Genomic DNA, 72,089 nt, shown 5'->3' on the forward strand with positions numbered 1-72,089 from the left:
TTTAATAGGAATAACATAAAAATAATGGATGTTTTTGTTTGAGTAAAATAATAGCATTGTCAACATGTGATGTTTCCGGCTTAATTATTTAATATTTTGCACGGTTTAAAAAGAACTTAAAATATGCGTAACTAGTTTTAGAATATACAACACAAATATTGGCAGATGGATTGCACCCGCTGTGATCAAATGCAATATTTTGGCCTCATAATTAGTTATGAACAGAACTGGATGCCTGGTGTTGTATTTTAATTTTTTTGATATTATATATTGCGTATGTGTAAAAAGTTATTACACGTTCACTTTATTATTACATGTACGCATATCATGGGTTTTATTTCACGTTAATAGGTTCTATAAGATATGAAGTATAGCATGCTAAGGTTGACCTGAGTCATTTGCATGTTCTGTGACCTCTTTCGCTAATCGTTGATTTCACCTGTATTAAATTCCTTTCTTGCGGCAATAATAAGCGTGACTCAGTGGTTGAATTAAATAGTTTAGTGAACTGTACACTGTAAACCTTGCAGTGCGATACTCATTTTTTGGAAATGAAATATTTGTAAAACATAGAGCCTGATACATGTCTTGACTGTAAATGATTAACTAATTTATATTAGTAGTCCCATTTTTGTTTCGGCCTAGCTCTATTTGATAAATTTGAAAAACGTAATACATTATAACACCTGGATTTTCACCAGTTTCTCTTCAACAATTTGAAACTTTAATTATGTTTAAACTACATAAAAACACCAATGACATTTTATGCGGATGGTCTGGTCAGGGAGGGGGATTTTTGATACATACATGAACCGTAAATCCTTTGTATAATTCCCACCAAGATTGCAATTGTAGTTTAAAATATAAAGGGTTAAATGAGTAATACTGTCTCTATAATAACAATGAATGTTCAGGGTATGGGCGACAAAAATAAACGGAAAGATGTACTTAATCTCTTAAAAAGTAAAAGGTACTCCATTTGTATGTTGCAAGATACTCATTTTACAGAGGTGGAAGAAAAATATATAAGAAGTCAATGGGGCTACGAATGTTTTTTTAGTAGCTACAGTAGTCAATCTCGGGGTGTTGCAACTCTTGTAAACAATAACTTCGACTTTAAATTAATTAAAAGTGAACGTGGTAAAGGAGGTAATTTATTAATCTTAAATTGTAAAATTTGTGATAAAGATATTACGTTGGTAAACATATATGGTCCAAACAGAGACAATCCAACTTTTTACCAGGAGGTGTATGATAAAATGTCCAGTTATAATAATTCTCTTTTCATTTTGGCGGGAGACTTTAATTTAATTCTTAACCCGGAAGTAGATTCGTATAATTATGTTAATGTAAATAACCCTAATGCCAGAGATAAAGTAACAAGTATAATGTCAGATTTTAATCTTATAGATTGCTGGAGAGAGAATCACTTAGAAAATTAAGAATATACATGGTTTAGGAGAAATCCAGTTAAAAAAGCAAGTCTGGACTTTTTTCTTATAACGGATACACTGTTTACGGATATAGAAAGTACTAAAATATTACCTGGATATCGGACAGACCATTCTTTAGTTTTTATTTCATTAAAATTTGGCAAATTTAAAAAAGGAATATCATACTGGAAATTTAATAACTCTCTATTAAAGGACACCACTTATGTAAGTGAAATAAAAAAGGTTATAAAAACCATAAAATCTCAATATGCAATAAATTCGCTTGAAACATATAATGACATAAATGATGTGCCTTTGCAAGAATTAACATTTAGCATAAGTGATCAGTTGTTCTTTGAATCTTTGCTTTTAGCAGTTAGAGGAAAAACCATTTCATATGCATCCCATAAAAAGAAATTAGAAATTGATAAAGAAAATTTCATTGAGAAAGAAATTGAGAAAATAGAAAAACAAATAGTTATTAATTATGATTTATTAGATAGTAAAAAGAGGGAACTTTTAGATTTGAGGAATAAAAAAATGGAAGGAGTTATGGTAAGATCAAGAGCTAGATGGATTCAAGAAGGCGAAAAACCGACAAAATATTTTTGTAATTTAGAAAACAGAAATTATGTATCTAAGTTCATGAACATATTAAAAACGGAAAATGGGAAAATTTTAAACACACAGGAAGAAATACTGACAGAAAGTAAACGTCATTATGAAAAACTTTATAAAGCCACTGACACGGAAGATGTATCTTTACATGATTTATTTAATAATATACAAGTTCCAAAACTTTCCGAAAACGAAAAAATATCCATCGAGGGAGAACTAACATACTTAGAAATGCTAAACAGCTTAAAGAGAATGTCCAATAACACTAGTCCAGGGAACGATGGTTTCACTGTAGAGTTTTTTTAAGTTTTTCTGGAATGACATAGGCATATTTTTGTTAAGGATTATTAATTATTCATACTCTGTTGGAGAACTTTCTATCACACAGAAGCAAGGAGTAATAACATGTATACCAAAAGGCAACAAAGATAAATCTCTTTTAAAGAACTGGCGACCTATTTCTTTGTTAAATGTGTCCTACAAAATCGCATCCGCTTCCATAGCCTTTAGAATAAAGAGCACACTGCATAATATCATTAATGAAGACCAAACAGGATTTTTGCCAGGCAGGCTGATGGCAACTAACATTAGGCTATTGTATGACATTTTGTTTTTTACAGAAAAATATAACATCCCTGGTCTTCTACTATTAATAGACTTTGCAGCAGCTTTTGATACAGTATCGTGGAGTTTTATGGCGAAAGTTCTCGAATTTTTCAATTTTGGTCCATCAGTCAGAAAATGGATTTCGTTATTCTATACTAATATTGAATCATGTGTAATAATTAATGGTCATATGTCAGACTGGTTCTTCTTGCAAAGAGGCTGTCGTCAAGGTGATGCTTTGTCGCCCTACCTATTCATTCTTTGTGCAGAAATTCTTGCAGTTTTACTAAGAAATAACCCAAATATAAAAGGTATAAAAATACACGGTAAAGAATATGTTATATCTCAGTATGCTGATGACACAAGTCTTACTTTAGATGGCTCCCGAGAATCTTTAATAAACACAATGTTAGTTTTAAAATTCTATGGCAGATATAAATACAGATAAATACAGATAAAACAGAAGTTATATGGTTTGGAGCACGAAAGTATAGTCCAATGGTTCTCTGCCCAGAATATAACTTATCGTGGGAAAACACTGTTTTTACCGTACTTGGGGTGAAATTCTCTGTTAATCTGAAAGACATGGTAAATATTAATTATGATGATAAAATTGAGGGAATCAAAAAGCTTTTCTCTTGCTGGTCAAAAAGAGTAATCTCACCATTAGGAAAGCTTGTAGTGATAAAAACATTGGCTCTCGCCAAACTAAACCATTTAATCTTAGCAAAACCTAATCCTTCACAAGAAAAACTTAATATAATGCAAAGGTTATTTTTCAATTTTCTTTGGAATAATTCTAAAGATAAAATAAAACGAAGCACAATTACACAGGAATACAAATACGGTGGCCTTAAAATGATTGATATTAAGACTTTTGTTCATAGTTTAAAAGCCACTTGGTTAAGACGTTTGTTAGACATGAATAATAAATTCAGTCACTTGGTTGAATATATTTGTCCGGCTTTACAAGACATTTATAAATATGGCTCAGACTATACAAAAAGAAAGATGCTTCAAGAGCAAAATCCTTTTTTGGAAAGATGTGTTATCTAGTTATCTTTCTTTAATGTTAAATATAAATCCCACGTGCAGTAGCCAATTTAGCGCGGTTAGTCTGTGGTATAACCAAAGTATTAAGGTCGGAGGTTCAAGTGTATGTTATAGAAGATGGCTTGCAAAGGGTGTATGTTTTTTAGGCGATCTCATTAATGCCGAAGGAAGTTTCTTCACATATTACGACTTTATTTCCAGTTATAACATTAGGACTAATTTTCTAGAGTACAATGGCCTTTTGGCATCCGTCAGGCGTTTCCTCGAAGTTAAGGGTATGGGATACTTACCTGTAAAAAGCTACAATCCGCTTATACCAATAAGTCTTACTTTGTTAAAGAAAGATAATAAAGGTTGCAGATCAATCTATAAGCAGATAAATAAAAAGGGAGAGTACCCAAAATCATTTCTAAAATGGCAAAATGAGTTAATCGATTTACAAGTTAATAATATACCTAATTATTCAATATATGACATCGTTTTTAGAATTACTAAAGACCCAAAATTAATTTGGTTTCAGTATATGATAAACCATAGAATTTTAGCCACAAACTATTTATTAAAGAAAATGAATATAACTGGTAATGATAGCTGTACTTTTTGTAACAATTTCCAAGAAACCATAATACATTTATTCTGGAACTGTGAGATAACTAAGCTTTTTTGGACCCAACTATTAAATTATATAAGAAATAAATGTAACATTAATTTAGCAGAATGGAATCCTTCAGATATTTTGTTCGGTAATAGAAAGTTCGATGTACCTATTAATATTATTCTGTTGCAGGCCAAACACTTCTTATATTATAACAAATTACAAGGTCAGATGCCATCAATTGATGTATTTAAAAGAAAAATGATCTCTTACTAAAAAACGGAATGATATATTGCTTTCAAAAATTTTGAAATGACTAAATTTGAAACTCTATGGGGAAAATATAAAAATCTTTTTCAAGAGTAATACATTGAAGATTTTTTCAGTTAAACTTAAGGTTAAATAACTTCCAAAACACTATAAAACGATATAGAATATATATGAAAGAATATACTTGTACTTGTAAGCTTTTACTGTTGACATTATGTTTCTTCACATATAAGATGCCCCCTCAACGTGTCCAGACCAACCCAGGCTTTTCATTTTTCACTCTCTTTTGCCCGAAATTTGTTGTTTTTTGTTTTACATAAAATATTTACAATCACATAGAAAGTAAACGTTTTTGTTTCGAACTAAGGCCTTTTTATCTTCGAAATGCAGATTTTGTCTCTTTATATTTTAAGTGAAATACTTTCCTACGCAAAAAATGTCTAAATTAAATCGCTAGACAACGGAAGACAGTTTATAAAATTTAACCATTATAAATGCCATTTAATTTTTGTTTTTATTTAAAAAATGATTTGTCTAATTAACTAATATTATGCATATACCCTTTTTATAAAGTGCATAATTAAACAGATTAAGTAAATACATTTTTGTATAGTTTAGCTGTTAAATAAAGATTCACTTAAATTGTATATTAAGAAGGTATTAGTCCCTATTTGTCAAAAAAAAAAAAAAAAAATCCCCGAGAATTTTATTACAACAGTTCATAAGCTAGTATGATTATATTTTAGTTGTAATAGCAATCATGTTACTTTTTGTAAGATGTGATGGGGGATGGATCCCCGACCCTCGCACATTTATGACGGGGACAATAAATGGGTTACCTCGGTAGCCGAAATTAAAAAAAAAAAAGTTAGTCCATAAAACTGTCCCAGAATGCAAAAAATGAAGTGCTAAATTTCAAAATGTCCAGGGTGGGGGGGGGGGGGCAGGGGATCGGCCCCCCTCTGGGAAAATTGGCTGTGTCGTGCATGATCACTATACCTGTCCAGTACTGGACATTACGGTAAACGCTTCTTTCCTGCACAAATGACAATTTTGCAACTTCTGTCCGGTTTGTACAAATTTCTGGCCGCGATAAACCATCTGACTTGTACAGGAGTCTGTAATTAATACAGGCGCTCCAGGTCGTTTAGTCACACTATATTTTTTTTTACCTTGCTGGTAGATGTTGATCTTTGGGGCAAATATGACGAAAAATTAACAAAAGAAAAAGAAAGATAAATAACGTGGTTGTGGCGTCACAAGTAACAAACAACACTTACAATGCACAGCCCGTCCATTTATTTGAATGTCCTCCTTTATTTGATAATAAAAAGTTCTAGTAAGTATTAGTATGTGGATATGTAACAATCGGATATTCGTACTCAAATATATTCGACCCGGCAGTGCGCAATTACACTGCTTGGTTAATATTATTTAAATGCATGTATTGAGTAGATGGTATATGAAAATTTTCTCCCTGTTTGTGTTATCCATGTATCTGTTTTTGAATTTGCGCCCACCACTAGGGATGTTCCAGCGCCGGCAAATATTGGGCATCATATGCGGAGACCGATATCCAGTCCTATGTCCCCTAGTTAACGATATCACTGAAATTTCCGATAGCGCAGTACACATCTGTCACAATGTATAACTGATACACAAAAATCCAAAATGTAAACTTACAGATAAATTGAAAAGTTATAAAAACTTTACAAATTGATAAAATGTATTTAATAATGGAAGTGTCTAGGGGTACGGATCCGTACCTCTAGAATCTGATTCTAGAGGTACGGATCCGTACCTCTAGACAAGCCTGTAAGGGATTTTCTAGGGGTACGGACCTCCGATTTTCTAGAGATTAAGGGTCATTTACATTTCAAATTTTGTTGAAAATGAAATAACAAATAAGACTTCATCATAATTCACCTTAAACTTAAACTTAAATGGTTTACAGACAACACCGTTCACCCCATTTGTTACATTTTCTTTCGAAACGTAAATAACCGAGGAACACCAAATAAATCATGACGATTCGAACTGGCAGAAAAAAATACAAAGATTAAACAAAATAATGTTAAATATGTTGGGGAAAAAACTATTTTTAATGATAATTAACCCTTATGGTATTTATGTTTTCCACACATTTGTTAGCCGTTACGAGATACAAGGGACGTTTTCACAAACAGTTTTCTTTACTTAATGTCGGTTAATTGATTATTAAACAATCAGTTCCGTGCCGATTATCATTATATCTTGTTAAATAACAAAATAAATAGGTGCATATTATTATGCTTAATTTATTTTTTTCTGCTGAATTTCAAATAGAAATCATTTAAGGGTTACATGCACTCACTTATATGTTATCAACAGTTTATTTTACAACAAACTGATTGGCACGGAACAATTTTATTCATTTGGAGTTCCTCGGTTATTTTGGTTTTGAAATAGAAAGTAAACAATCGGGTGAACGCTGGTATCTGTAAACCGTTTAGATCCAAGTTTTAAGTGAACACTGGTTAAGTCTTATTTTTTTTATTTCATTTTCAACAAAATTTAAGATATATATAACCCTAAATCTCTAGAAAAAAGGAGGTCCGTACCCCTAGAAAACCCCTAACAGGATTGTCTAGAGGTACGGATCCGTACCTCTAGAATCAGATTCTAGAGGTACGGATCCGTACCCCTAGACACTTCCTTTAATAATCTCACTCAATATCCATAAATCACTAGGAAGAATACATTTGTATGTTCCAAATTTGATCGATAATCTTCCACCTTTCAACATTTTATACCGTCACTGACGCGCTTGTGTTTCATAACTGGCATTTGGTCATAACATGTAAATCATCATTACACAAAAACTGTATGCATGACACAACTGATTTTACTATCAAATGGATGCTTTTTGTGAGCAGATTAATGTCCAGTAAAAATATTTCCTGAAAAATGATACAGTAGTTTTTTCTAAGCGCGAGTAGTTTGCCAATTTTCAACAAAAAATTCTTAAATTTAGATACATAATTAGGCAAAGTTATGTTAAAATATACTCAACACAATCTTTTACAAACAATATGAAGTCATAAAATATTGATCTCATTGCAGCACAAAGTGGCGCAGCAGGATTGAAGTGACCAGGGATGTGAAAGATTTCCTCGTCAAATTTCCGCCATTTTCCGCTGCTAAACCGAAAATGAACGAATGCTCAAGAGGCATATGTCGTAAAATTTCCGTGATTTCCGTCAATAAGATTTACGTCCCCTTGAAGCTCTCCTGTAAAATGGCCGACAATGTTTTGACAGAAAAACAAATGAATTTCAAGCGAGGATATAATGTATTAAAATTATTCTTTATTGAAAATAATGTTATAAATTGATTTATAAAGCAGCATACTATTATTATCCCCCGAAGAAAGTTGGAGGGATATAGTTTTGGCGTTGTCCGTCCGTCCTTCCGTCCCTCTTTCCGAGCTCACATTTGCATACTTAGGTGGCTATAGGAACAATAGGTAACTGTACTTTTTCTTTGATGTCATTCATTCCGTAAGGCTTTTATGTGGCTATTTTTCTCTTACGTGGCTAAAAGAACAATAGAGAGAACAAAAGAGTAGCCACATAAGTATCCATATGTAGGAACGTCCGTCCGTCCGGAGCCATATCTAGGAAATGGTTGGGAATATTTATTTAAAACTTCATATACATGTTCACCACTATGAGTTCTTGCGGCCCTTTTAGTTTCAGTCAGATTGCCCAAGTAACACCAGAGTTATGGCCCTTACAAGTTTCTAGTGTTAACTGTATAGGGTACTATAAATATGGCAATTTCTGCATCATAACTTTTGATATATTTGACCTAGAACTATGAAACTTAAACAGAATTTAGATCACCATAATGTGGTTGTGTACACACAATTTCGTTCAGATTTATTTGTAAATTAAGAGTTATTGCCCTTTAATTGTATAAAAATCCACATATTTGTACATAACAAACTTACCATTTGGTAGAATTTCATTAAATTTCTTTCATTCTTTTCTGTGAACATTTATTATAAACATGCGAAGTTGCGCACCCACACCTGGTCACCCACTTGCCTTGGTCACACACCCTCCCCCTCCCAACCCCCTCCCCCCCAAAAAAAGTTGTTTTTTTTCTTTTCTTATTTTAGATTTTTTTCAAACCTTCCATGATTATTTATCAACATGCAAGTTGTACCATTCCCTCACCTCACTCCTCCATCCAGTCATGCCCACCACTGATCATGCATCCTCTGCACCCCCCCCCCCCCCCCCCCCCCCCCCCCCAAACTTCACCCTTTTACCCTTTATTTTTTTTTTTTCATTTTTAATTTTCCATCAATATTTATAATCAACATGTGAAATTTTGTTTCCTCTCCCGTTCCCCCGCACCCCCCCCCCTAAAAAAATAAATATATATACATATATATATTTCCATTCCTTTTTTTTTTTTTTTTAAATGTTCAAACCTTTCAACATGTTAAGTTGTGACTGCACAAACCTTGCCCTCAGTCATGTTCAAGATATCTTACCTGTGTTCTCTTAAGGACATCTGTTCTTTTAAGTTCAAATGTACATGTTAAACAGCAACACCTGGTGCCAAACCACTCAAAGACAATATTTCGTTCCAGTTAAAACTTCAAGCTCACATTTCAATTAACTGCATTTAATTTTAAAAGCTAAGCTTATTACAGTAAGCATATCCCATTCAAAATAAATTCTTTAGTCAGGATCAAAGTATCATACATTTATTATGTACTCTTTAATTAAACATTTGTTTTCTGTTAAATTGATTTTGACTAATGAAATTATTTGCTTCTTATTAACATCCTTAACTTTTTGTCGGATATATTTTTTTGCCATTCCTCACCACAAACCCTTTTGGCGGGAGATACCAATTCATCGAATTTGCTTGTTGAGTATAGCAATCAGCGCATGACACTTTCATTATTTATATAGTTCCATTTTTTAAACACTGTGGTGTACCCCACCCACACATTTTTAGCTTGTTTATCTTTGAGCACAAATTATTATTGGTGTTTATGATTATAACATGGAGAGTTACAGATTCTTATCTAAATAAATACATATTCAGGCAACTGTTTCCATTCCTTGAATAATTTTGTCTATTTAACCCATTTAGTGAGACATTATTTATTGTGATCACACTCTGTCTGTTGTTTTCAATGTAATAACTTAAATGTGTATCCATTTTTTATAACTGAATGATTCTTCACTTGACTGCCATGATATATTCTACCGAAAACTAAGTTCTCCAGTCCCCAAAATGACCTATGAACGAAACTGATGAGTTGACAGAATAAAAAACATAAATTTCATTTCATTTTTGAAAAAAAACACCATTTTTTTTGCCATTAGAGTCTATTTGTATTACACTATTGCTTTTCCTTTGACAAAACCTTCATTTTTATGTATCATATGCTAATATTTTTTTAAAATTAAAAAATCCTTTGTTATCGCTACCCTAGTCAAAACACTCCTTGTCAAAACACCCCCCATTTTGGTCAAAACGTCCCCCATTTATTTTAGAATTTGGTCAAACACCCCCTAAATTTTTAGCTCGACTATTCATAGAATAGTGAGCTATTGCACTCGCCCATGCGTCGGCGTCCGCGTCCCGATTTTGGTTAAGGTTTTGTATGTAAGCTGGTATCTCAGTAACCACTTGTGGGAATGGATTGAAACTTCACACATTTATTCACTGTGACAAACTGACTTACATTGCACAGGTTCCATAACTCTATTTTGCTTTTTTACAAAATTATGCCCCTTTTTCGACTTAGAAATTTTTGGTTAAGGTTTTGTATGTAAGCTGGTAACTCAGTAACCACTTGTGGGAATGGATTGAAACTTCACACGCTTATTCACTGTGATGAACTGATCTACATTGCACAGGTTCCATAACTCTATTTGCTTTTTTACAAAATTATGCCCCTTTTTTCGACTTAGAAATTTTTGGTTAAGGTTTTGTATGTAAGCTGGTATCTCAGTACTTACTAATGGGAATGGATTGAAACTTCACATACTTGTTCACTATCATGATCTGACATGCACTAAGCAAGTCCCATAACTCTACTCTCTTTTTTTTCAAAATTATGCCCCTTTTTCGACTTAGCAGTTTTTGGTTAAATTTTTGTATGTAATCTGATATCTCAGTATCCACTAATTGGAATGGATTGAAACTTCACACACTTGTTCACTGTCATGATCTAACATGCACTGTGAAGGTCCCATAACTCTACTTGGCATTTTTACAAAATTATGCCCCTTTGACTTAGCAGTTTTTTGTTAAGTTTTTGTATGTAAGCTGGTATCTCAGTATCCACAAATTGGAAAGGATTGAAACTTCACACACTTGTTCACTGTCATGATATGACATGCAGTACAGAGGTTCAATACCTCTACTTTTGCATTTTACAAAATTATGCACCTTTTTCAACTTTTGTATTCATTCAATTGACAAGGCTGTTGAATAGTCGAGCGTTGCTGTCCTCCGACAGCTCTTGTTTTTTGTATTATTCTTAATTCTTTTAAATTAGTATATATATTTTATTATCTTTAAATTTGAAACTTATAATAGACTACACAAAATTGATTTATTAGCACCTACATCAATGCAATCAACACCTATCAACCTATCATAGTTGTGCATTAATTGAGCTGTAGGGCTTAATATTGGTAGGTGTCATAAACCCATTAATCACCAGTAATAAGGTGTGAACATTTGAGAAGGGATTATCTTTTCTTCTATACAATCAAAATTTGTGTAGAATGAACAAAAATCCTGATCAGAGTTTTAACTTTATTTATAAATATTTCAATAAAACATCAGAACAGTCACAACTGCATAGTTACGAAGTAAAATATCATATCACAATGTTAATTCCCCTTCAAGTCGTCTGCCAAATCAAACGAAACAGTCCTCACACGTTCTCGCTGATGACTAAACTGAAATTTCGCGAGGATCAGACGATTTTTTGATCCAGTCTGTTTCCCCAGTCTCTGAGCTTTTTCAAATATAAAAGATTGAGTCTGCATCCTCTTTTTAGCTCACCTGTCACAAAGTGACAAGGTGAGCTTTTGTGATCGCGCGGTGTCCGTCGTCCGTCGTCCGGGCGTCAGTGCGTCTGTGCGTCCGTCCGTAAACTTTTGCTTGTGCCCACTCTAGAGGTCACATTTTTCATGGGATCTTTATGAAAGTTGGTCAGAATTTTCACCTTGATGATATCTAGGTCAGGTTCGAAACTGGGTCACGTGCCATCAAAAACTAGGTCAGTAGGTCTAAAAATAGAAAAACCTTGTGACCTCTCTAGAGGCCATATATTTCAGGAGATCTTCATGAAAATTGGTCAGATTGTTCGCCTTGATGATATCTAGGTCAAGTTCGAAACTGGGTCACGTGCCTTTAAAAACTAGGTCAGTAGGTCTAAAAATAGAAAAACCTTGTGACCTCTCTAGAGGCCTTATATTTCGTAAGATCTTCATGAAAATGGATCAGAACGTTCACCTTGATGATATCTAGGTCAAGTTCGAAACTGGGTCACGTGCCATCAAAACCTAGGTAAGTAGGTCAAATAATAGAAAAACCTTGTATCCTCTCTAAAGGTCATATTTTTCATGGGATCTGTATGAAAGTTGGTCTGAATGTTCATCTTGATGATATCTAGGTCAAGTCCGAAACTGGGTCACGTGCAGTCAAAAACTAGGTCAGTAGGTCTAAAAATAGAAAAACCTTGTGACCTCTCTAGAGGCCATATATTTCATGAGATCTTCATGAAAATTAGTGAGAATGTTCATCTTGATGATATCTAGGTCAAGTTCCAAAGTGGGTCACGTGCCATCAAAAAGTAGGTCAGTAGGTCAAATAATGAAAAAACGTTGTGACCTCTCTATAGGCCATATTTTTCATGGGATCTGTATGAAAGTTGGTCTGAATTTTTATCTTGATGATATATAGGTCAAGTTTGAAACTGGGTCAACTGCGATCAAAAACTAGGTCAGTAGGTCTTGAAATAGAAAAACCTTGTGACCTCTCTAGAGGCCATACCCTTGAATGGATCTTCATGAAAATTGGTCAGAATGTTCACCTTGATGATATCTAGGTCAAGTTTGAAACTGGGTCACGTGCCCTAAAAAACTAGGTAAGTAGGTCAAACAATAGAAAAACCTTGTGACCTCTCTAGAGGCCATACTTTTCATGGGATCTGTATGAAAGTTGGTCTGAATGTTCATCTTGATGATATCTAGGTCAAGTTTGAAACTGGGTCAACTGCGGTCAAAAACTAGGCCAGTAGGTATAAAAATAGAAAAACCTTGTGACCTCTCTAGAGGCCATATTTTTCATGAGATCTTCATGAAAATTAGAAAGAATGTTCACCTTGATGATATCTAGGTAAAGTTTAAAACAGGGTCACGTACCTTCGAAAACTAGGTCAATAGGTCAAACAATAGAAAAACCTTGTGACCTCTCTAGAGACCATATTTTTCAATGGATCTTCATGAAAATTGGTCAGAATTTTTATCTTGATAATATCTAGGTCAAGTTCAAAACTGGGTCACATGAGCTCAAAAACTAGGTCAGTAGGTCAAATAGTAGAAAAAAAGGACGTCATACTCAAAACTGGGTCATGTGGGAAGAGGTGAGCGATTCAGGACCATCATGGTCCTCTTGTTTCAAATAATCTTTGCACATGTATGTCTTTAACTAATGCTTCGAATTTCTCCGGTGTGCTCCCTTCCGGAATTCTATAGAACAATAGATTGTTTTTCAGTGACTGTAACTCTAAATTAGTCATCTGTTCTTCTAGTCTAGTTTGCTGTTCATATAAATCTGATGACTTACTTTGGAAGTTTTAAAACTTGCTGTAACATTTTTTTAGCTCATCTGATTTTTTGAAAAAAAATGATGAGTTATTGTCATCACTTGAGCGGTTGTCGGCGTCGGCGTCTGCGTCGGCGTTGCCTGGTTAAGTTTTATGTTTAGGTCAGCTTTTCTCCTAAACTATCAAAGCTATTGCTTTGAAACTTGGAATACTTGTTCACCATCATAAGCTGACCCTGTATAGCAAGAAACATAACTCCATCTTGCTTTTTGCAAGATTTATGGCCCCTTTTGTACTTAGAAAATATCAGATTTCTTGGTTAAGTTTTATGTTTAGGTCAACTTTTCTCCCAAACTGTCAAAGCTATTGCTTTGAAACTTGGAATACTTGTTCACCATCATAAGCTGACCCTGTACAGCAAGAAACATAACTCCATCTTGCTTTTTGCAAGATTTATTGCCCCTTTTGGACTTAGAAAATCAGTTTTCTTGGTTAAGTTTTATGTTTAGGTCAGCTTTTATCCTAAACTATCAAAGCTATTGCTTTAAAACTTGCAACACTTGTTCACCATCATAAGTTGACCCGGTACAGCAAGAAACATAACTCCATCCTGCTTTTTGCAAGATTTATGGCCCCTTTTGGACTTAGAAAATATCAGATTTCTTGGTTAAGTTTTCTGTTTAGGTCAACTTTTTCTCTTAAACTATCAAAGCTATTGCTTTGAAACTTGCAACACTTGTTCACCATCATAAGCTGACCCTGTGCAGCAAGCAGCGTAACTCCATCCTGATTTTTGCAATAATTATTGCCCCTTTTGGACTTAGAAAATCATTTTCTTGGTTGAGTATTATGTTTAAGTCAACTTTTCTCATAAACTATCAAAGCTATTGCTTTAAAACTTGCAACAGTTTTTCACCATCATAAGTGGACACTGTACATCAAGAAACATAACTCTATCCTGCTTTTTGCAAGAATGATGGCCCTTTTTAGACTTAGAAAATCATGGGTAGGACAATATTTCTATTACACAAAAAAAATCAGATGAGCGTCAGCACCCGCAAGGCGGTGCTCTTGTTTAAAACTTGCATTAACATTTTTAATTTCAGTTTTTGGGTCTTTGATTTGGTTTTAGTACAGTCACTGTCTTTGGCTATGAATTCACAAAACTTCTCCGTTTCTAAAATCCTAGACTGAATGCTTTTCATTTTGTTTCCATATCAGACATTTTGAGCTCACCTGAGCCAAAGGCTCATGGTGAGCTTTGTGACCACTCAGTGTCCGTCGTGTGTCGTGCGTCGTCCGTCTGTCAACAATTTCTAAAAAAATCTTCTTCTTCAAAACCACTGGGCAGAATTACACCAAACTTTGTAGGAATGATCCTTGGGTGGTCCCTTTCAAAATTTTTCAAAGAATTGAATTCCATACAGAACTCTGGTTGCCATGGCAACCGAAAGGAAAAACTTAAAAAATCTTCTTGTCCAAAACCACAGGTCATAGGGCTTTGATATTTGGTATGTAGCATCATCTAGTGGTCCTCTACCAAGATTGTTCAAATTATCCCCCTAGGGTCAAATACGGCCCGCCCTGGGGGTCACATGGTTTACATAGACTCATTCAAAATGTATAGGGAAAACTTTGAAAATCTTCTTGTCCAAAACCACAGGGTGTAGAGCCTTGATATTTGGCATGTGACATCATCTGATGGTCCTCTATATAGATTGTTCAAATTATGCCCTTGGGATGAAAAGAGTCCCCGCCCCGGGGGTCCCAAGTTTTACATAGCCTTATGTAGGATTTTCTTTTAAAAATCTTCTTGTCTGAAACCACAAAACCTAGCCCGTTGATATTTGGTATGTAGCATTGCCTTGTGGTCCTCAACCAAAATTGTTCAAATTATGCCCTTTGGGTGAAAAGAGACCCTGCCCCGTGGGTCCCAAGTTTTACATAGACTTGTATAGGAAAAAACTTCAAAAATCTTTTTTGTCTGAAAGTTCAAGGCCTAGGCCTTTGATATTTGGTATGTAGCATTGCCTAGTGGTCCTCTACCAAGATTGTTCAAATTATGCCCCTGGGATGAAAAGAGGCCCCAACCGGGGTCACTTGTTATATAGGAAAAAATACTTAAAAAATTATCTGATCATATTTCCTAGACTGTTTAATTATAATTTAATTTACCTGATGACCCCAAGTAGGGGTCATTTGACTTTGACCTTGACCTACTGACAGCCTTGAAATTTGGATGACATAATTATACAGTTTTGCACACCGATCTTAAAACTGACTTCAGTGTCCGTGAATGTGACCTACTGACCTACTTTCTTAATATTGTAGCATCAGTTTGACATTTGAAACATGTAGCTCATATTACTCAGGTGAGCGACCCTGGGTCATCATGACCCTTTTGTTAGACTTATGGAATTAACAGTTTTTTCAATTTTCTCTACTGAGTGCAACTTTTCCTTTATGGATTTAACATCTTCTATTAACTCCGAGACCCATGGCGGTGGTGCTGGCGCCGGCGGCAGTCCTAATAAATCTAATTAAAACATTACCCTGATATAGCTTAATCCTCCTGTTTTTCCTTTGGAAATGTGGAAGAAAATCATGTTAAACCAAGGCACCTGTCACCGCTTTAAGCAGTGTATTTTTACAGGATCATATTTTCGTTCAACTATGTGGGAATGACATATATTTTTTGCTACAAGTTCTGAGGTTTGTAAGATGACAAAAGTTTTAGAAGGATTTTGATGAATTAAATTTCGAATTTACAGAATTTATTATCTTGTGGTTCTGTCCTCAGTTCATTGATTTTGGCTTAGTTTGGCGTAAAGTTTGTCAGTGTTTTTTTTTTCAGGTTTAGAGGAATCATTAAGTGACAGGGCTAGTTGAGGAGGGGGAATTTTGCCATAACAAGTGAAATAAGGGAAAATTACCCAGAACAAAAACAATATTTCTGATAAATGTGTTAAAATGACTTAAAAAAGCACATTGTTCTATGTTTTGAATGGTTTTGTTTACAAAAATATGTTGATCTACTTTAGATTATTGGTTAGATTTATGGAGATTTATCAGAAATGTGTGTGTGGGGGGGAGGGGGATATACTTTTTAACGAGGTGAATGGGGCCAAAGCTTGGCCCCCAAAACAGTACAAAAATACTGTTGATATGTATAAAATTGTTATATTTCACAGATGCTGCTTATTTTTCTGATGTTCATTGGAGCACTGCTATAAAGTTATCACAGTATGAGAGCTATAGGTCGGTAACTCTCCTTTCCTACAATGTACCAGAACAGACAGCTGATGTGTCCTTCAGCTTCCAGGCAAAGACATCTGGAAAAGCATGCACTTTCAGAGAAGTTCACATGTATGTATTAATGTTTGTAGCAGTTTATCTACTTAGGAATGAGCAGAACAATAATTGTGTTTGCACATGCACACCTTTGTATTCAAAGACCACATGTTAATGAACAGTTAGATCTACACATTTTCTGATTTGGAACTTCCATGCTTTTTATATGTCCGTCTCTGAAAGATTCCAACAGTTTTCTTCCACTCTTCACCAAATTTGCTGACAATGTTTGTGGGCATAATATCTTGGCCAAGTTAGATAACCACCCAAATCACTCCAGGCACTCTTGGATTATGGCCCTTGAATTATTGGAAAAACTGCAAATTTAGCCTTGTCCGCATCCGATCTTCACCAAACCTGGTGACAATGTTTTTGGGCATAATATCTAAGTCAAGTTTGATAACCATCCAAATCACCCCAGGCATTCTTGGATTATGGCCCTTGAATTTATGTAACTGAATATTTAGACGGGCATATTTTGTGACAGTCTGGGACTCTTGTTTCAGTACTGGGGTAATGACAGCAGAGCCCATTAGGAGAAAATTGTGTTGTAACAATTAAAATAGGGGAAAATTGCATTGTTATGAAGTTTGTTTGTTTGTTTCTTTTGGGTTTAACGCTGTTTTTCAACAGTATTTCAGTCATTTAACAGCGGGCAGTTAACCTTACCAGTGTTCCTGGACTCTGTACCAGTACAGACCTGTTCTCCGCAAGTAACTGCCAACTTCCCCCCATGAATAAGAGGTGGAGTACTTATGATTTCAGACACAATGTTGTTTATCAAATAGTCACAGGGAACATACGCCCAGCCCGAGGATCGAACTCATGACGCCGTGATCCGTAGACCAACGCTTTACCTACTGAACTAAGCGGGCGATCTAGTTTTTGCCTCATATATGTTGTATTCCGGAAGAAGTTCATAAAAGTTAGTGTATTGTCTTCTGAGTGGTATGTTTAAAATATGGTCAACAGTTTTGGATGGAAATATAAAAAGAATTCTTGTAAGGAGCTTGTGGAAAATTTGTCAAATATGAGGGAAAAACATACTTTTTTGGCAAGTGATTATGGGGCTGATTTTTGCCTTGACACCAAAAAAAAATTTACTTGAATGATATTAAATGCTGAAGTTACACATAATTATAAAATATATTTTGACTGATACCAAGCACATTTTCGGTAAATAATAAAAAACTTTAAATTTGATTTCAGTTACCTTCAACATGGAAGTTATCCTCTTGTGACGCCATACAATGAGACATATCCCCCAAAATTCTACACAAACAGGACAGATTTATTTCACATTCGGATAGAGAAAGATGCGGATGCTGTGTCCTATATAATGTCATCACCTAGACCAGGTCCCTGGTACTTCGCTGCATTTTTACCTGAACCAAATTCAGATAAAATTCAATTGAAGGTAGATCTATTCTGTTTGAACTTTTATTTTAGTTATGTTAATACAAGTTTGTTGAGTTTAACTTGTTTTATTAACAGTATTTGAGTTGAAAAGTAGTTGTTTAAAATCTCTGTCTGACTGTCCATACATCTGAATTTTCGATGTGTATATTTCAAAAAGAATTTGATCTAAAAACATCAAACCTGAAAGGTTTGTTATTCAGTATATGAAGTTTTGCATCAGGGATTTTGTTTAGGATTTAACTTTGTCAGACCAGAGTTGTGGCATTTGACTTAGTCAAAAATATGCATAAAACGGCCTAAAAATTTGTGTGAAACACATCTCCAGAAGTATTTGACCAAGAAACTTGTAGGGTCATGAAACATTTTGGGAATGTTACTGTGCATCTGGGGTTTGTTTACGATTTCAGTCTGCCAAACCAGAATTATGGCCCTTGCCCTAGAGTTATTAAACATTATAGGGTTATTTTTTCAGCATGTGAAGATGTGCATCTTGGCTTGTGGGAGTGGGACGGGGTGCGGAATTTCAGTCAGTTAGACCAGAGTTATGGTCCTTGACTTACCGTAGTAAAACATATGCATAAAGAGCATAAATTCCATGACTGTGGCATGTATTTTTCAAAGTATTTGACCTATAGATGGTAGTCATTTATCCTTGTAGGAGTATTATGTGGCATGTGTAATTTTACACTTAGGGTTTTGTTTGGGATTTTCCTCAGCCAGCCCAGAGTTACCGAAATATCCTTAAAAGGGCTATACGTTTGTGTAGCATGTTTCTCAAAATGTATTTGACCAAGAATCATGGAACGTAAGGGTTTTGCTATATAGCATGTAAAGTTGTGCACCTGATGTTCTGTTTAGGGTTTCACTCTGCAAGTTACGGCTGAAGCAAAAATAAGCACGAAGGCCTTAAAAGTTTTGTATTTCATATGCCTCAAAAAGTATTTGACATAGATTTATTAAGCTATATAGGAAATCATTCATCCTGTAAATTTGTACACTTGGGGTTTAGTTTAGGATTTCACTCGGCATGACCAGAATTATGGCCATTGAATTAGTCAAAAATATTTATTAAGGGCTTAAGATTTTTTTTAAAGTTCTTTCAGTTTCTTTTGTCTTGTGTTTCATGATGATATTTTGTAATATCAGTAAGTACATATTAAACATTGCTGCTCAGTATGCCACTATTGCAGAATAAAAAACCTTAGACTTTATTTAACCTTTAGCCTGCTGCCGGCAAGTGATTCTGCCTTTGCGACCAGTGCAGACCAAGATCAGCCTGCATATCATGGTCTTCACTGTTCGCTATTTGGTCAGTAAATTTTCAGTAAACGCCCCTTTGAATAATAAATGGCAATGCCCAAATTGAATGATAGACAAGTCCATTTAAAAAATTTAGCAGGGTAAAGGTTATTATAAACAGTTGTATCTGAGTTTGATTTTGAACAGTGTTTTTTTTTCAACAGGAATTAGACAAGTCGTGTATGTATGGAATGTTTGTAGTTGTTGAATCGAGAGGATATGACAATATAGAGGAAATATCTACTGAAAAGTCTCACCATATACAGCTAAATCAGCAGGCCACTGGTCCACAGGCTCTCTATAGGTAAGATCAGTTGTGGAGATATTACACAGTGTTTATTTGTTTCATGTTACTTGTTTAGTTTAAACATGTTTCAGTAACACCAACATTAGGTAGATTTGCCAACTTGTTTCACTATGCTCAAGATCTTCTATGTTATGTGTTACCATCTGGGTATGAGATACATTGGGCAATAGCTTGCAAGACTCAGATGAGACTTCAAAGGAATTACATTAAAACCACACTGACTTGTTCAAAGTTATTCTGATTGAAAATAAAATTCTTATCAAGACTTGTAGAAAATGGAATTTTATCATACTGTTGAATTTCTTATATTTGTATGACAATATAACTGTAAATATCATTGAATTTTGTTAGGGTAGAAATCTTGCGTTTTCCAAAAAGGCTATTTCTCGGAAAGTTAGACATGTGGATTTCAACATTTAAAAATAAAATAAATGAGATTCTTCTTATTTCTTTGGGACTGATACAACCACAGAATCCATGAAAAATTAGTTTTTTGAATATAAACTATTTTACAGTAACTGGTTTGAGATTTTAAGTGTTTTGTGCAAGTTTACTTACTGCAGGGTTTGCACAAACCTTTGAAAACCCTAAAATTCATGAAATACAAAACCCTGTATAACATAAAAAAGTACTTGAATTTTACAAAAAAATCTTGAATTTCAACACAATTCCTTGAGAAAAAAATGCTATTTCTGCTTTAACCACATTTCAGAATTGTTTGGACATAGATTTCAGAAAAATAGCCATTAAAAAACAATTAAAAGTACATGAAAAATCTCGGAAAAGAACTTTAATGTTGTCTCGGCTGTTCTGTGTGAACCCAGAATAAGATTTCAGCCAATTGAACTCACTTCTAATACCATGTTAAATATTTTTAAACCAGATTTGTGCTGCCAAAGGACACAGTTGAATACTCAGTGAGAATAGATAGTTGTGTAGTGACATCATTAGATATAGATTCTGAATCTGCGGGTAATAGTAAATCTAACAGCTCTTCCAGTGATAACAGCACAACAACATTGTCTCCAACCCAGGTTAACAATTGTCCAATCATGATGAGGGTGGAGGCAGAGATGTTGCCTTCCCAGATAACTAAGTCAAAGGTCGCGTGTGGAAATATGACAGAATGTAGACTGAAGATACTGTCGCCAACACTACACAAATGGAATTACATTTTCTTGAACATTGATAACAATTATAATGTCTCGGAGATTCAGTTCAAACTGAATTTTGAAAAGAAAGGTAAGCCTCTATACTTCATCCTTAAAACAGTTCAAGGGGTTAGAGCCAGAATGTCCTAAATACTGATATACCCTGCCATTACCTTCGTATCGTAACATGTTGTTACTGTTGTTGTTGTGATGCAAATGACGGTTATTTTGCCAACAATCTTTAATGTCAAGCTATAAACAGTTAGGGTTATGAAATATGTTATTATATCTAATGATTACCAGTGTTTTAACTCGTAAATGGCGCACACTTTGCAAGAAAGCTGCATTTATTGTTATTTCACATGTATGTATGTTTCATGTTTACGTCAGCCATGATCATTGATGCATGATGGGATTGTATAACTTCCGTTGTCATTAGCACCTGCTTCCAGTGTAATGTTTACATTACTGTAAATCACTATGTTTCGGCAAAAGACTTATTTTGGTGGAAATCCCATGGTATTAATTATTTTAAGAAAGCCTTTTCTCTATGTAACAGTAATTTTCTATCAAAGTTTCATTCAATTTTAGCTTGAGATCGTATTTTCTCTGGTTGGTTTGGTTGGTTGACAGCGTTCGTCCGTACAAAAATTGATCGTTTCCGAACGTCAGTCGAGCGATTTTCGAACGTCGAACACTGGACGTCAACCAAAACGAACAGTCGAACATTTTCCGAACAAGTTCTTGTTCGTTTCCTTAGGGCTGGAAATGTTCGACTACAGTCAGTTTTACAACAGCTTTCTAGCATACGTTACGGCTAAAGAACAGTAATTTACGAAATTAAATGGTACTTAAACCAGTTTGACTTTCCGTTTACCTCTTTGGACTAAAGCTAGAACACTATATAACTGGTCTGCAATATCTAGAATTTGGTACACATTTTTTGAAACGTAGATGATCTATTTTATTATTATTTTCGCATTTAATACTGGTCACTGACTCAAACAAGATCTTTATATAGAAAAGCCGTATTATATTTTTTTAGCCAAACTTCGTCTATTTCTATGGAGGATTTTGAACGTCAGAAGTGTGCGCCGTTTCGAAGCATAAATTATACGTTCACGAACATATTTTTCGTACATGTTGGAAATCATCAAGTCGTAAAGCCAGAGTATAGGCATCTTTTAAAATCAGTAAAGTTGGAACAGTATTGCTCTTCTTTCTATTGATAACTGCCACTTAAGTAGCCTAAGCATTTATCTTCTACCCTCAGCATACCTACACCAATATTACAGAAGCTTTAGAGAACCATTACAGATGCTTGAATTTTGAGTGTTCTGTAATTTTGTGATCAAGTCTTTGTCTGTCTGGATAAAAGATCACCTCTACGAGCTCGCAGGATCATTACAAATACTAGAATATAGTATTCTGTAATTATTGTGATCAAATATTAGTCCGTCTTGATAACAGATCAACTGTACGAGTCCAGCAACCATTGACACGTTACCACAGATACGCACATTAATCGAGTTGAATCATAGCTGGACCGTAACAATACCTATACATAAAGAAGGCTCTTACTACCTTCTGGCACTAACCCCGCGAAATATTATCTGCCTACCAGTCCAAGCTTTGGCAGTAGAAAAGCCTCAAAATACAGATTTCCCACCCAAGAAAAAAACAACCTTGAAAGAAAGTCTAACAGAAGAAACGTTTTAAACGGATAGAAAAATGTAATGAAAAACAAGAAATCAAAAATGTCCAAGTGTTAGAAACCACGATTATATTACAGGTTGTGAGTCGCTGAAATTAATGTTACCAAGCACTATATATCAAGCAACAACCCAGAAAAGGAAGTCCAAGGATCTTCAGCTGTCCCAAGATTCCTGTATCAAAATGGCTTCCCTTGGAAGATTTATTTTTAATCAGCAAACATTTAACTTAACGTACCTTCTGTCAGATGCAGGACCTATACCTATTCCAAAATCGTTACACAAAATTCATGTACCTGATTATCAAGTAGTAGTGACAGATATTTCTGTACAAGAACCGACAGATATCGGTGGAACAATGAAGCTAGATGTCGGCTTTGTAAAAGATTCACTAGATGTAAGTATATAAAATGAACTGAATTTGTGGTGACTGAACCCAAAATATATAATATACTGTGTGTAAATTGAAAATCTGAATTATATCTTACCGAGATGGAGAAGGTTTGGATTGCTCAAAAGACTTAAAGATGATTGCTCAAAAGACTTAAATAGGACAGTTAAGTACCCATTCAGAGGTTGTAAAGTCACTCACAGGGGGAGTGGATGATGAGAATGGTTTCCAGTCAGTATCTGGAACAGTTCAGACTGTCGAGGGCTCAGAGTGAAACTAGTCTACTGCTTCTATTTCTATATACACTTAGACTAGTTTCGCTCTGAGCCCTCGTAATCTAAGCTAAAGGTTGTAAAAATTTCATTGGATGATTGCTTGTGATCAGCAGCTGACCCTGTTTGTTTTGGGTCAGTATCTCAAGGGTCCATGTCATGTTGACACTGAGACTTGCCAATCACTTGAGGATGCTTGGGCCTATGGTCGTCAAACATTGTCAGGAAATTACTTCTTTTGTTTCTGGGGTTATTACATAGAAGATAAAGTTAACAGCATACAAAATTATATACCCAGTATGGGGGTTTATGTTTTTAGCTCACCTGTCACATAGTGACAAGGTGAGCTTTTGTGATCACACTTCGTCCGTCGTCCGTCGTCAGTCCGTCCGTCCGTCCGTGCGTGCGTCCGTGCGTGCGTCCGTGCGTCAACAATTCCTTGTCTGCACGATAGTGGTTTCATTTATGATTTTATTTTAACCAAACTTGCACACAACTTGTATCACCATAAGGTCACGGTTCCTTTCTTGAACTGGCCAGATCCCATTATGGGTTCCAGAGTTATGGCCCCTGAAAGGGCCAAAATTAGCTATTTTGACCTTGTCTGCACAATAACAGCTTCTTTTATGATTTGATTTTTACCAAAACTGGCACACAACTTGTATCACCACGAGATCTTGGTTCCTTTCTTCAACTGGCCAGATTCCATTATGGGTTCCAGTGTTATGGCCCTTTAAAGGGCGAGAATTAGCTATTTTGACCTTGTCTGCACAATAGCAGCTTCATTTATGATTTGAATTTAACCAAACTTGCACACAACTTGTATCACCCTAAAATCTTGGTTCCTTTCTTGAACTGGCGAGATTCCACAATGGGTTCCAGAGTTATGGCCCCTGAAAGGGCGAGAATTAGCTATTTTGACCTTGTCTGCACAATAGCAGCTTCATTTATGATTTGAATTTAACCAAACTTGCACACAACTTGTATCACCCTAAAATCTTGGTTCCTTTCTTGAACTGGCGAGATTCCACAATGGGTTCCAGAGTTATGGCCCCTGAAAGGGCCAAAATTAGCTATTTTGACCTCGTCTGCACAATAGCAGCTTCTTTTATGATTTGAATTTAATCAAACTTGCACAAAACTTGTGTCACCATAAGATCTTGGTTCCTTTCTTGATCCGGCCAGATCCCACAATGGGTTCCAGAGTTATGGCACCTGAAAGGGCCAAAATTGGCTATTTTGACCTTGTCTGCACAATAGCAGCTTCATTTATGATTTGATTTTAACCAAACTTGCATACAACTTGTATCACCATGAGATCTTGCTTCCTTTCTTCAACTGGCCAGATTCCATCATGGGTTCCAGAGTTATGGCCCCTTAAAGGTCCAAAATTGGCTATTTTGGCTTTTGCAGCCATATAGAGACTTCATTTATGGTTTTATTTGATACAAACTTCCAAAATATCTTCAACAACAATAAATCTTGGATTCTATGACAAATCAGATCCAATCATAGGTTCCAGAGTTATTTTATATCTGATTACCTCCCCTGATTGTAATCAAAATGGATTTATATCAGTAAGTATAGGACTTATTTGAAATTTCATTATTGTTATTAGTTGGACAGAGACAATCAGGGTAGATAACTATGGACTGGTTTTATGTCAAATTACCTCCCTTTATTTCAAATTAAAATGGGTATATCTCCATAACTAATGAAGATACTGATCTGAAATTTCATTTATGTCAACAGATTTATTTGGCAGATCCTTCTTTTGTTCACTTGCAATATTTATTTTTTTAATTACTTCCCTTTTACGTTACTATAAATAGCTTATTTTTAGTAACTTTTTTATTATTGGCCGTAGGGAAAAACCAAGACCACTTTTCTGTGGTACAACATGAATGGTACCTCCAATTTTTAGGTGTATTTTGACATATCTATACCTTGTAAGTATTTTTTTTTCTTTTTGGTTAAATTTCTTCCCTTTGTTTTTCCTGTCTTTTGGACTTTGATATTTTACTGAGGACCTTCTTGTCCTCAAGTGCAATGATAACAGGTGAGTGATATAGGGCCATCATGGCCCTCTTGTTTAGAATTAGGCTGTTGTTAACACAAATCATAAAAACGAAGAGTTGTTTTAAATGAAAATTGAACAGCTTATAAAACATGTATATCACTATACAAAGGCATTGTCAATTTACTGATATATGCATTGAATTCTGGAGAAAAAAAACTGCTTGAAAGGGCCTCACTTTCAGATTGTTCAGTGCCTTTAAAAGCTCAGTGTTTTCAAAGCACTGTTGCAGTTACTCGCTTTAATGCATTTACAAATATGCCCCAGTGATGAAATTTCATATAACGAGGTTTAACTTAGTTTTCAGCAATTGTTTACTTTTATCAGTCAGGGGTGTAACAGTTTTAAGTTACGTAACCTATTTCAGTTACTTTTTCAAACATTTTATAACTTGTATTAGTTATAAAATATAGTTAACTGAGGTAAGTTATTCCAAAAAAGTCTTTTTGCTGTTCTCACAAAGTGACCTTTAAAGTGAAATTAGTAGCAAACTGTGGTCAATCAAATTCTCTTTTAGTCTGATCATGACCTGATAAGCATAATGGGATGTTAAGAGTTTTATAGCTTTAAAACTCTTGCGTAAAACTTTATCAGCTTTGCGTAAAAAATTTTACTGCATAGCAGGCAAGATAAAAGTTCAAGGATTCAGGAAATAATTGCATTATTCTCATTCAAAATGAAGAATTGGCACAGGAGGGCTTTGTAATATTTTATGATAACTGAAACAAGTTATGAAAGTATAAGCAATAACTCAAATGGGTTACAAAATGCGATAACTTGAAACAGTTACACCCCCGACTGTTTATTTCTTTACAAACGGCAACCATTGTTACAGGAAAACAACTTTTCAGAATAGTTTTAGTATCCAGTTGTACGGGAAAGTACAATGAAATACATGTATGTACTGGACAGGTAGATTGTGGGTAAACGTAATGTTTATTTACCAAATATTTGTGTGTTTTTATGATATACAGTTTTTTACGGCTTAACCTTAATTTGAAATTAGACACTCTACCTACCCTGTCAGAAACCTAGTCTTATACTTCCATGTCAGGTCTGTCTACAAAATTGTCCTTTCAGGTATTTAGTAAATGCAAAGGAGTAAATTTTCAGCAGTTATTAAATGGAAGTGAATATAAGATCTAGCTCTTTGAAATCAAATTTGATTCACGTTTCAGTCTCAAGATTTAAAAGATTATAAAGTCAAAGTTAAAGATGAGATTTCCAAATTATCTTAAAGGCCATTAATTTTGTTCGCCTTGGTGAAGATTAATTTTTACTAAGTCAGTATAAAAACGCCAGAGTGTTGTGTAACCACACAACCAAAACAGGTTCTGTTTGACTATTTTTATTAGCTCGACTATTCGAAGAACAGGGGAGCTATCCTACTCGCCCCGAGCGTGAGCGTCACACAAATGTTAAAGTTTGCGTACCACCCCAAATATTTTCAAAGTCCATTGAGATATTGCTTTCATATTTTGCACACTTGTTTACCATCATGACCCCAGTCTGTAAAAAGGAGGAGGCAACTCTATCAAGCATTTTGACTGAATTATAGCCCCTTTTCGACTTAGAATAAGCGTTAAAGTTTGCGTACCACCCCAAATATTTTCAAAGTCCATTGAGATATTGCTTTCATATTTTGCATACTTGTTTACCAATATGACCCCAGTCTGTAAAAAGGAGGAGGCAACTCTATCAAGCATTTTGACTGAATTATGGCCCCTTTTCGACTTAGAATAAATGTTAAAGTTTGCGTACCACCCCAAATATTTTCAAAGTCCATTGAGATATTGCTTTCATAATTTGCATACTTGTTTACCATCATGACCCCAGTCTGTAAAAAGGAGGAGGCAACTCTATCAAGCATTTTGACTGAATTATGGCCCCTTTTCGACTTAGAATAAATGTTAAAGTTTGCGTACCACCCCAAATATTTTCAAAATATTCCATTGAGATATTGCTTTCATATTTTACATACTTGTTTACCATCATGACCCAAGTCTGTAAAAAGGAGGAGGCAACTCTATCAAACATTTTGGCTGAATTATGGACCCTTTTCGACTTAGAACATGCTTATTGTAATGTTAAAAGTTTTACTCATTGCTTATATTATACTATCAAGCACTGAGAATAGTCGAGCGCGCTGTCCACTGACAGCTCTTGTTAAAGACCAAAGCTTCAGCTTCTACAGAGACTTCTACAGGGTCAAGAACAAAAAGAGAATAGTTACTGATACTTGTTAATGTTTATTTACATACAGACTTCCAGTCATAACATAGTAGTCTACATTTGTCTGATGAAGAATTCAATACCAGGTGGAAAAACAGTGGTTTCATGTGAGAATGGCATTCAGCTGATTATCAACACAACTTCAGACCATTTCCAGGATACAGTCTATATGCCCTATCCCGAGGCGGGGATATGGTATCTTGCTCTCAACAGTCGCTGTTACAGCAAAGACACAAAGTAATTGGTTTGTTTATGATATAATGTATGTTGTAAAGTAATACTCTGCATAAACAGATTGTAATATTTTAAAGTTGATCTTGAAAGTTTGTTAAAGTGACACTTATAATTGAATACTTTTATCGTTAATGGTGCCTTTATTAATCATCAATTAATTCTTTGTATTTTGAAATTAGGCCTTAAGATTCAGCAGTATACCTGTTTTCAAAAAAAATTGAAGACTGATTGCTGCCAGAATTTCAGGCATTAGTTTTTATTTTGCAGGTTTTGAAGAACTCATTGTTGGGCATTTTGATAACTTTAGCCCATAACTTCATGTTTTTCAATAGCTAAGTTGCATTGGTTTATATATCCACAGTGTCATTTTTATCTCAGAATTTGTTCCCGCCAGTGACGGATGGTGTGATTATATTTACAGGGTTCCTGTAAGGTGTCTAGGTGCTCCTGAAGTAAACATTGACCTGTCAATATCTGGTTGTTTAGACAGTCAGTGTGGGGACTATGGTGTATGTCAGGATTATATAAGTGGAGTATATGTATTCAGCTCATGCAAATGTTTTGCAGGTGGGTTAAACTAAATGTTTGTGTTTGAATGACTGCTACATCAGTTAAGGGTATTTATATGTGTGCATACAAAGGAACTCAAATAGATTCTATAGCCAAGTGATGTCGTAAAAATTTGGAAGATTGAAATTGTTTTAAGTGTTCTCTCAAATTTTAGTGCAGTATTTACAATAAAAAAAGAACATCTGAAACTGTCTTCTTGGTATGTTTTTTTTTTACCATCTTAAGAAAATATTTTCAGATCTTTTGGGGTTAAACCTTCTGAAAATGATAATGAATACAGCAGTTTTAGTTTGCTTTGGTGTTATCAGTATTTTCAGTTAATATCAGTAGGAAAGGTATTGACCTGTCTTTATTATGCATGATGTAATAATATAATATTGAGCCATGCCATGGAAAAATCAACATAGTGGCATTGCGACCAGCATGGATCCAGACCAGCCTGCGCATCCGCGCAGTCTGGTCAGGATCCATGCTGTTCGCTAACAGTTTCTCCAATTCCAATAGGCTTTAAAAGCGAACAGCATGGAGCCTGACCAGACTGCGCGGATGCGCAGGCTGGTCTGGATCCATGCTGGTCGCATTCCCACTATGTTGGTTTTCTCATGGCATGGCTCATATAATATGTTAAATTTTTTGCAGAGGTATGTCCTCTTTTAACTTTAAAGTGAACAATTTTCCATTTAAGTTTATTAAACATCACTGGGGACTTCTTTTGAAAATGTTAGAGGTTATGAGCATGTTGTTTAGCTGGGCAGGTTATGGTTATAGCCTGAATTTAACAAATAATTTCCATTAAAGGTAATAGAAGAATCACAATGACAGTTAACTGTTAATATGCAATTACATATACCCATATACAACTTTGGTATTTTGAGGTCATTCTAGTAAATTTCGCAAGAACATGGCTTACTTTACAATCTGGGGGATGCCTAAAATGCATACAAAGAAAATATGTTATCAAATGGAAATTGTTGTTTGCCACTGCAAGTCCACTGCCTTAAGTATTACATCAGACAAGAGAAAAAATGTGTAAATCAGTTTCCTATAATTTTGCTGTATTTCAGGTTGGAGAGGATATGGCTGTACGGATGGTACACATGGAAGATCTAAGCAAGAGGAGTTAACTGGTTTATTGTTGCTTACTTTGAGCAATCTCTTCTTTATTCCGTCCATTATTGTTGCTGGGTACAGACGCTATTTCACCGAAGCTGCAGTTTACACTTTTACTATGTTTTGGTCTGCAGTAAGTCATTGTATAACATAATGCTGTAATTTCATTTGTTCTCATTGATACACCTCCATTTTCCTTTATGGGCTATTATAGGCTGCATGTTCTTAAATCTGGGTTTATTTTGATAAGTTTTTTATGCCCCCCGAAGGGAGGCATATTAGTTTTCAACTGTCCATCCGTTCGTTAGTTCGTCACGACGTTAACTTTTTGCATAAAGACACTTTACTCGCGAACCACTGCACCCAGGACCTTCAAACTTCACATGCTGATAGTACTTATTGAGTACATGATCCCTACTGACTTAGGGTTCACAAGGTCAAAGGTCACCGGGAGGCATTTTAGTTTTCAACTATCCATCCGTTCGTTAGTTCTTTCATCACAACGTTAACTTTTTGCATGAAGGCACTTTACTCGCAAACCACTGCACCTAGGACCTTCAAACTTCACGTGCTGATAGTACTTATTGAGTATATGACCCCTACTGACTTTGGGGTCACCAGGTCAAAGGTCAAGGTCACAGGGGCCAATGTTAACTTTTTGTGTGAAGGCACTTTACTCGCGAACCACTGCACCCAAGACCTTCAAACTTCATATGCTGATAGTACTTTTGAGTACACGACCCTTACTGACTTTGGGGTCACCAGGTCAAAGGTCAAGGTCACAGGGGCCAATGTTAACTTTTTGCATGAAGGCACTTTACTCGCAGACCACTGCACCCAGGACCTTCAAACTTCACATGCTGATAGTACTTATTGAGTACACGAGCCCTATTGACTTTGGGGTCACCAGGTCAAAGGTCAAGGTCACCAGGTCAAAGTTCAAGGCTCTGTGGGGGCATTTGTCACCATTAGTGACAGCTCTTGTTTAAACATGAATCCTTTACTAGTATTTAGTTTTTTTACATATTTCTTTTTAATATAACAAGAACACTTGTTATAAAATAGGTAAAAAGTGACTGTGATATATATATAAATGAGTAAGTACTGACCTTTTGTTAATATGTTTTTTAGACCCAGTTTTATTTGAAATCATTACTTAGAAAAGATGGAAGTCAGTTTGAGAAATGTATTATTTGTCTTTTGTAGATCTACCATGCCTGTGATGCGAGTGATCTAGTCTATTACTGCCTTCTGGAATATGATTTTCTCAGCTTTGCTGATTACTTGGGTTCAATTTATTCATTTTGGGTGACTATGCTAACCATGGCTGTAGTACCAACCAAGGTTCGATCCTTCGCTCTTGTAATAGGAGTTTTAGGAGTTGCCTTGGGTGTTGAGTATAAAAGGCATGGAATTTTGGCATTTGCTTTACCAGCTGGCATAGCAGCTGTAGTTATGTTTGGATCTTGGGTATGTTGCAAAATGTTAATTATCGTATATTTGGGCCGTTCAGTAGCAAACCCTGTATTAATGACCAAAAAATAAAAATTGAGATAACACAGTATTCACGGAGAACATTCTTTCACCATTTGAAGACTAACAATGCTTTAGATTAAGTACATGACATTAAGAATGTCATGAAAGCAGAATGACATGGTCTTGCATGGCATGAATTTCCGACAAATTAAGCATATCACTAACTAAACATCAAACATTTGAATATCTAGAATCAGTTTTAAATGATTTTATTAAACTAATTTCTAGTTTCTACATGAACATAAAAATACTCAATGATTTTCCAGTATTTTAAAGTATTTATTATGCGGAAATTATATCATGTCACTAATACAGGTTTTTTCATAGAATAGCCCAAATATATTTATTATTTTCAGTTTCAGCGATTTAAGTTATAGTCAATACTCTTAACTAGTAGATTTGCACATGTTTTCCTTAGGCACTTGTAAGAGCTTTCTGTAGATACTTCCATGTTCAACTGAAATTATTCAGTTTTACATTCTCATTTACTCTCAAGTAGTTATGGCGATAAGTAGTTATGGCGATTGACTGAATTACTCACCTTTCATTGAGTTTAAGCACAGCTCCAATCTTTTTGAGCTCAACAATTCGAAAAATAGTAACAGGAAAGACATATGACCTGAACTGTGTCTGTGTCACTTAAAACCCTACACTCATTAATTGTAAAACGGTCACTATCTCATGCCTCAGGTCATTTGATTTGTTTACAGATTCTGCAATGTAAAAGACATAGGAAGTTGTATCCAAGAAAGAAATACATCCTTGTGCATCTAATACCTGGAGTGGTTTTAGCTTCAACAGGAATGATTATATTTGCATTCCTAGAGACCGAAGAAAACTACAAGTATACTCACAGTTGCTGGCATATTTGCATGTCATTATCCGTTGTGTTCCTGCTTCCGGAACGACAAACTAAAGGTATAAATATCAGTAACACTAGTACAGATAACCCCACTAACAATGGTAGTGCTACTAACTCGCCGATAGTGCTCAGTTCATATTCTGACATGCCAAATGGTCATGTAACTAATGAAGATTCTGTGGAATTAAACATGGGAGACAATCCAGCTTATATTCCACCTGTTTAACAAAAAGTGATTCTCACATTTGTGTAGTTGTTATGTTTGCACATTTTGTATTTTATTACTAACAATTTTTGTTTGTGGATAGAAAAAGGTATTGCTTGAGTTAACGTTCTATTAGAGAGCAGCTTTTGTAAAGAAATCCTATCAGATTATTAAGTTTTTATAAAATGACATGATTTTACACAGCTATCTGTTTACAGTAATCTTCCAAGTAGAAAATGAAAAATCAAGCAAAATCTTCAGTGGTGCTTATATTTTGCTTTTAGTATATGTTTATATACATTGTTTCATATATTTTATATTAAATATTAATAGTCAAACCTAGCTGTGGATACTCGCCTTTGGGAAATGAATAATGGTATATGCAGGTTGTCACTCGTATCAAATAAAATTGCACTGAGGTGGTCGTTGCCACAGTTTTGACTGTATATGCAAATTTTAGCCAAAGTCATAGAAATTATGAGAAAACTCCTGTTTTAAAAAATGGTTCAGCTGTCATAAATTTTTTTTTATTGCATGTGGTCATCCTTAACAAATTGTTCACTGTGTTGTTGCCCAAAATTTTACAGGTTGATAGGTTGGCGAATGATTTTCATACATGCCATATCTCTGGTTGGGACTTGTTCTCTTAGTGAATATCATACTTTCTCCTTGTCCTATGATGTTATGATAAAATTTCTTGTTAAAAAATCAAATAACAAACTAAACAAAAAACTCAACATTTTGACAAAATCACCCTAGACATTTTGTTCCTTAGGATATAAAGATTGAGTTTTGATTCATTTTTAGCTCATCTGATTTTTTGAAAAAAAATGATGAGTTATTGTCATCACTTGAGCGGTTGTCGGCGTCGGCGTTGCCTGGTTAAGTTTATGTTTAGTCAGCTTTTCTCCTAAACTATCAAAGCTATTGCTTTGAAACTTGGAATACTGTTCACCATCATAAGCTGACCCTGTATAGCAGAAACATAACTCCATCTTGCTTTGCAAGATTTATGGCCCTTTTGTACTTAGAAAATATCAATTTCTTGGTTAAGTTTATATGTTAGGTCAACTTTCTCCTAAACTATCAAAGCTATTGCTTGAAACTTGGAATACTTGTTCACCATCATAAGCAGACCTGTACATCAAGAAACATACTCCCATCTGCTTTTTGCAAGATTTTGCCCCTTTGGACTTAGAAAATCATTTCTTGGTTAAGTTTTATTTTAGGTCAGCTTTTATCCTAAACTATCAATGCTATCCTTTAAAACTTGCAACACTTGTTCACCATCATAAGTTGACCCTGTACAGCAAGAAACATAACTCCATCCTGCTTTTTGCAAGATTTATGGCCCCTTTGGACTTAGAAAATATCAGATTTCTTGGTTAAGTTTTATGTTTAGGTCAACTTTTTCTTAAACTATCAAGCTATTGCTTTGAACTTGCAACATTGTTGACCATCTAAGCTGACCCTGTACGCAAGCAACATAACATAACTCCATCCTGCTTTTTGCAATAATATTTGCCCCTTTTGGACTTAGAAAATCATTTTCTTGGTTGAGTATATGTTTAAGTCAACTTTCTCATAAACTATCAAAGCTATTGCTTTAAAACTTGCAACAGTTTTTCACCATCATAAGTGGACACTGAACATCAAGAATCATAACTCTATCCTGCTTTTGCAAGAATGTAGCCCTTTTTAGACTTAGATAAATCATGGGTACACAATATTTCTATTACACAAAAAAAATCAGATGAGCGTCAGCACCCGCAAGGCGGTGCTCTTGTTAATACTATTGTCATGATTGTAGTACTTTACTCCAGCAGGGGGTAATTATGTGGATCAGTTGGAAGGTAACTTTGTTTTTAATTACTGAAGTGAGAGGTTATAAAGTTTCTCACAGTTGTAAATAAACATAATTATGGTCTATAATGGTGGCAAATGAAATATATAGGTCTGTGTGCTTATTTCCGAGATAATTGTCCATGATTTAAGAGATCCACAAATTACATGCTGATTTTTAGATTATTCAACATGTTAAAACGTTTGAATATCGTGATTGATCTTAAAAAAGAAAGAAATGTTGCTGCTTTAATAAACTTACCTATGGGTTGCCTTTAACTGAAGAGACATTTTCTATTTCTGTACACTGAGTCCAGGTTTTATTCTATGTTACCTTGATAAATGCTGTTAAGCCATTACTTCAGGTTTATCAGTCATGCAGAACTACCTTAAAACATAAATGATTGAATAGATTATGCATCAAGTGCTGCAGACAAATGGGTGAGGTATGGTTGTTCTTTTCTTTGCTTGTCAGAAGGAATAGAATATTTTTTTATTTAATAGAATATTTTTTTATTTAAGAAATAATCTATAGGTGGGCCGGTGGTCTAGTGGTAACACGCTTGACTGTCAATCTAGAGGTCCGGGGTTTGAATCCCGGTCCAGGCACTGGAAATTTCTGAGATGCTCTTGAGTTTCTCCCACCTAACTAGAGGCCTGTACTGGTTCTTCTCAGGAAAGACAGCTTCGCGTGTATCTGTGCTATACACCGGGCACGTTAAAGAACCAGACTGTCTTAGCCGGACAAGTCTGTATCTGAAAAGTTCTCTCTGCCTTTTCTGGGGGCTTTATCTCACTCTGTCCCTCTGGTCAGATCGCTCTGTGTCTGTACTAGTAGAGGATGATTTCGCACCCTGTGTGGCTGCAGTTGCTGTAAAGCGCCTTTGAACGTGTTTATCATGAAAAGGGCGCTATATAAATCTGGTATAATTATAATAATAATAACAAAAGAGTGCTTTAACACTATTTATGCACGATGGGCGGTTATAAATCGGGCGTATAATTGCACGAGGGCACAGCCCGAGTGATATTATTTGTACGGTATTACCAGCCGAGTGCATATAAAGTGTTAACTCTTGAGGCGAAAATACGACAAAAGGCGCTATATTTCTACCCTGTAGCGTCGATATCCGACTATACGCGTACCAGGACCCCCGACGGGATTGACGAGTATATCGCGGCACGGATCATGCTGATTGTGTCACGTACTTGTTAAATTTGATTATCCTGATAAAAGCAAAATTATTTGCATACGGCTATTATCTTAGATGTTATGATTATTAATTATGTTAATAATTAGTTTCCTTGTGAAATTAAATTTTTGTAAATAGCGTAAAGGAAATAAAAAGACGAACTCGCTGTGTTTCGTTCATACTGTATTCAAAAGATTAAAATAATGTCGGCTGCCAGAGATTTTTCTTACATTGAAGAAAAGTATTCTTATCATGTGATTTGACGTATCAGTTCACTCGGATGACGATTCCGATGATGAAATTTCATTATCAAAGAAATTGATGTCGGAAAAGTAAAGTTTAGATGGCTGAAATATTCGTACACTTACATGTATTAATTCAAATGGATAAAATAAATTAGCAAAATTTCATACATAAAATGTTTGTAAATAAACGCTTTTGTAAATAATAATTCTTCAGAGACGGTTGTAAATATTACAACTTAACTGTCTCAGTGCGTGTCACACAACGTTAGTGTACATGTTCAGAAATTAATTATACAGTCATCAAAATAAACCATCGATATTCACTAAAAAATGGGTGTTAATTTTGAGTAATGCTGATGTTAATACTCTGTGTTAATAATGTATTTCTATTTATTGGAATTTAATATGTTTACATGTGAAAAAAGTAATAAAATCGGAAATATGTGTTCAAACTTGGAAGGTTTTATAAGTATAGTTTGATGTACACCCATGTTAATAATTTTTCCATGCATGATTTCAATTGACTGCATGCGAAGATCAGATAATGTTCTACGACGTTAGATAGTAATTCTTATCTCGCCGCAGCATGTATATTATGATATCGGCCTCAGGGAGTTAAACTCTCGTTTGCTATAAACTATTTCGATTCTAATTTGCCCTAAATCTAAAACAGTAGATAAAATATGATAGCGCTCTTTCTTGGCCGCAACAAAAACATTGTCACCTCACGTTAACGTGACATCATTCTAGCGTAAGCGTGTTTTAACAGAGACAAGCATATTAGAATTATATTTACCGGTAATGAAGTGTTTCAGAATTACAGGTGTGATTAATTGATTTCTTTCAGGCAAAATTAAAAGTACATTGTACATAGAAAACAAATATCACATAAGGGTTGATAATGAAGTTATTCTTACATTTCTCAAATTAAACCATTTCTACAATGGACTAAAATCATTATGACTTAAACTCGGAGGGGTGGGTGGAGGGGAGGATATTTCACCTTTTTATTAGAAAAGAAGTCTCTTTCAGTAGCCAGCCTCAGATAAAAGGATGCTCTTTCTCTCTCTCTCACTCTCTCTCTCTCTCTCTCTCTCTCTTCTCTCTCTCTCTCGAAGGTGGAAGTTGCAAAGTAGAGGGGTCTAGGTGTCCTCCCATTTAGAACTTTATTTGCTCAAGGAAAAGGAGCCACGCTGTGGCTTCTAACCACAATAGCAGGAGGAAATCCTGGTCTCCTGGCACTGAAGTTTTGGTCTTGATATTAAGAAAATAAATTCCTTGCCTGCCTATAAGGAAATTTCTAACCATTTGGTTATCATTTTATCATAAGCGTATACATATTTTAATTGTTAGCCTGATTTGGAAAAACAGAAGCATATTGTGATTTGACATTTACATTAAACTTGGTGTATAGGTATTTTGCAGTGTGACAATTTGCAGAGCTCATTAACTGGGTAGGTAGGTCCAAGGTCGAGGTTTCAAATGGAACTCAAAGGTCGAATTTGGCCCATATATTTCATTTCAAGAGCATAACTTTTTATGGTGTTGAATTCAGTCTTCTCATATTATTATGGTAAAGGTAGGTGGCAATGAGGTGATGTGCAGAGTTCATGAACCAGGTCGGTAGGTCAAAGGTCAAGGTCACAGCAAGATGAAATCTGTCCATATTTCATGTCCAGAGTAAAACTTAATAACCATTTAAGGTATTGGCTTCAAACTTGGCAGGTAGGTGGTAATAGGAAGATGTGCAGAGCTTATGACCTTGATTGATAGGTCAAAGGTCAAGTTCACTACTTAAAATCTCTCCAACGTGTTTACTTCAAACTTGGAGTGATGAGACGATTTACAGAGTGCAAGAATCTACATCCCACAACCCCACTCCCTCCCAACAAAAACAATTAGTTCCTTGTGACATAGTATAACATATCCACATGTTGTGGTAAATGAAAGAGAAGGCTGACACTGTTTAAAGTTGTAAAATGCAAGGTCCCAAAGTCTGTTACTACATCACAATGCCGATGTATTCAAGAACAAGTATGATTCCATTGACCTGTTCTTAAAATATACAGAACTGTTAAATGACTTTGATTTTAGATATAAAATGTTTCATTCTTGACCTCTAAGTGCATTTACTGAAAGCAACAAAAGTTTGATTTTCCCAAGACCTTACTCCCTTACTCCTTATAAATTTTTGTTTAATATGTTGTATCGATGCAATTTTTACACAAATCAATATATACAGTTGATTTCATATGACTATACTAGTTTTTGGGCTGAAGTCATTGTGCAAGTGAGGATTTGTAAAAGCTAGGCAGTTTAAGCATGTTTGTTTGGGCTTCAGTAGTTGCTAATACATGTACTTATATGAGTTTTGGTGACATGATGCTTTAATAATTTATGTTATGGTATAAAGATGTTATTGCCATTAACTGTTAACATTGCATATGCCAAATGATGATAACATTTAGATATATTATTATTGAATTCATTTGTTTTATTACATTTATTTTATTGTCTTGATTATTCAGATTTGTTACTTGTAAGAATATTTATACATTTTCGTAGTCTTTTATAATACATTGTTTTTTAGCTTGACTATTCGAAGAATAAGTAGAGCTATCCTACTTACCATGGCGTCGGCATCAGTGTCTCACCTTGGTTAAAATTTTCGTATCAGTCCACATTTTGACAAAATCTTTTGACATATTATAATTTTGAAACTTTCAACACTTGTGCACCATCACCTTGTCCACTTTAAGGAAAAAGGACATAACTTGAAGAATTTTGTCTGAATTTTGGCCCCCTTTAACTTAAAGTCTTGGTTAAGTTTTTCTTTTGTGTAAATGTTTGACGTATGGCTTTTAAACATTTATCACTTGTTTATTATAACAGTCTCTACCTGTAGGCAAGAGTACATAACTCTGTTAAGTATTTTGGCTGAATTATGGCCTTTTTTGGACTTGGAAATTCAGTTCAGTTTTCGTATAAGTCCATGTTTTGTCAAAACTATTTGACATGTGGCTTTGAAACTTAGAACACTCGTTTATTATAACAGTTGGTATCTTTAGGCAAGAGTACATAATGCTGTCAGGTATTTTGGCTTTATTATGGCCCTTTTTGGACTTGGAAATTGGTTCATTTTTTCATACAAATACCTTTTGTCAAAACTATTTGACATGTGACTTTGAAACTTTGAACACTTGTTTATTATAACAGTCTGTATCTGTAGGAAAGAGTACATAATTCTGTCAAGTATTTTGGCTAAATTATGGCTTTTGGACTTGGAAATTGGTTCAGTTTTCCATACAAGTTCACATTTTGTCAAAACTATTTGACATGTGGCTTTGAAACTTTGAACACTTGTTCATTGTCATGATCTCCATCTGTAGTCAAGGGTATGTAAATATGTTAAAGACATTTGGCTGAATTATGGCCCTTTTTGAACCTGGAAATTGGTTCAGTTTTTGTACGAGTCCATAATTTGTGTAAACTGTTTGACATATTGCTTTGAAACTTTCATCACTTGTTTATTATAACAGTCTCTATCTGTAAGCAAGAGTACATAACTCTGTCAAGTACTTTGGCTGAAGTATTGCCCTTTTTTGGACTTGGATATTGGTTCAGTATATACACAAGTCCATATTTTATCTAAACCGTTTGACATATGGCTTTGAAACTTTGACCACATTTTTTACCATCATAGTCTCCACATGTACGGAAGACTACATAACTAGGACAAGGAATTTAGTTCAGTTATGGCGCTTTTTTGGCATAGACATTTGTAAATAATAATAATAAGTTACACATTGCCATATAGTATTTATCCAGTTCCACAAATACAGGTACATTGTCTTCTCTATTTTCCTTCTTTTCTCTGAAAATCTCTGGTTATATTTTGATCCCATACTTATATCAATTCTTCAATTAGTTGAGTGTGCTGTCAACTGACAACTATTGTTATAGAATGTAGGACAAAATTCTCTCCTTAATTTCTAAAAGGTGGACAGAATTCTCCTTTGATGTTGTTTAGAGAGAAATTGTGTTTATATAATACACACTAATGGTCAGCCTACTGTAGGGACTAGTACTACAATGTTTAATCTAGTAATATATTAGAATTGAACTAATGAATAGGACAACTGAGTATACACTCTGAATTATATACCATAGGAAATACCCCCTTGTGAAAGTAATCTGTGCCACATAAAACATCTTGTTTTTTATCAATTAATTAAAACATGTATCTGCTATGTGTTATTTCTTCAATTAAAAAAAAAAACAATAAGATTTAACAAGCATCAATATAAATTGAAAAAGATGATTTTGAAGTGATAATCACTATTGTACCTCTCAACTTAACTTTTAGATTTAATTTAGAATGTCTGACAAAAATAAAGGGGAATTTTATCCACCTTAGACAAATTGAACAAGGGGGAATGTGTGGGAACAGTTGACAGTATTCAGTATTTGTAGAACATTTTTTACCTACCTACCTAGAAACAAGTATTTTAGATGAAATGTGATGAATATATGTATTTTATTAGCTTTGTATAAAAACTTAACATGGTTTCCTATTTGAAAATAGATTTTGCTTCAGTATATATATCGTGGCCTCAACACGAAACTAGTCTATCTGCTTCTATTTCTATATACACATAGACTAGTTTCGCGTTGAGACCACGATATTTGTTGTGAAATATGTACTGTTTATGATACACATATTAAACAAACACTTTCCAACTGATCTTGTGGATTATTTTATGTACTCTTCTTCTTGTAGAAACATCAAGAGAAGATTTTAATACAGTATCAACAGAAGTAGAATCATCTGGTATAGTACATACAGATGGGGTAAATACTCTAGATGCTGCTGTAGTTATACCATCAGATTTGTCTTTAAACACTTGATGTAATGATAACCTTAATTTGAAAGTGGTACCTTCAGAAGTGGAATCTATATTCTTAAGAAGTTCCAAAGTCCACACTTCTGTGTATCACAGTTTAAGACCAGGACATAACAAGTATCTTAAAGGCGATCCCTGTGGTTGTGGGAGATGTAGGTCTTCTTAGATACAAACATTACTGGAAGGATCAAATAGTGGTACCTGGATGAGCAATGGGCAGGACATATAAGTGGATCAAGCTTCAGAAGCAAGAAAATTTCACAGGTCCTGAAAGGTTTGAAGATAGGATAAATGTATTATTTGTAGCTTTGGTCTCCTAGTCTATAGTACTTACTTGTTCAGTACAGTAATTATTTGCAATTTTTGCAGGTTTCCTTGTGGAATTGTGGGTTATGAAAATGAAAGAGAAATCAAGTATACAGTTGTGTCAGTTTTTTCCAGCTGATGCATCAAAACATAACAACATGTTTCAAAAAAGGTTTAAAAAGAAAGAAAAATCTCTTAAAATGATTTTGAACCATTAAGAATAATTAGCAAACAAACTGTTCCAAGCAGGAACAAGTCTGAAAAATAAGAATGAAAACCATATATGGCCATTTATATACAGGAGTATGTAAATGTTTAGCAAATGAGAATTCTAGTGTATTAAAAATTAAGAGGTGCAAGTATTTGACATATAACTATCTAAATATTTCAGTTGTATTAGCATAGTGCCAAACTCATTTTGATATAATTTTACTTGAACAACATATAATACCTTTACTTATTTTATTAACTCACCTGAGCACAAAGTGCTCAAAGGTGAGCTTTTATGATCCCCCCTGTGTCTGTCGTCCGTCCGTCAGTCGTCCGTCGTCAACAATTTGACTGTTAACACTCTAGAGGTCACAATTTTGGCCCAATCTTAATGAAACTTGGTCAGAATGTTACCCTCAATAAAACCTTGGACGAGTTCGATATTGGGTCATCTGGGGTCAAAAACTAGGTCACCATGTCAAATCAAAGGAAAAGCTTGTTAACACTCAAGAGGTCACATTTTTAGCCCAATCTTAATCAAACTTGGTCAGAATGTTACCCTCAATAAAATCTGGGACGAGTTCGATATTGGGTTATCTGGTCAAAAACTAGGTCACCAGTTAACACTCTAGAGGTCACAATTTTGGCCCAAATTTAATGAAACTTGGTCAGAATGTTACCCTCAATAAAATCTTGGACGAGTTCGCTATTGGGTCATCTGGGGTTAAAAACTAGGTCACCAGGTCAAGTCGAAGGAAAAGTTTGTTAATAGTCCAGAGGTCACAATTTTGGCCCAATCTTAATGAAACTTGGTCAGAATGTTACCCTCAATGAAATATTGGATTAATTAGATATTGGGTCATCTGGGGTCAAAAACTAGGTCACCCAGTAAAATCAAAGGAAAAGCTTGTTAAAACTGTAGAGGCCACATTTATGACTGTATCTTCATGAATCGTGGTCAGAATGTTAATCTTGATAGTCTCAAGTTCCAGTTTGAATCTTGGTCATGCAGCATCAAAAACTATGTCACCAGGTAAAATCAAAGGAAAAGCTTGTTAACACTGTAGAGGCCACATTTATGACCATATCTAAATGAAACTTGGTCAGAATGTTGATCTTGATGATCTATAGGTCAAGTTCAAATCTGGGTCAGGTGGGGTCAAAAACTAGGTCACTAGGTCAAATCAAAGGAAAAGCTTGTTAACACTCTGGAGGCCACATTTATGACTATATCTTCATGAAACTTAGTCAGAATGTTAATCTTGATGATCTTTAGGTCAAGTTTGAATCTGGGTCATGTGGGGTCAAAAACTAGGCCACCAGGTCAAATCAAAGGAAAAGCTAGTTAAAACTTTAGAGACCGCATTTTTGACCATATCTTAATGAAACTTGGTCAGAATGTTAATCTTGATGATCTTTAGGTCAATATATCAGATGAGCGATACAGGGCCTTCGTGGCCCTCTTGTTTTTATTTTCTGTAAACTTTTGCTGAATATGCAGCTAACCAGTGTTTTTTTATCTTGAAGAAGTCACTAACTTGCTGTTTTTATCCGCCTAATCAGTAACACGGTTTTCTTAAATTGCAGTGTTATTTAACAAGATACATATGTAAACTATACATTGATCTAAAGGTCTCCCAGGGTGTTAGTATTTTGTGTTTTTAAGATATCTTTACTAATGGCAAAAATCTGGTAAAATTATTTCACAGAATATTTGCATGATAGTTTTGTTTTTATTCTAAGATATCTGGAAATGATTTAAATGATCTTTTCACAGATAAAGTCAAAATTGATAAAAATATTTGCTTAAATTCAGTAGAAAACGTCTCAATTAAAATTGTTTTACCATTAATTAAAGATTGATGGAGATACTTTAAATATTCAACAGTTTCTATTACCACCCTACTTTAAAGTGATGTATATTTTCTCTGTGGTTTGGCTTTCTGTTCAAGGAGAAGTTAAATATGGAAAAACCTTGTTGCTGAAAAGTTGGATCAAGAAGTATTTGTTGAGAGTGATCTTTGAAATTCCAAATTTCATAGACCAGAACTTCTACTGTCTTTGACATGAATGTGATTGTGCTAGCTTCTTTAATTTTTACTATTTTCTGAATTGTACACATTCTAAGCTGACTTTTTCATTGGTAAATGCAGTGTGAATGGAGCTGTGTGGTTACATACAAACTTCTTTCTCATTTTATGGATGTAATTTTGACACTTCTTGAGGTTTCCTTTCATTTCCATACTTCATTTTTGGCCATTTGCTGAGATATCATTTAAGTGACAGTTGTTTCCCAACTTCTTCTTTAAACTTTTAAAATGACCAGTGATTAAAAAAAACAAACCTTTTTAAATTTTTTATAGGTTATCCAAGTTCATTATGTAATTTGATTAGATCTTGTGGACACTTTGTACAACTTGATTGCGTCTAGTTGTTATTCATCTGTTCCTTGGTAAACTTGATTTTCAAAACAAGAAGAAATATTACTTTGATATCTGTGTGGCAACAGATTTAATGTTTATAATTTGTATGATTATTATTATTATTATACCAGATTTGTTGAGCGCCTTTTCATATGAAATATACGTTCAAGGGCGCTTTACAAATAGACATGTGACATATCGCAGATATGTAGGAAAATCACAAAACATGACATATGCAATCATAAAACTGAAACTGAATAATTTGATTAAACTCCTATTTTTATGAATGATATATTCAATGGCGTTGTACATAATAATAATAATAGTTATTATAACAATATTAATAATGACATTGATAATAATTACAGCCTTACTTTAACAAACAGTCATGACCGCACCCCTCCCCTTAAAGTCATTTTTTTCCCTATTGCCAATACCAGTGCTTAAAGCATCTGGTACACCCAGACTAGCTGCATATAGAGGTTCAAACCTCCCCGATTAATGGTGCCATCATATACTGTATTAGAAAAAATACCACACACTTCAAGTGAAACTCAAGTCTTGCAAAACATACACATAGAATGTCATTACCCTTAAAATGTGACATGATGACATAAAGGATGAATTGCCAATTTAGTTAATTACATGATGAATTGTACAGTAAAGAGATCTTTGTCTGCGACGAATGACTTGCGGTAGTTCTGTATCACAAAAATAACAAAGCATATTTATTATGGGTAGAAACAGTCACAGTTTATCTATGTGTTGTAGAAAATTTTGAAAAGGTGTGTTTTGAGAGCTCTTTTAAATGAATTTAGTGATGAATCTTTCCTGAGATTGTCAGGGAGAGAATTCCATAGTCTTGCGGCGGCAACTCTGAAACTTCTATCACTGTAGGAAACTAGTCGATTTTTTTGTGGCACAAGGGTTGTTGCTGCACTTGCTGATCTCAGATTTCTAGTTGGCATGTAAACCTCCAGTAAGTCTCTCATATACACTGGCGACTGTCCATGCAAGGCCTTGAATGTTTGAATGAGAATTTTGTATTTGATTGTATCTTGTAATTGAAGCCAGTGAAGATGTTTAAAACGGGTTGTTTTCGTAATAAGACATGCAGCTATGTTTTGAACATTTTGCAGTTTGCTGGTTGTTGATTTTGGCACGTCATACAAAAGAGCATTGCAGTAATCTAATCATGAGGTCACAAGTGAGTTTACAAGGGTTTTGGTGGCACCAGTTGTCAAATATGGTCGAATGTGACCAATTCGTCATATTTGGCCATAGCATGTTCGAATAACAGAATTAACATGATGGTCCTTATGCATGTTCGAATCAAGCGTAGCACCAAGGTTCCAGTTTTTGATGGTCTTATGCATGAATCGCCAACTTTCAGTTCTAGATTTTCAACATGTTTGGAGTGTCTTTGACTCGAAAAAAGAATTACTTCCGTTTTGTCTGCATTCAGTTTTAACATGTTTGAATTCATCCATGAGATGATTTTATTTTAATAGACATTGTTCAACTTGCATGATTGTGACTGCCTTTGATGCTTTGTCAGCTGGTTATAGATAGAATTCGGAGTCATCTGCATAAAAATGGTGGTTTAGAATGTGGTTTCTACAGATGGACCCGACTGGCTTTGGGTACATCATGTAGAATTTTGGGTCTAGAACAGATCCTTGAGGAACACTGGATTTCATTAGGACTGGTTCAGAGAGTTTGCCGTCAATGCATACTGTTTGGTAGCGGTATGTTAGGTATGATGCCACCCATTGAAGAGGTTTATCGGCAAATCCAAAGTTAAAATCGAGTCTATAAAGAAGGGTGTTATGGTCAGTGGTGTCGAATGCAGCCGACAGGTCCAACATCACAAGTACTGTGACGTCACCTTTGTCTAAGGATTCGAGAATATCGTTCTGAACATTTAACAATGCGGTTTCAGTTGAATGAAATTTTCTGTATGCTGACTGGTTTATTTCATGTAATTGATTGTTTGTCAAATGTTCCTCAATTCTTCTGTTTACCTCTTTTTCAAGGATTTTTGAGAGGTATGGCAGATTGGAAACAGGTCTGTAATTCTTGAGTGTGTTTTGGTCAAAACTTGGCTTTTTTAACAATGGTCTTATTCGTGATGTTTTAAATGATTTTGGCACTTTGTAGATAGATGTTAACAATTTTCATCAATATTGGGAGAAGTTGTTTATACACGATTCCAAGAGCTATGTAGAAAGAGGGTCCTGTGCTAGTACTTCTGGGTTCTTGCCTGATGGAAGTGCAATTTCACTTGGACCGTTCAGTAAATGTTTCGTTATTTTGAACAAACATTGTTGATCTCGTTCACTTGATTCTACTATGAGTAATAATCAATTCTTGCCTTTTTAGCTCACATGAGCCAAAGGCTCATGGTGAGCTTTTGTGACCGCTCAATGTCCGTCGTCAGTCGTCCATCGTCAGTCGTGCGTCTGTCAACATTTTCTAAAAAAAATCTTCTTTTTGAAAACCACTGGGCAGAATTACACCAATCTTCACAGAAATGATTCGTGGGTGGTCCCCTTTCAAAATTGTTCAAAGAATTTAATTCCATGCAGAACTCTGCGTGCCATGGCAACTGAAAGGAAAATTTTAAAAAATCTTCTTGTCCAAAACGGAAAGGCATAGAGCCTTGATATTTGGCATGTGACATCATCTAATGGTCCTCTATCAAGATTGTTCAAATTGTGCCCCTGGGATGAAAAGAGGCCCCGCCCTCGGGGTCACAAGTTTTACATAGACTTATATAGTAAAAAACTTAAAACTTCTTCTTGTCTTAAACCACATGACCTAGGCCTTTGATATTTTGTTTGTAGCATTGCCTTGAGGTCCTCTACCAAAATTGTTCACATTGTTACCCGGGGTGAAAAGAGGCCCTGCCCCGGGAGATCTCGTGTTTTACATAGACTTTTATAGGAAACAAACTTTAAAAATCGTCTTGCCTGAAACTGCAAGGCCTAGGCTTTTGATATTAATTAAAGTATGTTGCCTTTCCTAGTGTTTCTCTACCAAAAGTGTTCAGATTATGTCCCTAGGGTGAAAAGAGGCCCTGCCCTGGGGGTACCAAGTTTAACATAGACTTATATAGTAAAAAAATTAAAGATCTGCTTGTTGGAAAGTTGATATTTGGTATATAGCATTGCCTGGGGAATCTCTAACAAGTTTGTTCAAATTATGCCGCTGGGATGAAAAGGGGCCCCACCCTGGGGTCACTTGTTATAATTATGAGTTATGTAGGAAAAAATACTTAAAAAATATTAGATCATATTTCCTAGTCTGTTTAATTATAATTGCCTGATGACCCAAGCGGTTAGGGATCACTTAACTGTGACCTTGACCTACTGACATACTTTCTTGTTTCTTAAGATACGGCCTTGAAATTTGAATGACTTGTACAGTTTTCACACCAATCTTAAAACTGTTTTTCAGTGACCATGAATGTGACCTACTGACCTACTTTCTAATATTTTAGCGTCAGTACGTTTGCCATTTAAAACATGTGGCTCATATTACCCATGTGAGGGTTTTTGAACACAAAGGTGCATGATTGTCAATTAAATTTGAAAGTTCACTATTGTATGATGAGTTTCTGCATCTGATGTACTCTGTGACAAATTCAAATGATTGGATGATAGAATATCAGCTTTGAAAGAATCAACGTCGATCAAACGGAGTTTCCTGTATGTCACAGTTTTCTTTACTGGAGGGGGTTTCGCGGCAAGTGCATTACACATTACCGCGAAATGGTCCTTGGCTATTTTTCCAGAGCTATCTGATAATCCAGGATCAGTCACTACTGCTGCTGATACTGTGTTATCCATGTCTCTGGTGATGACCACGTCAAGGGTATGACCGTGGGCGTGGGTGGGCCCTTTCACATGTTGATACATGCCACAAGATTGTAACACACTGTTAAATCTGATGGTGTCACGATCAGAAAGAATGTCCAAATGAAAATTCAGATCGCAAGTAATGATGATATTCTTGTCAATTGCGGCGTATTTTGATAAGAAATCTGCCCACTCGATATCCAGAAAATCGTTTGTATTCAAACCACTTTTCTTTGATGGAGGAGGTCTGTAAATAACGGCCATGTGCAATCAACAGTTGTTGATAGTTGTTGATACTTACATTACACTCAGTATGTTCAAATGTTGAAAATGTATTGTCACTAGTTGAAGAGACTATTTTCACATCTATCACCGATCTATAAATCAGGGCCACCCCACCTCCACGCTTACTGTTGAAAAATGGCGTTAAACCCAAAACAAACAAAAAACCTCCACGCTTACTACGAGAGCGTGGCACAGGCTTGATTTTGTACCCATCAGGAACAGTTCAGAAAACTTTCGCTGTATCAAAAAGTCAGACAAGAAAATAGAACAACACAAACATGTTTCCGTTGTGTCAGTATATGGAAGAAATCAAACATAATCTCTACTGTAAGCAGCTAATCCTTAAAATGTCTTTTATAACTTAAAATATACTGACAGTTACATCAGACAGAACAGTAATACGTTTGTAAGTTTAGGGTATTGAACAAGTACATAATGTAGTTTTGGTTAGTTGTACAGAATGTTGTTTCTTTCATATTGAATGTTGGTTCCAGGTGCTGTTGTTAAATTCTAGTCTACAAGTTTATTTTCTTCAATAAACAATTCAGCAATTGTATAATAATGTATAACAATTTCTTCTTCTGTTATAGAAATGACCACGATTTGTCACTGGTACATCTGATTCAGTTTCACGTTCTAGATGACGCCCAATCTCAGATACATTAGTGATGCCATCATCTACTAAAGACTGAATCTTTTGCTTCACCTCTGCATGTACAGGTAACCCATATCCAGATAACTGCAATTTGAAATGTGCCAGTGCTTAAAACAAAATACAAAACTGAATCAATCTAATTTATCATAGTCTTTTAGTTTATAAAGTCAATAGTTGTTTCTATCAAATGAGTCCTGAGTAAAATCTCTGTTAGACGACTTGAAATCTGCCCTTAAATATTAATGATACATTTTGGAGGCCTAAACAGGACTACCACACATAGATTAGACATGGTGTGCTTATTTTCTGGTTGGCGTTTTATCCATTCTTTAGTAGTGACATCAGAACTACATTTTTTTAGCCTTATAAGGTGTTCTTGTTTTCAATGATGTCCATTTGAAAGAGTTCCTCATCTGTCATTGTGGCCAATGTCAAGATTTTCTGTTTGATTTGACAGTATGTTAGCCCATTCGAACATTTTCCTATTATTTGAACTGATTTCCTCAACATGTCTTGTTAGACACTGTTCTCTGATAATGCCTGTGTTAAATTAAGTATTTAGCCTGCTTTTGACAGCTTTAGAAAATAATAATAAAACAAATTTATTTGATAATGTAGAAGTAGCCCAAATATTGACTATGTGCCCGTTTTATAAAAAGGGATGAATTATATCGTGGCATGTGCATTTGTATATCTCCCTACTGTAAGTAGATGGGCTATAGAGCATAACTTCACAAGTATTTACTTTAAACAAGGCATTTATTTAAATCTTGGCTTATTGGTAGGTAGCAGTGAGACCATTTCAGGAGTGCAGCAACCTACATTACTTCCATCACCCTCCAGATATTCAAATGAACCCCATCTCCATCCTACCCCTAAGAAATTCACTTTAAGTTGTTTTTTTTGCCAAAGTATTCCATCCCCACATAGAAACCCCCAACCCCCAACCACCACATGTTTCATCCCCCCTCCGACAGACACCCCCAAAAAGGGTTATTTAAATTTTACTTCCTCAACATTAGATCTAGAAATTCTGGTGTATATTTCCCTGCTTTGTGGAGCTCTTGTTGCTATTTTCTCACCTTAAAGGTTGGAATTGTTGTCCCTTGAATCTCGCCTTTCACATTATGTTTGAAGTGCCAAGTTGAATGTTTTTTTCAGTTAATCAAAAAAAAGATGTCCCTCACAATGTCAGTTATGTGTTAATGTTAGTACTTCTTATGTAGCCCCAACAATGTACCAGTGACTAATCCTTGTCAAGGCACCCAAAATAAAAGGTATAATTTATGTCATACCTTTTTGGAGTAACACCTTTTCCAGTTTCCAAAATGTTTACTTTCTGCCATTAACCTATAACACCACACATCTCTTTGTAGGTTGCATAGATTAAGAAAGTCAGCAGTTTTTAAACAGACAGGTTTATTTACAAGATGAACTACGAGATACTAAGAATCAATCCAGGTAGAAGTACATCAGCTTCTTAAACAACTTTTGTCACAGGCCACACTTTGAAATAATTTATTCTTCCAAGCCATTAATCTAACCACTCAAACCCATTTCAGATCTTCCATACACCTTAACCCTTTCTCTAACCTGATCTACTTTTGTTGAATTATCCTTTGTCCTTTCTATAAAACATTCTTTGTCTCTAATCTGATATCTGAGATTCAGTCTTCATTTCGAAGTATTTTCCTGAGTATTTACCGGTATACCTTTTTAATCACCCGCCACAAGTGGTGGGGGTTATAGGAATGGTCTCCGTCCGTCCTTCCGTGCCCGCGAAATGATGGTTAAGTGACTGCATAACGGTACTTTCTCTTTGATGTCATTCATTCCGTTCTGTTTATGTGACTATTTTTCTTTTTATGTGACTGTTAGAACAATAGAGAGAACAATGGGGGAGTCACATAAAGACCATTTCGTTAGAACGTCCGTCCGTCTGTCCGTAACACTTTCGTGTCCGCTCCGTATCTCTTAAACCCCTAGAAGGATTTTCATGAAACTTTGGTCAAATGGTCACATCATAAGACGATGTGCAGAACCCATGAGTCAGCCATGCCGGCTCAAGGTCAAGGTCACAACTGAAGATCAAAGGTTTGAGCCTTCCATTTTGTGTCCACTCTATATCTCCTAAACCCCTTGAAGGAATATTATAAAACCTGGGTCAAATGATCACCTCGTCATGACGATGTGCAGAACCCATGAGTCAGCTCAAGATCAAGGTCACAGCTGAAGGTCAAAGGTTTGAGCCTTCCATTTTGTGTCCACTCTTTATCTCCAAAACCCCTCAAAGGATTTTCATCAAACTTTGGTCAAATGATCACCTCATCAAGACGATGTGTAGAACCCATGAGTCAGCCATGCCGGCTCAAGGTCAAGGTCACAACTCAAGGTCAAAGGTTTTAGCCTTCCATTTCGTGTCCGCTCTATATCTCCTATACCCCTTCAAGGAATTTTATAAAACTTTGGTCAAATGATAACCTTATCAAAACGATGTGCAGAACTTACGAGTCAGCCATGCAGGCTCAAGGTCAAGGTCACAGCTTAGAGTCAAAGGTTTGAGCCTTCCATTTTGTGTCCACTCTGTATCTCCTAAACCCCTTGAAGGATTTTCATCAAACTTGGGTCAAATGATCACCTCATCAAGAGCTCATGAGTCAGCCATGTCAACTCAAGGTCAAGGTCACAACTCAAGGTCAAAGGTTTTAGCTCTGTATCTCCTAAACCCCTTAAAGGATTTTCATGAAACTTGGGTCAAATGATCACCTCATCAAGACGTTGTGCAGAATTCATGAGTCAGCCATATCAGTTCATGGTCAAGGTCACAGCTAAAGGTCAAAGGTTTACCCTTTCACTATCCATAACAGTGGCGGGGGATTTAGCTGTCTTTCAGACTGCCTTGTTTTTACAAAAACTGTATCGCAGTAACATGTTAACAAGTATTTTGTACTAAGTACTGAAATAAACAAAAAGATTAAGGTCAAATCTAATAGACAAAACATTAGACTGTAGTTCTCTTTATTAAAGTTGTAAAATAATGTAATAGTGGCCACAGGTTCTTAGCATAACCTCTGACTTACGGACAGCAAGTGATCACAGTGGCTTTACATGGACAGACGGACGGATAATCATGAACACACTTGTAGACAGTGGGACACTGGATGTTGGACACTGTTATTAAAGAAGAACTAAATATATAGTGACTAATATATTTTATTTAGTATATATTCAATTATACTAATATAGAAGCTAGCTAATGAATGAGAATTATATTGTAGGCCTTAAATGTATTTAAAGAATCATATTTATATTAATTTAATTGAAAGTGTAAATGTTTGGCCGTATTTAATGGTCAACGATATTCGTTAATTAGCAGTGGACTAAGTCCAACTTTGAGTGTCAAGGCTAAGCCTTGTTATACTGACCTTAGAGGTGCAGTATCTGACCGACCGATACACTATTGTGTCTCAGTATATATACGGTCAGTGGTAGAACAATTACAATTGATTGGTTAATTTAAGGAATAAACAAGTTCTTAAAAGAATCAAATATGTTAACCAATGAAAATAGAGTATAGTAAAATTCTGACCAATGACAAAAGGCGTATTATTTTAACAGTAGGTAGAGTTTCCAAAATGGCGACATCCGTACTGAAAATGACAGAAAGTTAATTACAAATGAAAGTAAGAATTCTGTCTGATTACATTCCTATCTCCTATGCAACTAGTTAATACTAGAAAAGAAAATTTAAGTAGAATAAATTTTCTGAAAAGTTATACTTAACAAAACCTACTTACTAACCTACTTACTAACTTAAAACAAGTTAAGTATTATTAACAGACCTGTATGCTTAAGTTATTCAAACTATAATTAAGTAAAGGTAACTAAAAAATAAAGAGAATTCCTATATTTTTTTTTTCTTTCATAGAATTGTATCAAATTCACATATTTGATAGGAAAATTTTTTGCTGAAAACAATGAACAAATAAAAACAATGGGTCACCAGGCTTGTTTTTTGAAAAATTGTTTTGAACGCACCCATTGTTGCTGAAACTGCCAGCGATTTTTCAACATTTCATAATTTTCTGCTTTTTTAGCTCACCTGTCACAAAGTGACAAGGTGAGCTTTTGTGATCGCGCAGCGTCCGTCGTCCATGCGTGCGTAAACTTTTGCTTGTGACCACGCTAGGAGTCACATTTTTCATGGGATCTTTATGCAAGTTAGTCAGAATGTTCACCTTGATGATATCTAGGTCAACTTTGAAACTGGGTCACGTGCGGTCAAAAACTAGGTCAGTAGGTCTAAAAATAGAAAAACCTTGTGACCTCTCTAGAGGCCATATATTTCACAAGATCTTCATGAAAATTGCTCAGAATGTTCACCTTGATGATATCTAGGTCAAGTTCGAAACTGGGTCACGTGCCATCAAAAACTAGGTCAGTAGGTCAAATAATAGAAAAACCTTGTGACCTCTCTTAAGGCCATATTTTTCATGGGATCTTTATGAAAGTTAGTCAGAATGTTCACCTTGATGATATCTAGGTCAAGTTTGAAACTGGGTCACGTGCGGTCAAAAACTAGGTCAGTAGGTCTAAAAATAGACAAACCTTGTGACCTCTCTAGAGGCCATATATTTCATAAGATCTTCATGAAAATTGGTCAGAATGTTCATCTTGATGATATCTAGGTTAGATTTGAAACTGGGTCACGTGCCATCAAAAACTAGGTCAGTAGGTCAAATAATAGAAAAACCTTGTGACCTCTCTAAAGGCCATATTTTTCATGGGATCTGTATGAAAGTTGGTCTGAATATTCATCTTGATGATATCTAGATCAAGTTCGAAACTGGGTCACATGCGGTCAAAAACTAGGTCAGTAGGTCTAAAAATAGAAAAACCTTGTGACCTCTCTAGAGGCCATACTTGTGAATGGATCTTCATAAAAATTGGTCAGAATGTTCATCTTGATGATATCTAGGTCAAGTTCGAAAGTGGGTCACATCTCTTCAAAAAGTAGGTCAGTAGGTCAAATAATAGAAAAACCTTGTGACCTCTCTAGAGGTCATATTTTTTATGGGATCTGTATGAAAGTTGGTCTGAATGTTTATCTTGATGATATATAGGTCAGGTTTGAAACTGGGTCAACTGCGATCAAAAACTAGGTCATTAGGTCTTAAAATCGAAAAACCTTGTGGCCTCTCTAGAGGCCATACCCTTGAATGGATCTTCATGAAAATTGGTCAGAATGTTCATCGTGATGATATCTATGTCAGATTGAAACTGGGTCACGTGCCATCAAAAACTAGGTCAATAGGTCAAATAATAAAAAAGCCTTGTGACCTCTCTAGAGGCCATACTTTTCATGGGATCTGTATGAAAGTTGGTCTGAATGTTCATCTTGATGATATCTAGGTCAAGTTTGAAACTGGGTCAACTGTGGTCAAAAACTAGGTCATTAGGTCTAAAATTTGAAAAATCTTTTGACCTCTCTAGAGGCCATATTTTTCAATGGATCTTCATGAAAATTGGTCAGAATTTTTATCTTGATGATATCTAGGTCAAGCTCAAAACTGGGTCACATTAGCTCAAAAACTAGGTCACTTTGTCAAATAATAGAAAAAACGACGTCATACTCAAAACTGGGTCATGCGGGAACAGGTGAGCGATTCAGGACCATCATGGTCCTCTTGTTATAAATAGCAGCCAAAATATACACCAAGGCAGCACAGTAAGGTTTATTCTTTTTAAAGATTTTCTTATATACTTACTTAATATTATAGTCATAATTGTAATACTATACCCTTACAATAATGGGTACAAATGAAAAAAATCTTGATTCATATTCACTTTTGTGAACTTTTTCAATGAAAAATACCCATAGTGAAGAGTATTTTTTTTTTTTAGATTAAAAAAAACAAAACTGTTTCATAGATTTTTTTCCTGTTTTTCTTGTGTATAAATAATTGTATTGTTAGTATAAAAATGGTTAAAATGTATGGGTCACCAGGCTAAATTTTATGTTAAGACCGCTTCAATACAACACCTGTTCGGACGAAAAATGGCGCGAACCTGACCAAATTGGTTACATGTATATCTGCTAGAAGTTAAAAAAAAGTTTTAAAAATTCTTAATTATTTCTATAATTGAATACTAAATAATCTGAAAGGAGATATACTCTTATCAGTACGAAGTCAATTGTCTTACTTTATATGAACAACACTGTCTTTGTACTAAAATGCGATGTAAAAACAAAAACACAAAAATGGCAAGATACCTGTCAGGCATGATACTTGACAATACAACATAAACCAGTATGAACATTTGATTACTAATAAAACTTATCAAAAATGGAGATAAGATTGTCTGTCGCATGTTTCAACAAATGTTGACTTCACTTCAGTTTTCCATAGAAAGTGTTGGCTGCGCAGAAAGATGCGCATAAAAGACTATAGGAATTCCCTTTAAATGAAAGATTAATTATAACTGAATTCATAAAATTTTAATTTGAGTAGATAAACACATACAAATTTATAGTATTGAAATGTATGTGCAATTTCAAATTTATCATGACCAAATTTTAAAATGTATCCCCTACAAAAATGAAAAATTCTTATAATGAAATCCTAACATCACTTTTTGAAAATACAGGTGAAAAATACTTGAAATTTTTTACATATTTGTCACACAAAAAAACCAACATTATTTAATTTAATCACTCCAATCGAGTTCTAAAAATCTGTCATAGTAAAGGTGTACAATGTCATTCGTGGCCCTATTCCTTTTCTTTTCTGAATCCCTCCTCTTCCTTTCTTGGGGCCTTTTGGCCGAGTGGTTAGAGTCGTTGACTTCAAACCATTTGCCCTTCATCGATGTGGGTTCGAAACCTCATTTGGGGCGTAGAATTCTTCACGTGAGGAAGCCATCCCGCTGGCTTACGGAAGGTCGGTGGTTCTACCCGGGTGCCCGCTCGTGATGAAATAGTGCACGGAGGGGCATCTGGGGTCTTCCTCCACCATTAAAGCTGGAAAGTCGCCATATGACCTAAAATTGTGTCGGTGCGACGTTAAACCCAACAAAATAAAATCTTCCTTTCTTCCTTCTCTCGTCTTTCCATCTCCAATCTCCTCTGTTCCTCCTCTTCCTTTCTCTCTCTCTCTATCCTCTCAGCTTTTTCCTTCTCTACCGCAGTTGGCAGTCTGGGTTTGATGGTATTCCCACATGACTTAATAATATAAGTTAATAACTCTATGTTCTTCAGACAAATGTCTGGCACCTGCACAAAAAGTGTGCCGACGGGCATCGTATTTTCTATTGGAAACAAATCCACAAATAATACATTTGAACACAGTTTTACACGGCTCATGTATGTTGACCCAGGGCTGGTTAAATTTTATGTATTTGTGGAAGTACTGTGCACAGGCCGACACTGGACAGGTGTCCCCACCAACATTCCACAAAAGTCGCTCCTTGTCCGGTCGTCGTAACTGAGCCTGAGCCTTTGTTTGTAACTTGTATGGATACTAAAATTAATATGAACATTAAGAACTTTTTAACTTTATATTAAATATATTTTAATAAATTTTTATATATATTTCTATACTAAAAAGCAGGTTCATAGAATTTTATCTTTTTATAATTGTCATTTGTTTTATTTTGACCTTAAAGTGTATCATGGACGTGTCATTTTTGTAGGTTACCTATTAAGTTTATCTCAAAGTTGAATTTTATAAATCTATTTTTGAGATTGTATATTTCTTTATTATATTAGAATCAACACACATTTACTGCAACAATACATTATATTTCATCAATATATATATTTACAAAATAAAGATAAAATGTTTTTTATGGCAGAGCACATTTTAAAAGTTTAATATCTAAATGTAGCAAACTATTCTACATCTGAATATTAAATGTTGAAAATAATCAACATAGTGTCATTAAAACCAGTATGTAATCTTCAAGTATTAATTACATTTAATCATACTTAAGGTGAGGTGAATAAATTTCACGAGGCTTTACTTGACTGTCTCGCCTTGATCTAGGGGCAAACGGTATACTTTTGTGAGATTCGGGCTGATTGCAGTTTTGAGTTTGAGATTCAGAACTCAAATAAGTACATTCTGACTCATAATTTTCTGTCTGATCAGCAGTAATTTCATCTTGAAGGAAAGCGGTCTGTTTCACCCAATTTCGACGGTATTTTCCCTTTCAAATATCTTTAAATGATCCACATGTACAACAATGGGTTAACCAAATTCAGACTATTGAATTTTGTATGTTAAATAAGTTATCCTAGATAACACTAGATATGGACCTGTCCAACCCAGTCCCGATTTCTGATTTGCAATGGGAGGTTACCATCTCCAGACCCAATCACCCTCGGAAAATTCTCTAGGTTTTAAACCCCTGTCATAATATCTTTTCTGTATATTTGCAACCAGATTTAGCTAATCATAGGCGAAAGAGTTAGACTGTTTCATTGCAGTTTTTACCCATTCCACATATTCAATCGAGTATTGTGTTTCAGGCTGACCTGGCAGTTGACCTACCATTAGATCAATAGAGCTATCTACCTCACGGCCTAACATTAAAAGGTTAGGTGAGCAACCAGACTACTTTGTTGAGTTGCACGACAAGATGCCATGGTATAACACAGATGGTCATCCCAATCTTTTTGATTTTCTTCAACCGACACAAACATGGACAACATTTGAAGCATAGTTCTATTGGCTCTTTCAATCATGCCATCCGATTTGGGATTGTATGGAGAAGTTTGAGTCGTATCTATACTCAAACGTTAACAAGTTTCAGAGAATAAATGAGATTTGAATTATCTCCCTTGGTCAGTGTGAATTTGTAATGGGAATCCATACTGTAGAAACAAATTTGTAAACAAAATATCAGCAACTGTATAGGCAGTATGATTTGGTACAGCAAATGCCATTTTCCATTTTGTGAAATAACAGCCACAGACAATAATATACTCATTGTTAGTCCCCTACTGGTTGAAAACCAGTTTCGGGGACTATAGGAATGCGCTTTTCCAGCCAGTGTAATGAAGTATTTCGACCCCCCATAGAATAATGACCCCCCGGTCATTATTCTATAGAAAAAGTGACCCCCCCCCCCCCCCCCCCCCCCCCGGTCATAGTATTATGACCTCCAGATCATAGTACTATGACTCCCCCACGTGAAGTAAACTGAACCTCACGAAGAATATTGACTCCCATAAAAAAACGACCCCGGTCGTTTGGTCAAATTTAGTGATAACTCATGTATCTAAGGCCTAATTGCTGCATTTTATGCCCCCACTCGGGAGAGGGGGCCATATAGATTTGCCCTTGTCCGTCCTTCCGCTTGACCATTAGCCCAAGATACCATCACTTGACACAGAAATCAGAGCATTCCGCAACTGGAAAAGGGATTCTATTTCTCGACGCTGTATTTTGGTGTATACATTTTTTTCAGGAAAATAACAATTCACAATACATTCACAAAACACACCAGTGTCAATAATCCCTGCAAACTTCGGTATGAAGTAATTCTTCAGAAGAAAACTGCACAAGAAACTGCTAGCATAGTAGCAGCAGCAGCAGTAGTAGTAGTAGTAGTAGTAGTAGTAGTAGTGGCAGTTGCAGTAGCAGCAGCAGCAGCAGCAGAGGAATAAGTGACAGCAACAACAGCAGCAGGGGAAGAAGAGGTAGATGTACAAGACGTATTAGTGGAAGCATGTGTAGTAGTATCAGTAGTAGCAGTTGTAGTAGTAGTAGTAGTAGCAGTTGTAGTAGTAGTAGTAGAAGTAGAAAAAGAAGAAGTACATGTAGTAATAGCAATAGAAGTAGCGGCACCAGTAGTAGTAGTACAATCAAAATGTTAACTATTGGCAATGGAGGGTATTAGAGTTGTAGATCTAGTAAAATTGTCCGTTAGGTTTGGTGGGGATCACTTTTTAATAGATATTATCGTCGAAAGTCTTTTTAGGAGCCGGTGTTTTACAAGGAAAGAGTAACTTTTTTAAATAGAATAATGTCCGGGAATCGATATTGTATGAGAGTTCGAATGTAGTAATTTCGGCAATGAGTATTTTACATGGAAGGAGTCATTTTTTCTATAGAATAATAACCGGGGTCGTTATTCTATGAGATTCGAAGGGAGTCATCTTTAGGGAGTCAGTATTTTACTTGGAGGGGTCAGTTTTTCTATAGAATAATGACCGGGGTGGGGGGGGGGGGGGGCGTTATTCTATAGAATTTTCAAAGGGAGTCAGTTTTTTATAAGGGGAGTCAATATTTTACAGGAAAGGAGTCACATTTCCTATAGAATAATGACCGGGGGGGGAGGTCGTTATTCTATGGGGGTCGAAATACTTCATTACACCGGCCGTCATTCCGTCTGTCTTTCTGTCCTTCCGTCTGTCTTCAATTTCGTGTCCAGTCGATAACTCTGTCATCAATGAAGGGATTTTAATATTATTTGGCACAAATGTTCCCCATGATGAGATGATGTGTCTTGCGCAAAACCCGGATCCCTAGCTTCAAGGTCAAGGTCACAGTGTGAGGTCAAAGGTCAACGGGGCTTTTTTCCTGTCCGGATTTTAATATTACTTGGCACAAATGTACAAAATAATAAGACGATGTGTCATGCACAACTTTCAGATCCCTAGATCAAAGGTCAAGGTCACACTTGGCAGTCAGATATTAACATGGCATGAACAGGGTCTGTTTCGTGTCCGGTCCATAACTCTGTCATCCATGAAGGGATTTTAATATTACTTGGCCCATATGTTCCCCATGATGAGATGACGTGTCATGCGCAAAACAGACACCTTGCTGAAAGGTCAAGATCACAATTTGAGGTCAAAGGTCAACAGGGCTTTTTTTCCTGTCCGGTCCATAACTCTGCCATCCATGAAGGGATTTTAATATTACATGGCACAAATGTACCTCATTATAAGACGATGTGTCATGCAAAACTTTCAGACCCTTAGCTCAAAGGTCAAGGTCACACTTGGCAGTCAAATGTTAACATGGTATGAACAGGGTCTGTTTCATGTCTGGTCCATAACTCTGCCATCCATGAAGGGATTTTAATATTACTTGGCACAAATGTTCCCCATGATGAGATGACATGTCCTGCGCAAAACCCAGACCCCTAGCTCAAAGGTCAAGGTCACAATTTGAGGTCAAAGGTCAATATGGTTTTTTGCCTGTTCGGTCCAGAACTCTGACATCCATCAAGGGATTTTAATATTACTTGGCATAAATGTTCCTTATGATGAAACTACATGTCGTGCACAACACCCAGAACCCTAGCTTAAAGGTCAAGGTCACACTTTGAGATCAAAAGGTTAATGGGACATTTTTCCTGTAAGGTGTGTAACTTTGTCATGCAAAATAGGATTTGAATATTACTTGGCACAAATGTTCACCACTATGAGAGGGAGTGTCATGCGCAAGAACCTGGTCCCTAGGTCGAAGGTCAAGGTCACACATAGATGCCAAAGGTCAGATACAAGAATGACTTTGTCTGGAACACTTCTTCTTCATGCATGGAGGGATTTTGATGTAACTTGGTATAAATGTTCACTATCATGAGACGGATTGTTTTGGGCAAGAACCAGGTCCCTAGGTCTAAGGTCAAGGTCACGCTTAGAGGTCAAATGCCAAATTCAAGAATGACTTTGTCCGGAGCATTTCTTCTTTATGCATGGAGGGATGTTGATGTAACTTGGCACAATGTTCACCACCATGAGGCACTCTTCTTTTTTCGAATTATGTCCCTTTGTTGTCCCTTTGTTGTTACTATAAATAGCTTACATTTTAACTTACCTATTACAGGCCAGGAAGAATCGAGACCAGTTTTCTGTGGTACAACATGCATGTCAATCCTATTTTTAGATGTATTTTGACCTATCTCTACCTGGTAAAGAGTTTTTTGTGGACTTACATGAATTTCTTTTTTGTGTCGCACCTAGCTCCAAAAGTATTTGACGTAGAGTCACAAAACTTTACAGGAATGTTGGTCAGCATGTGTAGTTGTGCACCTGGGGTTTCGCCTTTCTTTCTTTCAGTCCTGTAGGAGTTATGGTCCCTGACTTTGTAAAAATTGGTCATTTTAGTGTTGTGTCGCGCCTAGCTTGAAAAGTATTTGACGTAGAGTCACAAAACTTTACAGGAATGTTAGTCAGCATGTGTAGTTGTGCACCTGGGGTTTCGCGTCCGGATTCATTCAGTCTTGTAAGAGTTATGGCCCCTGGTCATTTTAATGTTGTGTCGCGCGTAGCTTCAAAAGTATTTGACCTAGAGTCACCAAAGTTTACAGGAATGTTGGTCAGCATGTGCAGTTGTGCACCTTGGGTTTTGCGTTCGGATTCATTCAGTCATGTAGGAGTTATGGTCCCGGACTTATTTTGTTTTTTAAGTTTTTTCATTACACAAGACCAGACTTCTTGTCCAGACTTGCTAAAAAACACACTATATTACAGTGGCAGGAGTGGGGGCACCTGTGTCCTATGGACACACATCTGTTTTTTTTTTTATTATAAATAACGTTACCTTTTTAATAATTGGCCAAAAATGCTATATGAAAACAATTAGAGGGTTTTATATAATTTATACAAAATTTTAATCCAAGTCTTTTGTTTATAGCATGCTGTATATATAGTACAATATTGTTTATACATCATTGACAGATATCAGTTCATTATGTTATACTGCAGTAGAGAAAATTAGGTGCCTTCCAGTAGGGGACCTTGTATTGCACGGCAATACTTCATTCACTTGTTTTGTTTAGTTAAAGGAAGTGGTCCTAAAATGTCTACTACTATGATTTCCACGGGGCGGGTGGCTCTAATTTGCTTTATTTGAGCTTTCCTTTACCTGTCCCTGGATTACATTTTGCACACAACTCACACTGGCGTACCCACAGGGCAATATCATTGGACATTCCTGGCCAGTAAAATCTGCATTTTATGGCTTCAATAGTGGGATCCCGTCCCAGGTGACCTGAATACCTCTAATTATGTAACTGATCAAAAATAAATGACCTGATCTTTTCAGGAGCTACTAATTGCAAAACAGTATTTTCAGTATTATCACAAGTATTACGATACAGTAATATATCCCTGATCTCTAAGACTTCCCATAACTGCCAGAGTTTAATTACATCTCTATGTAAATGTAGCAACTGTGATTTTTCAGGTTAAGCTGAACATTCTCTTTTAAGCATAACAATTTCGGAAATAGCAGCATCCTTAGACTGCATATCAATGAGTTCCTGATTAGACCAATGAAATAACCAATTTGGTTCTACATCTTTTGTTACATCATACTGTCCTTCACTTACATCATTTACACAAGTACATTGTGTACTTTCATAAGAACTGTGTATTTTCTCATAACAGGTTTGATTTGTATTATCAGACTGAAAATATTCAGATATTATCTCAGAATTTTTACTCGGTGCATGCATATTAGGTTCTCCATACTCAGACATGTCAGAGCTTAATGTTGACAAATTTTGGCATAAATTTATGTCAAACTCAATTTGAGACAGTTTTGATTTTGATCCATCATTTAACCTAACATTTTGTATTCGAGTAAACATAAAGGTATTCTCACATTCAGTACAGTTTGTTATTTTGCATGGCCTTTTTATCCGGCGAGTAATGCTGTCAGCATTTGAATGTTTCAAACCTTCGCTGTATTGAATATCAAATTCATAGATACCCAAGATACTGATCCATCGTGCAAGTAAACCTTCAGGCTCTTTAAATTTCTGCAAATACACAAATGTATGTCAGACTTTTGTGATCTGAACGTATTAGGAATTTTTTACCTAGTAAATAATGTTTATAATGTTGTACAAAATGAACAATTGCCAACAATTCACATTTTGTTGTACAATGATTTTGCTGGACTGGATTTAAAACTTTACTTCACTATGCAATTACTCTCTCTTGGCCATTTTGCACCTGTGAAATAATTCAAGAAACAGTATCTGCACTTGCATCAGTATCTATGATAAATTGACTGCCATTTTCTTCTGGAAATGCTAGTACTGGAGGATTGATAAAACAGCTTTTAAGTATTTACAGATTGCTCCCATTTGAATTTTGCTTTCTTGCGTGTGAGTTTTGTCAAAGGTAAGATAATATTCTGCAAAGTCTTTTACCATTTTCCGATAATATCCGCAGATTCCTAGCCATGACATAATTATGTCTCCCACCGCACTGTGGTGTGGGAGATATATTGATTTACTTCAGTCTGTGTGTCTGTCTGTGTTTGTGTATGTGTCTGTCACAAAGCTTGTCCGCACTCTAAGTCGAACATTTCTCATCCGATTTTCACCAAACTTAAACATAATGTGTTTGACCATACGACCTCGGCCAAGTTCAATAACTAGCCAAATCGGTCCAGGCGTTTTGGAGTTACGACCCTTGAATTACCGAAAAATCGGCCTTTTTATACGCCCGTTTGAAAAACGGGACGTATTATGGGAACGCCCCTGGCGGGCGGGCGGGCAGCGTCCACAGACTTTGTCCGGAGCATATCTTCTACATGTATGGAGGGATTTTGATGAAACTTGGCACAGTTGTTCACCATCATGAGACGGAGTGCCATGTGCAAGAACCAGGTCCCTAGGTCTAAGGTCAAGGTCACACTTAGAGGTCAAAGGTCAAATTCAAGAATGACTTTGTCCGGAGCATATCTTCTTCATGCATGGAGGGATTTTGATGAAAGTTGGCACAGTTGTTCATCATCATGAGACGGAGTATCATGTGCAAGAACCAGGTCCCTCGGTCTAAGGTCAAGGTCACACTTAGAGGTCAAAGGACACAAGAAAGAAAACTTTGTCCGGAGCATATCTTCTTCATGCATAGAGGGATTTTGATATAACTTGGCACAAATGTTCACCACCACGAGGCGGAGTGTCATGCGCAAGAACCAGGTCCCTAGGTCTACGGTCAAGGTCACACTTAGAGGTCAAAGGATACAAGAATGAAAACCTTGTCCGGAGCATTTCTTCTTCATGCATAGAGGGATTTTGATATAAGTTAGCACAAATGTTCACCACCACGAGACGGAGTGTCATGCACAAGAACCAGGTCCCTAGGTCTAAGGTCAAGGTCACACTTAGAGGCCAAAGGTCAGATACAAGAATGACTTTGTCCGAAGCATTTCTTCTTCATGCATGGAGGGATTTTGATGTAACTTGGCACAATTATACACCATCATGAGACGAAGTGTCATGCGCAGTTCCCTTTTTAGAATTACTTCCCTTTGTTGTTACTATAAATAGCTTATATTGTAACTTTTTCATTACTAGTCGTAGGGAAAAATCGAGACCACTTTTCTGTAGTGCAACATGCATGCTACATCCAATTATGAGGTGTATTTTGACCAATCTCTACCTGGTAAAGATTTTTGTGTGGACTTACAAATTTTTTTTTTTTTTTTTTTTTTTTTTTTTTTTTTTTTTTTTTTTTTTTAAGATTACCTTCCCTTAGTTGTTACTATAAATAACTTACATTGTAACTTTTTTATAATTGACCGTAGGGAAAAAACAAGACCACTTTTCTGTGGTACAACATAGATGTTACTTTCAAATTTTAGGTGTATTTTAAGGTATCTCTACCTGGTAAGGAGTTTTTTTGTGGACTTAGAAAAACAAAAGACTTACAATGATTACTAAACAACCACAAAATTAAAATTCCATTTGCAAATACAGGTGCTAGAGACTCTAGCTAGAGACTCTAGTAGAGTTAAGAAATTTGCTGTGACGGGCGTATATTGTGACATTCTGGCACTCTTGTTACTCTTGTCCGCACTCTAAGTCAAACATTTCTCATCCGATTTCATCAAACTTGAACAAAATGTGTTTGACCATGAGATCTCGGCCAAGTTCGATAACTAGCCAAATCGGTCCAGGCATTTTGGAGTTACAGCCCTTGAATTACTGAAAAATAAGCCTTTTTACTCTTGTCCGCTCTCTAAGTCAAACATTTCTCAAGTAGTGCATTTTTGAGTGCTCGCCGCATACGGTAAGGGGCGTACGTTGCCATGTGACATGACCACATGATCACGTGGTACATGGGTAAGGGAATACGGAATCCATAGCCGTTTTAGTAGAACATAATTATAATTGAAGGGAAATCAACCTTACAATCTGATACACAGTGTTTTAAAGCAGATTTATTTATCTTAAATTTTACCTTGCAGTTTGAACATAGTAAACAAGTGATAAAATTTATTATCCATGTATTGTTTAAGAAACAGACAAACAACAAACAATATTGTATACATACCAAAGGCACGAAATTTGAGCATATATAGTTAGTTTTCAAGTATTAGAACACTGTCTATTTCCAGGGCTGTCTTTCATAAATTACTTTAAAACAGAATTTTTGCTTTTTAGCTTGACTATTCGAAGAATAGGGGAGCTATCCTACTCGCCCCGACGTTAGCGTGAGCGTCACACAAATGTTAAAGTTTGCGTACCACCCCGAATATTTTCAAAGTCCATTGAGATATTGCTTTCATATTTTGCATACTTGTTTACCATCATGACCCCAGTCTGTAAAAAGTAGGAGGCAGCTCTATCAAGCATTTTGACTGAATTATGGCCCCTTTTCAACTTAGAATAAATGTTACAGTTTGCGTATCACCCCAAACATTTTCAGAGTCCAGTTTGCGTATCACCCCAAACATTTTCGGAGTCCATTGAGATATTGCTTTCATATTTTGCATACTTGTTTACCATCATGGCCCCAGTCTGTAAAAAGGAGGAGGCAACTCTATCAAGCATTTTGACTGAATTATGGCCCCTTTTCGACTTAGAATATGCTTATTGTAATGTTAAAGCTTTACTCATTGCTTATATTATACTATCAAACACTGAGAATAGTCGAGCGTGCTGTCCACTGACAGCTCTTGTTTCTTTCTGTTTATTCCACCTTAAAACATAGCTTTTCAAGATCTGTTTTTTCCACTTTCTTTTCAAATGATATGTTCCATGTCTATATACAATTATTCCATTGGAGCAGATTTCATTTCCATCCAAGGAAACCATTCTCCATTATGTTGTTCCCTGTAACAGAAAAGATAGTTATACTTTTATTCCTCAAATGTTAATACCTCAAAATTTCAATACCTCTAAGCTTCTATGTTGTTTCATGCTTTTGTTTTCTTTATCGTGTTTCGTTTTCTTTATCATGTTTTGTTTATACCAATACAAAATCAATACTTGATCGCATTAGACACAAGTACTTATCTCATTTTAATATCATTTTTAAAAGGATTAAGGTCATTATACTCATTTATTTTCTATTCAAATACTTGCTGATATTAAACATTCCAGCTGCATTAATAAGTATTGTGGATGCTAACAACTTTTAATTTCTTTCAACATGTCAAATTTATGCTGTTTAAATATCAGTGCTTAAAGACAATCATGTGCATTGATCGTTAACAACTTCAAAACAGTTATACAAAGTAACAAGTTTTCAAAAGAAAACTTAATTATCGGTAACCTTCACACTCGTAATGTCTTACTTCTTGTTCTCGAGGATACTGCACCGATTTCAGCAGGTTCAATTTCTATTTGCACCACATGTTCACTTTGCGGCTGCGCATTTTGTGCTGATGGTGCAGTGTCAGAAATGCTGCTTATGTTACTCAAATTTAGGGTGGTTTGTTGGGTAGATGTGCTGCTATCTAAAACGCATGAAGCATTCCCATAAGTCAGTTGTTTTCAATTGTATTGTTTTCAAGCGATGGCAAATTACAAGTACAACCAGTGCAAGGAGGGATAAGGCAGCTGTGGTAGACGTTCCAATAACTAAAATAAAAAACAGATACACGGGAAGTGAAATAGTGTAATGATATTGGATAGTGCTGGGAAAAGTGGTACAGTCAAATCTGTGCTAAAGACCACCTCTAAATAAAGACAATCGTGTGAATAAAAGGTTAGTCTTTGGTATGTCAGCACTGAATACATAGAGTTAATTATCCCTCTGAATAAAGGCCACCTAACAACAATGACCATATTCTGTCTCTTCCAAGGGTGACCTTTTTGACAGGTGTGACTGTAATTGATTTGCATGCAATAAGATTATACAACCCAGCCTATGCTAACAGTCACCTTGATATTTAAAATATTTTCCTTAAACATCCACATATTTTGATTCCCAAGCAACCATTTTATATATGACACACTTGTATAATTATATAGCTACCTGTCTCATTTTTATCTAGACATTAGTTGAGTGCTTACAGCAGGTTAGATTGTAATTTAATAATTTTATGAAACTTGGTCAGAATGTTTGTCTTGATGATCTCTAGGTTAAATTCGAAACTGTCTAATGTGGTGTAAAAATCTAGGTCAGTAGGCCAGATTAAATCTGGTGAGCGATATATAGGGCCTTCACGGCCCTCTTGTTTCCATAATTCCTGTCCTGAAATTGTATCTTCCATTCCTCATATGTTCTTGTTTCTGAATTTGCACAGTATAAATTTCCAAAATACATGTTTAAATGTCCAGGTTTTTCTATGATTTGTCCACACTTCTTGCAATTTTTGGTAGTTTTCACTTGTTTGTAACTCCTCCTCTGCTGGACTGCAGACTCCTCTAGTTGTTTCTGCTTCCGATAGCGCTGTGTGGTGTATGATACAGACGCTATCGGTGTTGTTGAGGCAATGAATTGAGGAGGAGAAGGTTGTTCCAACGCAGGAGGCACTGTTGGTGGTGGTGGTGGTGGTGGTGGGGACTGTTCTGGGGTTTTGCGATACACCTCTTCCTTGTAGTATGGACAACAGTTCCATTTGTGCCTAATGGCAGATGAAACTGATGTACTTCATTGGTGCCACTAGGCAAGGTTCTTGGACGCATCTGTGGGTCGGGAAGTTCCTTCCTAGCTGTGAAGGGTATCTCTGGCAGCCTTATGCCCTGGTATAACACATGCCGTGTTTCGTCTCTCGCCTTGTCATTGTTCCTGAAATATACATGACAGATTTAATAAAATTAGATATTAACATTAACTGTTAAGTCCTTGACTTCCAAGAAGAAGGCGAACTATAAACGATGTACTGTTATATGTCTTTATTCTTTCTTGATGACACATCAGCTAATACTTGAATGTCCACTGAGACAATGATAGATGACCATAGGTAATACTGGATGGCCACAGTTATATCGGATGCTCACAGAGAGTAAAAGACTGCAAAGAAAACAAAAAAAGATCATTAGAAATGAATTACAAAACTAATAGAGTTAAGACATCTAGATAATGTAAGTATTTTGGTTACAAAAGGGAAAAACTAGTGCAGAGTCTGATCTTAAACATTTAGTAGTATGATGCCTAAAACAAACCGGACAAATCGTACTGGAAAAATGACGTGACGGAACCTTAACAAAATACATAAAACAATAGTAGAACATATAAAAATGATAATACAATCAAAGAAACCTACACCATTGGGCTATAATACTGATAAATATCAATTGAAAAGTCCTAGACCTTTCCTTTCGACAAGGTCCAAATGGCATAATAACCAACAAGGGAGTTAACTCTAGCTAGATAAAGGTCACATACCACTAATAATTTTTGACTTTAAGAGGTCTCCTAGAGACCACGTAGACCCTTCGACCGCCTCGGTAGCCTAGTGGTAGAGCGTCGGCTTCGAATGCGGGAGGTCGTGGGTTCGATCCCCGGCCGCGTCATACCAAAGACGTAAAAAATGGTACTAGTAGCTTCCTCGCTTGGCGCTCAGCATTAAGAGGATAGTGCTAGGACTGGTCAGCCCGGTGTCAGTATAATGTGACTGGGTGGGGTATCATGCCATGTGTCTACGGCGTGATATTCCAGTGAGGCAGCACTATGAAGTTGGGCATTGTGCTCACTGCTACAAGTAGACACCGTCGTTTATATGACTGAAACATTGTTGAAAAAGGCCTTAAACCCGAACACACACACACACACACGTAGACCCTTCGAGGGATCTCCTTGAGACCCTCTAGAGCGGACTCTGTGTGACAGTCAATTGGCTGCTTTACAGACTGTGAACATTCCCGCCCCCATTCCATGAGTGGTGGGGGCATATAGATTTGTTCTTGTCTGTGCATCCGTCCATCTGAAGTTCGTGACACGCCTAGCTCAAAAAGTGTTTGATATAAATTGATAAAACCTTGCATGAGTCGTTATCATGATATGAACTTGCGCACCTATTATTTTTGATTTGGGTCCGCCCCCTATTTTCAGAGTTATGGCCCCTGAAATAGTCAAAAATGCACATTGTCACCCTGTGACCCGCCTAGCTCAAAAGGTATTTCATATAAATTGATTAAACCTTGCATGAGTCTTTATCATGATATGAACTTGCGCACCTCCTATTTTTCGTCTGGCCCCGCCTCCTATTTTCAGAGTTATGGCCCCTGAAATAGTCTAAAATGCACATTTTCACATTTTGACACGCCTAGCTCAAAAAGTTTTTGATATAGATTCATGAAAGCTTGCATGAGTCTTTATCATGATATTAACTTGCGCATCTCCTATTTTTCATTTTTGGTCCGCCCCCTATTTTCAGAGTTATGGCCCCTGAAATAATCAAAAATGCACATTTGATGCGTCTAGCTCAAAAAGTATGATAAATAAATGGCTGAAAACTTGCGTAAGTCGTTATCATGATATAAACTTGCACACCTCTTTTTTTGGCTGACTCCACCACCTATTTTCAAAGTTGTGGCCCCTGAAATAGTTAACAAGAGGGCCATGATGGCCCTATATCGCTCACGTGAGCACCATTGCTGATCAAGTTTTGACATAGATCATATAGGCATACACACTAAATATAATCAGGATAAAAATATTCTCTTGTAACAACATTTAAAACCAATCTCATTGGATGCTGCTTTAGTATATTCATTTACATAAAACAAAGGGAGGTAATCTGTCATAAATTCAGTCAAAAGGTATCTACCCTGGTTGTCCAAGTCTATCTGATAGCATAAATGACATTTCAAATCAGTATCTTCATTGGTTACTGAGATACACCTATTTTGAAACAACGGGAGGTAATTTGAAATAAATTCAGTCCGTAGTTATCTACCCAGATTGTCTTAGTCCAACTTATGACCATTATGAAATTTAAAATGGGTCCTATAAAAGTGACTGAGATGAATCCATTTTTATTAAAATCAGGGGAGGTAATCATGCATTGGTATATGCATATAGATGATACAGAGTACAAGCCTTTACAACAATATATTAGAAAAGTATTCAGATCGATAAACGTCCAGTCAAGAGTTATCTAACATGACTATTTCTTACCATGGAAGACATAAATAACGTTTCAAACCAATCTTAGAAGCTGCTATATATATATTATATAGGTATATTCATTTACATACAAAATAAAGGGAGGTAATTTGTCATAAATTCAGCAAATATGTATCTTCATTGATTGTCCAAGTCAGTCTGATGGCATAAATGAAATTTCAGATCAGTATCTTCAATAGTTACGGAGATATACCAATTTTTGTTTGAAATAAAGGGAGGTAATTTGACATAAAATCAGTTCAAAGTTATCTACCCTGATTGTCTCAGTCCAACTTATGTCAATAATAAAATTTCAAATGAGTCCTGTAAGTACTTACTGATATAAATCCATTTTGATTAAAATCAGGGGAGATAATCAGATATAAAATAACTCCTGAACCTATTAGTTCCGACACATTCATCATGAAATCCAAGATTTATTGTTGTTGAAGATATTTTGCAAGTTCGTATCAAATCAAACCATAAATGAAGTCTCTATGAGGCTGCAAAAGCCGTAATAGCAAATTTTGGACATTTAAGGGGCCATAACTCGGGAACCCATGGTGGGATCTGGCCAGGTTTCGAAAGGAACTGAGATATTATGCCAGTACAAGTTGTGTGCAAGTTTGATTTAAGTTGATTGCAAAATGTTGTCTCTATTATGTTCACAAGCCAAAATTAGCAAATTTTGGCCATTTAAGTGGCCATAACTCGGGAACCCATGACGGGATCTGGCCAGTTTTCGAAAGGAACCGAGATATTATGCCAATACAAGTTGTGTGCAAGTTTGATTAAAGTTGATTGCAAAATGTTGTATCTATCATGTTCACAAGCAAAAATATAACAAATTGCCGTAACTCTGGAACCCATGACGGGATCAGGACAGTTTTCGAAAGAAACCGAGATATTATGCCAATACAAGTTGTGTGCAAGTTTTATTAAAGTTGATTGCAAAATGTGGTCTCTATCATGTTCACAAGCCAAAAATGGCAAATTTTGGCCCTTTAAGGGGCCATAACTCATGATGGGATCTGACCAGTTTTCGAAAGGAACCAAGATATTATGCCCATACAAGTTGTGTGGAAGTTTGATTAAAACAAATACAAAATGTGGTCTGAATCGTGTTCACAAGGATATTGTGAACAAACGGACGACGGACGGACGAAGGGCGATCACAAAGGCTCACCCTGTCACTACGTGTTTTGTCCAACAACCTGTCTTAACCAACACTGCATACAGTTGATGTCAGGTAAGACAGGTTTGACTGTATATAGTTTATGAAAAAGAGAGTCTTTTGGCTGATATCCGGCAGTTGAATAGAGATGGCTGATGTTAGTTGTGGACTGCTTATGACTGTGGTCTTTATTTTGGAGTAAGCCTCCAGTATAAGAGTCCACCTTGACAAGACATGCCCCTCTCTACGTCTAGATCCTGGGAATGCTGAACAGAGTCTGTCAATGACTACTTCGACGTATACTTCTACAAACATAGGAAAGGAAATGTGCTTATTTTCAGAGCAATATTTTACAAAAATGCTCTTTATTAGACTGAAAATGTAAAGTGCAAAAAATATGTTTTGCTGGTTACCAAAGCAACCATAAACTGTAGCAAATACTGTATAATTAGAGTTGGTGTCTTGAACATAATAATAGATAATAATAATAATAATAATAATAATAGGCCTTTCAATCAAAAGACCAGTTTATAATGACTGTAATCATAGAAATATAGCTTGTCTGTTTATCTTAGCCTGCTAAGTTTATACAATAGACTACTCCTTCTTAATATTTTGATATTACCATTTATAGTTCATAGGGGTATTTCATTGAATATTTACTGATTGCTCAGTTTAGATCATGATCAGACTTCACATATGCGCAGGCTGATCTTGATTTGCACTGTTAGCTAAAGCTGATAAAACTCCTGCTAGCAAGCTAAGAGTAAACAAAAGAACATGTATAGGTACTGCTATTTATCCTTGTCAAACTTATATGTTAGCCATAATTTTACTACTTGTTTCATAATATTATGTTACACTCTCAATATGATTGTTTGCCTTTTATTAGCAATGCTCAGGTGAGTTTTTCTGATCGCTCGATGTCTGGCGTCTGTCAACATTTAGCTTGTGTATGCGATAGAGGCTGTACTTTTCAACTGATCTTCATGAAATTTGGTCAAAGTAATTACTTTGATGAAATCTAGGCCGATTTCGAAAATGGGTCATCTAGGGTCAAAAACTAGGTCACTAGGTCAAATCAAAGAAAAACCTTGTGTATGCGATAGAGGCTGTATTTTTCAATTAATCTTCATGAATTTTGGTCAGAATGATAACCTTGATGAAATCTAGGCCGAGTTTTAAAATGGGTCATCTGGGGTCAAAAACTAGATCACTGGGTCAAATCAAAGAAAAACCTTGCGTATGCAATAGAGATTGTATTTTTCAATTAATCTTCATGAATTTTGGCCAGAATGATTGCCTTGATGAAATCTAGGCCGAGTTTGAAAATGGGTCATCTGGAATCAAAAACTAGGCCACTAGTTCAAATCAAAGAAAAAACTTGTGTATGCGATATAGGCTATATTTTTCAATTGATCTTCCTGAAATTAAGTCAGAATTATTGCCTTGATGATATCTAGGTCAGGTTAGAATATGGATCATCTTGGGTCAAAAAGTAGGTCACTAGGTCAAATCA

General features: G+C 35.7%; 1 protein-coding gene across 2 annotated transcripts; it reads left to right on the forward strand.

The window, feature by feature from the left end:
- The first annotated feature begins 5,766 nt into the window (after window positions 1-5,766).
- LOC123524861 (post-GPI attachment to proteins factor 6-like) lies at window positions 5,767-45,766 on the forward strand. Of its 2 annotated transcripts, XM_053538444.1 has the most exons (12): window positions 5,767-5,914; window positions 16,621-16,795; window positions 17,990-18,197; window positions 19,663-19,802; window positions 20,689-21,047; window positions 22,749-23,065; window positions 27,672-27,877; window positions 28,296-28,441; window positions 29,509-29,687; window positions 30,761-31,024; window positions 31,801-32,008; window positions 40,218-45,766. In XM_053538444.1, exons 1-12 carry the CDS (start codon window positions 5,857-5,859, stop codon window positions 40,343-40,345), a joined length of 2,388 nt encoding a protein of 795 aa, XP_053394419.1. In that variant the 5' UTR covers window positions 5,767-5,856; the 3' UTR covers window positions 40,346-45,766. The 2 variants fall into 2 exon arrangements, with proteins under 2 accessions (XP_053394419.1, XP_053394418.1); XM_053538443.1 differs by lacking the exon at window positions 40,218-45,766 and having other exon boundaries at window positions 31,801-33,029.
- The last annotated feature ends 26,323 nt before the right edge of the window (window positions 45,767-72,089 follow it).

Source organism: Mercenaria mercenaria, chromosome 3, assembly GCF_021730395.1.
Source record: "Mercenaria mercenaria strain notata chromosome 3, MADL_Memer_1, whole genome shotgun sequence".
NCBI lineage: Eukaryota > Metazoa > Mollusca > Bivalvia > Venerida > Veneridae > Mercenaria > Mercenaria mercenaria.

What these genes read in the sequence shown, in the direction of transcription:
- LOC123524861 (XM_053538443.1), top strand. Translation starts at nt 5,857, where the DNA reads ATGCACAGCCCGTCCATTTATTTGAATGTCCTCCTTTATTTGATAATA. An exon ending in CAGATAAAATTCAATTGAAG is followed by an intron (nt 18,198 to 19,662) that starts GTAGATCTATTC and finishes TTTTTTCAACAG; the next exon opens with GAATTAGACAAGTCGTGTAT. An exon ending in CTCATGCAAATGTTTTGCAG is followed by an intron (nt 28,442 to 29,508) that starts GTGGGTTAAACT and finishes GCTGTATTTCAG; the next exon opens with GTTGGAGAGGATATGGCTGT.